Source organism: Arachis hypogaea, chromosome 9, assembly GCF_003086295.3.
Source record: "Arachis hypogaea cultivar Tifrunner chromosome 9, arahy.Tifrunner.gnm2.J5K5, whole genome shotgun sequence".
NCBI classification, from domain to species: Eukaryota; Viridiplantae; Streptophyta; class Magnoliopsida; order Fabales; family Fabaceae; genus Arachis; species Arachis hypogaea.
Window position 1 is genome coordinate 54,057,455 of NC_092044.1, and position 65,046 is coordinate 54,122,500.

At 38.3% G+C, this 65,046-nt stretch overlaps 1 protein-coding gene and 3 non-coding genes across 4 annotated transcripts; 2 read left to right on the top strand and 2 right to left on the bottom strand.

The window, feature by feature from the left end:
• Positions 1 to 5,193: 5,193 nt before the first annotated feature.
• Positions 5,194 to 5,297, top strand: LOC112713455 (small nucleolar RNA R71). The gene has a single exon (XR_003158428.1). It is a non-coding gene; the product is annotated as a small nucleolar RNA R71 (small nucleolar RNA).
• Positions 5,298 to 20,858: 15,561 nt separating this feature from the next.
• LOC112710918 (zeta-carotene desaturase, chloroplastic/chromoplastic) lies at positions 20,859 to 26,039 on the top strand. The gene is made up of 14 exons (XM_025763394.3): positions 20,859 to 21,684; positions 22,257 to 22,381; positions 22,673 to 22,807; positions 23,014 to 23,086; positions 23,228 to 23,301; positions 23,486 to 23,590; positions 23,698 to 23,942; positions 24,023 to 24,110; positions 24,238 to 24,280; positions 24,359 to 24,515; positions 24,649 to 24,777; positions 24,937 to 25,009; positions 25,377 to 25,541; positions 25,759 to 26,039. The coding sequence occupies exons 1-14, from the start codon at positions 21,567 to 21,569 to the stop codon at positions 25,921 to 25,923; spliced, it is 1,695 nt and encodes a 564-aa protein (XP_025619179.1). The 5' UTR covers positions 20,859 to 21,566; the 3' UTR covers positions 25,924 to 26,039.
• Positions 26,040 to 47,455: 21,416 nt separating this feature from the next.
• Positions 47,456 to 47,559, bottom strand: LOC112713717 (small nucleolar RNA R71). Its single transcript, XR_003158687.1, has one exon. It is a non-coding gene; the product is annotated as a small nucleolar RNA R71 (small nucleolar RNA).
• Positions 47,560 to 57,009: 9,450 nt separating this feature from the next.
• On the bottom strand, positions 57,010 to 57,113 carry LOC112713704 (small nucleolar RNA R71). The gene has a single exon (XR_003158674.1). It is a non-coding gene; the product is annotated as a small nucleolar RNA R71 (small nucleolar RNA).
• Between the last annotated feature and the right edge of the window lie 7,933 nt (positions 57,114 to 65,046).

A 65,046-nucleotide genomic window follows, 5' to 3' on the forward strand; every position in this document is an offset into this window, starting at 1 on the left:
GGAGGTCAGATTCCAACAGCATCAGCAGTCCTTTTGTCAGCCTTTTTCAGAGTTTTGCTCAAGTCCCTCAATTTCAGCCAGAATTTACCTGAAATCACAGAAAAACATATAAACTCATAGTAAAGTCCAAAAATGTGAATTTAACATAAAAACTAATGAAAACATCCCTAAAAGTAGCTCAAACTTACTAAAAACTACCTAAAAACAATGCCAAAAAGCGTATAAATTATCCGCTCATCACAACACCAAACTTAAATTGTTGCTTGTCCCCAAGCAACTGAAAATCAATTAGGATAAAAAGAAGAGAATATACTATAAATTCTAGAATATCAATGAATATTAATTATAATTAGATGAGCGGGACTTGTGGCTTTTTGCTTCTGAACAGTTTTGGCATCTCACTTTTTCCTTTGAAGTTTAGAATGATTGGCTTCTCTAGGAACTTAGAATTTTGGATAGTGTTATTGACTTTCCTAGTTAAGCATGTTGATTCTTGAACACAGCTACTTATGAGTCTTGGCTGTGGCCCTAAGCACTTTGTTTTCCAGTATTACCACCGGATACATAAATGCCACAGACACATAACTGGGTGAACCTTTTCAGATTGTGACTCAGCTTTGCTAGAGTCCCCAGTTAGTGGTGTCCAGAGCTCTTAAGCACACTCTTTTGCTTTGGATCACGACTTTAACCACTCAGTCTCAAGCTTTTCACTTGGACCTTCATGACACAAGCACATGGTTAGGGACAGCTTGATTTAGCCGCTTAGGCCTGGATTTAATTTCCTTGGGCCCTCCTATCCATTGATGCTCAAAGCCTTGGATCCTTTTTACCCTTGCCTTTTGGTTTTAAGGGCTATTGGCTTTTTCTGCTTGCTTTTTCTTTTTCTTTCTATTTTTTTCGCAAAATTTTTTTTTTTTCGCAAGCTTTCTTTTTCACTGCTTTTTCTTTTTTCAAGAATCAATTTCATGATTTTTCAGATCCTCAATAACATTTCTCTTTGTTCATCATTCTTTCAAGAGCCAACAATTTTAACACTCATAAACAACAATATCAAAAGACATATGCACTGTTCAATCATTCATTCAGAAAACAAAAAGTATTGTCACCACATCATTATAATTAAATTAAATTCAATGATAAATTCGAAATTCATGTACTTCTTGTTCTTTTGAGTTAAAACATTTTTTTATTTAAGAGAGGTGAAGGATTAATGGAATTTATTCATAGCTTTAAGGCATGGTTACATACTAATGATCATGAAGTAGAGACACAAAACATAGATAAACACAATATTAAAAACCGAAAACAGAAATAAATAAAGAACAAGGAATGAATCCACCTTTAGTGGCGTCTTCTTCTTGAAGGACCAACAATGTCCTTAAGCTCTTCTATGTCCCTTCCTTGCCTTTGTTGCTCCTCCCTCATTGCTCTTTGATCTTCTCTTATTTCTTGGAGAATGATGGAGTGCTCATGATGTTCCACCCTTAATTGTTCCACATTGTGGCTCAAATCTTCTAAGGAGGTGTTGAGTTGCTCCCAATAGTTGTTGGGAGGAAAGTGCATCCCTTGAGGCATCTCAGGAATTTGTTGATGATGGGCTTCCTCATGCACTTCTTGAGAACCGTGCATGGTTTCTCTTGCTTGCTCCATCCTCTTCTTGGTGATGGGCTTATCCTCTTCAATGGGGGTATCTCCTTCTATGATAACTCCAGCTGAGTAACACAGATGGCAAATAAGGTGAGGAAAAGCTAGCCTTGCCATGGTGGAGGACTTATCGGCTATTTTGTAGAGTTCATTGGAGATGACCTCATGAACTTCTACTTCCTCTCCAGTCATGATGTTATGAATCATGATGGCCCGATCCATAGTAACTTCAGATCGGTTGCTAGTAGGAATGATGGAGCGTTGAATGAACTCCAACCATCCTCTAGCCACAGGCTTGAGATCCAGTCTTCTTAGTTGAACTGGCTTGCCTTTGGAATCTATTCTCCACTGAGCTCCTTCCACACATATGTCCATAAGGACTTGGTCCAACCTTTGATTAAAGTTGACCCTTCTAGTGTAGGGGCGTTCATCTCCTTGCATCATGGGCAAGTGAAACGCCAACCTCACATTTTCCGGACTAAAATCTAAGTATTTCCCCCGAACCATTGTGAGATAGTTCTTTGGATTCGGGTTCATACTTTGATCATGGTTCCTAGTGATCCATGCATTGGCATAGAACTCTTGAACCATCAATATTCCGACTTGTTGCATGGGGTTGGTTAGGACTACCCAACCTCTTCTTTGGATTTCATGTCGGATTTCCGGATACTCATTCTTTTTGAGCTTGAAAGGGACCTCGGGGATCACCTTCTTCTTTGCCACAACATCATAGAAGTGGTCTTGATGGCTCTTGGAGATGAATCTTTCCATCTCCCATGACTCGGAGGTGGAAGCTTTTGTCTTCCCTTTCCCTTTTCTAGAGGATACTCCGGCCTTAGGTGCAATTGATGGTAATGGAAAAACAAAAAGCTTATGCTTTTACCACACCAAACTTAAAATATTGCTCGCCCTCGAGCAAGAAAGAAAAAAAGAGAAGAAGAAGAAGAAGAAGAAGAGAATATGGTAGAGAGGGAGAGAGGTGGGTTCGGCTAAGTGGGAGAAGATGGGTTTGTGTTGTGTGAAAATGAAGTAGAATGGAAGGGTATTTATAGGGAGAGGGGAGGGGTATGTTCGGCCATTTTGGGTGGGAATGGGTGGGAAATTGAATTTGAATTTTATGAAGGTAGGTGGGGTTTATGGGGAAGAGTGGGTTGATGTGAATGGTGAATGGGGTAATTGGGAAGAGGAATTAAGGTGATTGGTGATGGGTGTTGGGAAGTGTGACATGGGGAGTAGGAAAATGAGATTTAGGATTAGGAGAGTGTGATTAGGATTAAAAGGTAAGGTAGGAATATGGTAGGTGGGGATCCTGTGGGGTCCACAGATCCTGAGGTGATCCTGTGGGGTCCACAGGATTCTGAGGTGTAAAGAAATACCATTCCTTCACCAAATAGGCATGTAAAATGCCTTCGTGCATCATTCTGGCGTTTAAACGCCCATTGGTGCACGTTCTGGGCGTTCAACGCCCATGTAAAGCATGTTTCTGGCGTTGAACGCCAGTTTCATGCCTGTTACTGGCGTTCAGCGCCAGTTTGTCTCCTCTAGGCACATTCCTGGCGTTCAGCGCCAGGATGTTGCTTGTTTCTGGCGTTCAGCGCCAGAATGGTGCTCTGTTCTGGCATTGAACGCCGGCCAGATGCATCTTACTGGCGTTGAACGCCAGCCTGTGCGTCCTCCAGGGTGAAAATTTTTTTTTCTGTTTTTGACTCTGTTTTTAATTTTTTTGATTTTTTTTCGTGACTCCTCATGATCATGTACCTAATAAAACACAAAATAACAATAAATTAAAAATTAGATAAATAAAATTGGGTTGCCTCCCAACAAGCGCTTCTTTAATGTCAATAGCTTGACAGTGGCTCTCATGAAGCCACAAGGTGATCAGGTCAATGTTAGTGTAGTCCCAACACCAAACTTAGAGTTTGGACATGGGGTCTTAACACCAAACTTAGAGTTTGGTTGTGGCCTCACAACACCAAACTTAGAGTTTGACTGTGTGGGCTCTTCTTGACTCTGAACTGAGAGAAGCTCTTCATGCTTACTCTCTTCTGTCACAGAGGGGTGGCCATGTGCCTTAAACACAAGGTAGTCCCCATTCAATTGAAGGACTAACACACCTCTGTTGACATCTATCACAGCTTCTGCTGTGGCTAGGAAAGGTCTTCCAAGGATGATGCAATCATCCTCTTCCTTCCTAGTGTCTAAGATTATGAAATCAGCAGGGATGTAAAGGCCTTCAACCTTTACTAGCATGTCCTCTACTATTCCATAAGCTTGTCTCAATGACTTATCTGCCAATTGCAATGAGAACAAGGCAGGTTGTACCTCTATGATCCCCAGCTTCTCCATTACAGAGAGTGGCATAAGATTTATCCCTGACCCTAGATCACATAGAGCTTTTTCAAAGCTCATGGTGCCTATGGTACAAGGTATTAGGAACTTGCCAGGATCTTGTTTCTTTTGAGGTAGAGTTTTCTGAATCCAAGTATCTAGTTCACTAATGAGCAAGGGAGGTTCACTTTCCCAAGTCTTATTACCAAACAACTTGGCATTCAGCTTCATGATAGCTCCTAAGTATTGAGCAATTTGCTCTCCAGTCACATCTTCATCCTCTTCAGAGGATGAATAGTCTTCAGAGCTCATGAATGGCAGAAGGAGATTTAATGAAATCTCTATGGTCTCTATATGAGCCTCAGATTCCTTTGGATCCTTAATAGGAAACTCCTTCTTGCTTGAGGGACGTCCCAGGAGGTCTTCCTCACTAGGATTTTCGTCCTCCTCCTCCTTGGTGCATTCGGCCACATTGATCACATCAATGGCCTTGCACTCTCCTTTTGGATTCTCTTCTGTATTGCTTGGGAGAATACTGGGAGGAGTTTCAATGACTTTCTTACTCAGCTGGCCCACTTGTGCCTCCAAATTTCTGATGGAGGATCTTGTTTCATTCATGAAACTGAAAGTGGCCTTTGACAGATCAGAGACAATATTGGCTAAATTAGAAGTGTTTTGTTCAGAATTCTCTGTCTGTTGCTGAGAAGATGATGGATATGGCTTGCTATTGCTTAGCCTATTGCGTCCACCATTGTTAAAGCCTTGTTGAGGCTTTTGTTGATCCTTCCAGGAGAAATTTGGATGATTTCTCCATGATGGGTTATAGGTGTTTCCATAAGGTTCACCCATGTAATTAACCTCTGCCATGGCAGGGTTCTCAAGATCATAAGCTTCTTCAGAAGCTGCCTCTCTAGTACTGTTGGATGCATGTTGCAGCCCATTCAGATTTTGAGAGATCATGTTGACCTGTTGAGTCAACACTTTGTTCTGAGCCAATATGGCATTCAGAGCATCAATTTCAAGAACTCCTTTCTTCTGAGGTATCCCATTGTTCACGGAATTCCTCTCAGAAGTGTACATAAATTGGTTGTTTGCACCCATGTCAATGAGTTCTTGAGCCTCTTCAGGTGAATAGATCCACCTGCAGAATGGTCCAATGACATTTTCGAAAATTCAGAGAGACCATAATAGAATATATCTAATATGGTCCATTCTGAAAACATGTCAGATGGACATCTTTTGGTCAGCTGCTTGTATCTTTCCCAAGCTTCATAGAGGGATTCACCATCTTTTTGTTTAAAGGTTTGAACATCCACTCTCAGCTTGCTCAGCTTTTGAGGAGGAAAGAATTTATCCAAGAAGGCAGTGACCAGCTTATCCCAGGAGTCCAGGCTATCCTTAGGTTGTGAATCCAACCATATTCTAGCTCTGTCTCTTACAGTAAAAGGGAAAAGCATGAGTCTGTAGACTTCAGGATCAACTCCATTCGTCTTTACAGTCTCACAGATCTGCAAGAACTCAGTTAAAAACTGATAAGGATCTTCAGATGGAAGTCCATAAAACTTGCAGTTTTGTTGCATTAATGCAACTAGCTGAGGTTTCAGCTCAAAGTTATTGGCTCCAATGGCAGGAATGGAAATGCTTCTTCCATCAATCTTGGACGTTGGCTTTGTGAAGTCACCAAGCATTCTCCTTGCATTATTATTATTATTTTCGGCTGCCATCTCCTTCTCTTGTTCGAAAATTTCTGAAAGGTTGTTTCTGGATTGTTGTAATTTGGCTTCTCTTAATTTTCTCTTCAGAGTCCTTTCAGGTTCTGGATCAATTTCAACAAGAGTGCCTTTTTCCCTGTTCCTGCTCATATGAAAGAGAAGAAAACAAGAAGAGAAAGAGGAATCCTCTATGTCACAGTATAGAGATTCCTTTATGTTAGTAGAAGAAGAAAGGGGTAGAAGAATCCAAATACAAGGGATATAAGAAGTTCGGATTCTTAGATGAAGAGAGGTGAAGAGAAGTATTAGTAATTAATTAATTAAATAGAATAAGAGAAGAGAAGAGAAATTTCGAAAATAATTTTTGAAAAAGGGGTTAGTAATTTTCGAAAATTAAAGATAAGATAAGTTTAAAATTAAAATTTAAAACAAAAAGAGTTTTTGAAAAAGGGATGAGATATTTTCGAAAATTAGAGAGGGAAAAGTAGTTAGGTGGTTTTGAAAAAGATAAGAAACAAACAAAAAGTTGGTTAGTTGATTGAAAAAGATTTGAAATCAAATTTTGAAAAAGATAAAAAGATAAGAAGTTAGATAAGATATTTTGAAATCAAATTTTGAAAAAGATAAAATTTTTGAAAAAGATAAGATAAAAGATAAAATAAAAGTTTTAAGAAAAAGATATTTTGAAAAAGATTTAATTTTTAAAATGACTTAACTAACAAGAAACTACAAGATAAGATTCTAGAATTTAAAGATTGAACCTTTCTTAACAAGAAAGTAACAAACTTCAAATTTTTGAACCAATCACATTAATTGTTAGCTAATTTTCGAAAATTTAGACATAAAAGCTAAGAAAAAGATTTTTGAAAAATACTTTTTAAAATTTTCGAAAATAATAAAAAAAATGAAAAAGATATGATTTTTGAAAAAGATTTTGAAAAGATAAGATTTTTAAAATTGAAATTTTGACTTGACTTGTAAGAAATAACTAATTTTTAAAAATTTTTGACCAAGTCAACCCAAAATTTCGAAAATTTGGAGGGAAATAAGGAAAAGATATTTTTTTATTTTTGAATTTTTAATTATGAGAGAGAAAAACAACAAAAATATTCAATGCATGAAATTTTTAGATCAAAACAATGAATGCATGCAAGAATGCTATGAATGTCAAGATGAACACCAAGAACACTTTGAAGATCATGATGAACATCAAGAACATAATTTTGAAAAATTTTTGATGCAAAGAAAACATGCAAGACACCAAACTTAGAAATCTTTAATGCATGAAAAATATGAATGCAAAGATGCACATGAAAAACAAGAAAAGACACAAAACAAGAAATCATCAAGATCAAACAAGAAGACTTGTCAAGAACAACTTGAAGATCATGAAGAACACTATGAATGCATGAGATTTTCGAAAAAAATGCAAGAAAAAATTTTAAAGCATGCAATTGACACCAAACTTAAAAATTAACACAAGACTCAGACAAGAAACACAAAATATTTTTTTATTTTTATGATTTTCTAATTTTTTTATATTTTTATTAATTTTTTCGAAAAACATTTTTGGAAAAACGGAAAAGAAAAGAAAAATTTTGAAAAAGATTTTTGAAAAGAAAATTACCTAATCTGAGCAACAAGATGAACCGTCAGTTGTCCATACTCGAACAATCCCCGGCAACGGCGCCAAAAACTTGGTGGACGAAATTGTGATCACTATTCTTTAAGTTGTATTTTTATAGAATTTGAAATTGGCACGAGTGGACACAACTCCGTTCAACTAACCAGCAAGTGTACTGGGTCGTCCAAGTAATAAACCTTACGTGAGTAAGGGTCGATCCCACAGAGATTGTTGGTATGAATCAAGTTATGGTCACCTTGTAAATCTCAGTTAGGCAGATTAAATTGGTTTATGGGTTTTTGAAAATAGAAATAAGAAAATAGAAATAATAAAAGGGATAGAGCACTTATGCAGATTCATTGGTGGGAATTTCAGATAAGCGAATGGAGATACTGTATGGCTCAAGAATGCCTGCTTTCCCACTGCTTCAACTCAATCCTTCTTACTCCTTTCCATGGCAAGCTGTGTATAGGGGTTCACCGTTCGACGATGGCTACTTTGAATCCTCTCGGGAAAATGATCCTCTGCGGCTGTCACTCGCATGGCTAATCGTCTGGAGGCATCACCTGGCCGAAGGCTACATCCCATCCTCGCAGTGAAAACTACGCTCACGTGCTCTGTCACAGCACGGCTAATCACTGGTTGGTTCCCGCTCCTACTGGAATAGAATCCCTTGATTCTTTTGCGTCTGTCACTAACGCCCAGCACTTGCGAGTCTGAAGCACGTCACAGTCATTCATTACCGGAATCCTACTCGGAATACCACAGATAAGGTGAGACTTTCCGGATTCCCAGGATCCTACTCGGAATACCACAGACAAGGTGAGACTTTCCGGATCCTCATAAATGCTACCATCTATCTAGCTTATACCACGAAGATTCTGTTGGGGAATCTAAGAGATATACATTCAAGCTCTGTTGCATGTAGAACGGAAGTGGTTGTCAATCACGTGCGTTCATAAGTGAGAATGATAATGAGCGTCACTTAATCATCACATTCATCATGTTCTTGGGTACGAATGAATATCTTGGAATAAGAATAAGAGAGATTCGAATAAAAGAAAATAGAATTGCATTAATACTTGAGGTACAGCAGAGCTCCACACCCTTAATCTATGGTGTGCAGAAACTCCACCGTTGAAAATACATAAGTAAAAGGTTCAGGCATGGCCGAATGGCCAGCCCTCATGATCTGAGAACTAATCGTCCCAAGATGTTTAATACACTGATAAAAAGTCCTATTTATAATAAACTAGCTACTAGGGTTTACATGAGTAATAATTGATGCATAAATCCACTTCCGGGGCCCACTTGGTATATGCTTGGGCTGAGCTTGATCTATCCACGAGCTGAGGCTTCTCTTGGAGTTGAACTCCAAGTTATGACGTGTTTTGGGCGTTCAACTCCGGATCATGACGTTTTTCTGGCGTTTAACTCCAGACAGCAGCATGTACTTGGCGTTCAATGCCAAGTTACGTCGTCAATTCCCGAATAAAGTATGAACTATTATATATTGCTGGAAAGCCCTGGATGTCTACTTTCCAACGCCGTTGAGAGCGCGCCAATTGAAGTTTTGTAGCTCCAGAAAATCCATTTCGAGTGCAGAGAGGTCAGATTCCAACAGCATCAGCAGTCCTTTTGTCAGCCTTTTTCAGAGGTTTGCTCAAGTCCCTCAATTTCAGCCAGAATTTACCTGAAATCACAGAAAAACATATAAACTCATAGTAAAGTCTAAAAATGTGAATTTAACATAAAAACTAATGAAAACATCCCTAAAAGTAGCTCAAACTTACTAAAAACTACCTAAAAACAATGCCAAAAAAAGGGTTCCCTTTAATATACAAAAGCGTTGCCTTAGACCAAAGGTAACGGCCGTATAGCCAACCCCCCAAAAAGCGTTGCCTTTTGTCGGAAAGTGTTGCCTTTTATCAAAGGCAACACTTTCTCTTATTATAAGCAACGTTTTTAAAGGGTTGCCTCAGCCCGAATTTGTTGTAGTGATTCTTTACTAGCAAAAATCCATTCGTCAAAATGGCGTCGTTGCCGGGGAATTGCAAACGTGGCCTTATTATTGGTTATTGTAAATATTTTTCTTTTACTTGTTTATTTGTTTTTGTTTTCCCTTCTTATTTATGATAGCTACTATGAATTCTCACCCCTCTCGCTTTGAGTTTGGTTCCAATTTTGTTGAAAGGAATGGAAGCTATCACAGGACTATGCATCACGGTCAAAGCAATCGAAGTTGGATGGAGCCAAGAGGATCTGATCACCCCTTTAGGCAACAAAACCTTCCTAGATATCATGGACAAGGACCATTCTACAATGCATACCAAGCTGATAGATATGGTGGACCCCCTTGTAGCTACCAACAAGCCCCACCCTATGCTCAGAGACCATCTTCTCAATTTAGCTTCGAACCACCATACTCACAAGTTTCTTTTCACTATTCGCCACTGTATGATCCTTATCCGCCCCAACGCAAATCCGATTACTCCCAAGAACCACCACTCCCCTATGCACCATGTCCATATCCATCAAGCCAAAAATCACAGGTTCGCTTCGAAGAATCAATAGATCAATTTCATGCAACCCTTCATCAACTGGAGCAAGCAATAAATCAATTATCTTCCAAACGTTCAGACACTCAACAAACCCCCATGGCTTCATGTGAAGAATCTACTGAAGAACGTGGCGTGAAGGAGAAGTTGGAAACTCCAGTGGACAGTGAGCAGCATGACTTTGTATTGGAACAATTGGAAGAAGCTATGCCTGCCATTGAAGAGGAAGAAGTGGTAGAAGACTTAGGAGATGCGAAACCTCCATGGGAAACTCAAGTCACAGAGCCCCCTTCTAAGGAGTTTGAATTTAATGTTGTGGAGGGTGTACAACCTCCAAGGCATGTCATGGTTGAAGACTTTGAAGGGGACGATCAAGAGATGGATTCAATCATTACTGAATTCTTATCTACATTTGAATCCTCTCCCATTGGACTTGACATGGAGATTACAGAAGAAGAATCACAACCTCCCATGCCCTTGGTGAATAATGAAGAAGAAATTGAATCAGAAAAAAGCTACCAAGAGGAAGAGGTTGAAATTGAAGAAGCTTGCAAAGAGGTGGAAGATGTCAAAGAAGAGCACAAGGGAGTGGAGCTTGCACGTTCATTAGCAACACCCCCCTAAGTTGCCATCATCCTTCACAACATTAAAGTGGGTAAAATTTATATACTTTAGCTTTCTAATTCCACTTGAATATGGGCTACTGGAGACGGATGGTCAACTTAGAGCTCTTTGTGGCATTAAGAGGAAGAGGAAGATGGTCAGTGGTAAGATTGTCCTGCAAGGTTCATTATGGTTGGAAGCTTTGATTTTAAATGCAAAGGTTGGTGTAGATCTCAACTGAATGAGTCTAGGAAGTTGTTTGGATGCCTTAGTGAGAATTTCAATTGCGTGCCACCGGATGGAATCATGATGATCTACACAAAAACGGGTGCAAAAGCAAGGTTTGGGACCTCGGAATTCAGTCCAGTAATCAACACTCTTGGGGCCTTGTCACTTGCTTCAACTTGCTTGAAGGCTCTTTATGCCTAGTTTGGGATCCCGGAGGCTGTGAGAATTCCAAACACTGGTGGAGATTCTTGGATGAATACAAGCACAAGCCACCATAATAAGGAGCTCACGAGAATGTCCAACTTAAGGACTTTAACCAAAAGTTCTAGGTGGGAGACAACCCACCATGGTATGATCGTTCCTTTTTCGGTTTAGTCTATTTTGAATTTTGATTGAACCTGGAATTGTGCATAACATTCATTACATTCTGCATACTGCATAAAAAAAACATGCACGCGACGCGCCAGCATCGTCGACGCGTCCGCGTCAAAAGTGCGTTGGAAAGAAAATAAAATGAACAGAGAGTCACGCGAAAGTGTGGCTGGAGGCGTGCCTCTGGCACAACTTGACCCACGCGACCGCGTAGGTGACGCAATCACATCATTCGTACAATAGCCTCCCCACGCATCCGCGTCACACACGTGAACGCGTGACCCTGTGTTTCGACGTAAAAAAGGTGTATGGTCGTAAGTTGAGCTAGAATTGGGCTAGACTCGTGCTAGAAGCACAAGCCCTGCCACGCGTACGCGTGCCCACGCGTCCGCACCGTTTTCAAATTTAGGCCATCCACGCGATCGCGTCAACTACGCGACTGCGCCACCCAAAGATTTGGCAATATGAATTTCAAACAAAGAGTTGCCCGACCGCGAGGCTGCCCTCGCGCTAATGCCACAAATTGATCCACGCGACTGCGTGGATGACGCGTCCGCGTCATTTCATAGAAGCGCTATCCGCGCAAACGCGTCACTCATGCGTCCGCGTCACTAGCGCCGCACATCTTATCCAAATCAGCCAAATATCTTATCTTTTCTTTCCCAAATCGTAATTCTTCTTTCCCTTCTTATTTCTTTCTTCCTCCTTTCTTACTTTCTTTTTCTTTTCCATTGGTGTTAAAATTCTCTTCTTCAACTATTGCATCTTTTCTTGAATTATTCTGGTGCTTCATGACTTGTTTTATTCTGATTGGGCATTATTCTTAAGTCAATGCTAATTTTTATAATATTGATATTCCTTTTGCATTGATATGCACTTACACTATCTTGCATTATCCACACTCTCTTTCCCATTGTTGCAACTTTTGCACTATTGATATGCCATTTGCTTCCACTATTTTTTCACTTGCATGTTGTAGCTACCATGTAATTGAGACCTTTATTATTTGGCATTAACACCCATATTTTATTTATGTTCTTATCTTTATTTTTGGGTTACTTTCCTTCCTTTTTCTCTCCTTTCAGGATGGCCACCACGAAGAGAGAGAAAAAGCTTCTTAATGGGAAGACAGGAAAGTCAATCTGCACAATCTATAGAGAAAGACATCAGTTGGAGCAGCCCGTCTACTTGTACATCTTAGCATGCACCGAGGACGGTGCAATCTTTAAGTGTGGGGAGGTCGATACCGATCTCCACGGGTTAGTTATTCTCTTCTCAACACCAATATTCTATTTTCTTTGTTTGTTCATTGTTGCATTGCATAGTAGATTGCATGTGTATTGATTGTTTGCATTTAAGTACTACTTGGTTGAAAAATAATAAGTTTCTTTTTAAGACCCTATTTTTGAAAAATTTCACAAATTTAAATTTAAAAAATTTAAAAAATTTCTATGTGTTAAATTTGTTTGGAAGTTGTAATTGGAACATGGTTTTTGAGCTAAAGAACACACAATCCGTGAAAACTTTGAGCCTAAATACATAGTTACATTATTTAAACCATAACTATTTTTTTCTTGTGTGTTATCTTCTCTATAATTGCAATCTTTGCTTTGTTCTATTCTATATGTCCATTATTTAGTGTATTTACATGCTTGCATATGATTGAGGCCATTACTTGTTTTTGCTCACTTATCCCAAATAAGCCTACCCTTTTATGTCTCCCTTGTTAGCCACTTTGAGCTTTTTAATCCCCTTCTATTCTATAACCACATTACTAGCCTTAAGCAGAAAAACAAAATAAAAATATCCCAAGTTGAATCATTGGTTAGCTTAAGATAGATATTGTGTATAATTTAAGTGTGGGGAATTTTATGGGAACATGGGATGATAGAAAAAAGTAGGGAATTAAATTGAATAAGTTATTTGAAAATTTGGGAAGCATACTCATGTGAAATCAAAATAATTAAATTACCATGTACATTGATAAAAAAAATAAAAAATATCAAGTAATTAAATAAGGGGATACAAAAAAAATATTACCCCAAATGCAAAATAAAAAGAATCAATGCACATAGGACAAAATTCAAAAATAAGTTTGATACATGAGTATGTAATACAAAAGTGGAAAAAAAATTTTGGGTAGCTAGGTAAAGCATTTTAAATTATATAAAGTATGTATATGTTAGGTGAGATCTTAGACTAATCAAGGATTCACTTTGTTAGCTCACTTAGCCTTATATATATATCCTTACCTTTACCTCAGCCCCATTACAACCCTGAAAAGACCTCATGATGTTTGCATTGGTATGCTAAATATTTGTTGATTGGTTAGATGAAGAACAAGGTTTAGAAAGCATGACTAGGGAAGAGTAGAGTGATTGACCCTAGACACTTGAGCGATTAGAGTGATATACACTACCACTGAGGGTTCAATGCTTGATTCTATGTTCCCTGCTTTCATGAGCTATCTGCTTACAAGTTCACTTACTTTTTATTGTACGATTTGAATTAGTGGAATTTGATTCATATTTGTCTTGGAGAACTTATTTACTTTTAACCAAGTAGGTAGAATCATTTTTGCATGTAGTTGCATTCACATAGATAGGTTGCATTTCATACTCTCTATCATTCCTCTTCAGTCCTTTATAGCTTCTCTTGAGCTTAGCATGAGGACATGCTAATGTTTAAGTGTGGGGAGTTTGATAAACCACTATTTTATGATTTATCTTGTGCTCAATTGAGTGGTTTTTATCAACTCTTTACCCACTTATTCATATGATTTGCATATTTTATATTTTCCTTCCTGATTCTGTGCTATGATTGAAAACATGCTTCTTTGGTCTTAATTTTGCTATGTCTAATCCTCTCTTATTACCATTCGATGCCTTGATATGTGTGTTAAGTGATTTCAGAGATTATAGGGCAGGAATGGCTTAGAGGATGGAAAGGAAGCATGCAAAACTGGAAGGAATACAAGGAACTGAAGGAACTACTAAAGCTGTCCAACTTGACCTCTTGGTACTAAATCGACCATAACATGAGCTACAGAGGTCCAAATGATTAGGTTCCAGTTGAGTTGGAAAGCTAATATACGGGGCTTCGCAACGATATATAATTTTCCATCGTTTCCCCGAAGTTAGGCAACGCAGACGCGTGGATGACGCGCCCGCATCGCATCTACGAACTTCAATCCACGCAAACACGTGGGTGACGCCTCCACGTCACTTTTCCGCAACCTGTACATGCCAGAGCAATTTTTGGGCTGTTTCTGACCCAGTTTTTTGCCCAGAAAGCACAGATTAAAGTCTATAAAGTGAGGGAATCCATTCATTCATCATTCATACTTCAGATCAGATCATAATTCACTTTTCATAATTTAGATGTAGTTTTTAGAGAGAGAGGCTCTCTCCTCTCTCTTAGGATTAGGATTAGGAATATTTTTATCTTCTTCATCACAGGTTCAATGTTCTTTTTGTTTATTTTCTCTTTTATTTGTTTATGAACTTTTCATGTTAGGATTTTCTTAATTAATATAATTGGAGGTATTTCAGACTCATGATTGCTTTCTTCTATTTATTATACAAATAATTTAGATTTTTCCCTTTTGGCTTTGGTCGATTAATTGGTGACTCTTGAGTTGTCAAACTCATCGTGATTGATAATTGTTACCTTTGCTGATTAATTTAGATTTCTATAACTCTAGTCTTTCCTTAAGGAGTTGACTAGGACTTTAGGTGTTAAATTGATTTGTCCACTTAACTTACCTTCATGGTTAGAGGTTGACTGAGTGGTAGCAAAAATATAATTCTCATCACCATTGATAAGGATAACAAGGATAGGACTTCCAGTTTTCATACCTTGCCAAGAGATTTTCTAATTATTAATTTATTTTTCTTATCAATTAAATTATTTGTTTAAACCTTTTCAAAACTCCAAAATATACCTTTGCATAACCAATAATAAATCATCCTTTCCTGCAATTCCTTGAGAAGATGACCCGAGGTTTAAATACTTCAGTTATCAAATTCAAAGGGGTTTATTACTTGTGACAATCAAACGTTTGTACGAAAGGATTTTCTGTTGGTTTACAAGCTATACTTACAACGCGACTATTTTTATAAAATTCTTTACTAGCAAAAATCCGTTTGTCAATCTTCAACCACTCCTTCCGGCTCAATTGTCTCTACTCTCTCCCCTTGTTGCAATTCTTGCTTCAACTCCTCTTTTTCACCTTGAAACTTCAAGTTCACTCCCTCACTATTCTCCTTGGTTGATCCTCCACATTTGTCAATGGGAGTATTTGGGTTGTATGATCTTAGGTGGGAGGCCATGTGGTTAATGGCTTCCGCCATGGTAGCAACCATAACTTCTAGCTTCTTTAGCTCTTTTTACTTCTCTTTTTGCCTTTGGATATAAGAGCTAATATCTCTTTATTGTTCTTACAAGAAGGTTTGGAGAGCTTCATCCCTTGAAGGCGATGGTGAAAAAGAGGGTTTATTATTTAGGAGAAAGGGTTCATAATTGGACGGTGGTTCATCTTGGTAAGTGTATGGAGATGGTGTATATCGAGGTTGTTCTTGGGAGTAATTATGTTGGAATTGTTGTGGTTCTATATATGGTTCATATGACTCATAAGGTGGTTAGTATGGTGGATAAGCATTAGGGTCATATGGAAGTGTTTGGTGGTAGTGTACTTGTGAGTATGGTGGTTCAAAACTATGTTGAGGAGGTAGTTCATAGGCATATGGTGGTGGTTGTTAACAACCACAATGAGGGTCACCACATCCATTAGGTTGATATGCATTAGGAGTTGGATTATACCCATAAGAAACCGGATGAGGTTGTTGCCAAGAAGAGTATCCATATGCTTGAGGCTCCTCCCACTTTTGATTTCTAAATCCTTGATGTACATCCTCATTGAAGCTTCCATTTCCATTTCCTACAATATAGTTTGAACCAAACTCATAGCCAAAGGGACGAGATATCATAGTAGAAAAGGGAAAACAACAACAAAAAGTAAGAAGAGATAAAGAAAATAAACTCCTAAACTAAAACTAGCAAACCAACAAAAAGCAAACTATTCACACTATTCACATATGAACAACAACCAATAACAAGCACACATTGCAATTCTCCGATAACGGCGCCAAAAACTTGAAAGAGTAGAACCGTCAGTTAGGAATTTTTTCTCGGTAAAAGAGAAATATCTTCATTGCAAGTATAGTTCCAAACCGACAAGTAACACTCAATCAAAGTTTAATTTGTTTGTCACGAGTGCAAACCAATAAAAATTCTGAGAGTATTAGATCTCGGATCGTCTCTCAAAGGAATTGCAGTGATGTATGCACATTATTGGTTATGGTATCCAAGGGGTGGTTTGCAAATAAGGGACAAGAAATTAAATGGCAAGTAAATAAAGCAAACAATTAAAGAAAGCAATTACGATACTAAAGAGAGACATTCATGGCAAAGATTGAGAATATAGGCTTTCTATCCTAGTCATTAATTATCATACAATGATTAACAAGAACTAATCCTATTTAGTCATCTTCTATATAGGAAGAAGGTATAATGTTATCTTCACATTGAGAGAAAGTCAAATAAGACTAGTTAATCTCAATCCAAAAGTCTTAATCAACTCACTAATTGAATCAGTAAGAGATTAGAGTCAATGGAAATAATATTAACTAACAATTCTAGATTACCAACATGAGTTGGGTATTAATGACTCAAGATTGTCTAATTTCTCTTTCTAAGCAAGAATGCTCAAAAAGCTACTCTAACATCTAACCAAGCATTTTGTTAAACACTTAGAAGGCATAAAAGGAAAGTATCATAAATTTGCAAGAATAATAAAATCTACAACTACCCAAAGTAAGAAATTAACAATAACAACTAAGAAAAGTACATTAAACATGAAATACCTCAAATTGCATTAAATGAAATTAAAATTAACAAGAGTTCATAAACATAAAAATGACCAAAATGAGAAATTAACAAGAGAACTAAGAAGAACAAAGATGTAAGAATAAGAAATTATAAAGAAATTAGATGAAGACAAGAATTAATCCATATATCTAAGAGAGATTACCCCAATTCTAACCTAATTCTTGAGAGAAGAAGGAGCTTCTCTCTCTAGAAAACTACCTAAAGAATCATCCTAGCTAATCTAATTGCTCCCCTCTTTGTCCAATCCTGAATTTTGCATCAAATAGCCTCATAAATGAGTTGGATTTAGGCCAGAAAAGCTCAGAAATTGCTCCCCAATGTTTTCACTTTAATGAGGTCACATGCCTAACGTCATGGGTGCTCGTGGTCGACACGTGCGCATCGCCTTGCAAATACCTCCTCACACGTGCGCGTGGGTGACGCATGCGTGTCGCTAGCAGATCTCCTCCTCACGCGTACGCATAGATGATGCGTGTGCGTGGCCTTGAATCCTCCAAATGCTCATTTCTTCATGAATTCTCCACTTTGCATGCTTTTCTCTTCACTTCTTCCATTCAATCCATGCCTTATGAACCTGAAATCACTCAACAAATATATCAAGTCATCAAATGAAATTAAAGTGAATTAAAATTGCCAAATTTAAGGCCTAAAAAGCATATTTTCACTCTTAAGTACATATTTAGGGTGAATTACAAAAGCATGTTATTTCATTGAATAAATGTGAGATAAGTTAATAAAATTCCCTAAATTCAACACAAGATAAACTACAAAATTGGGATTTATCATGTAAATGCAAGATAATATTTATATTGTAGTTTAATTTCTCAAATAACCACTTCATTCATTTCAACGCAAAATATTAGGTCTCAAGCGGAATTTTCTTTGTAAAATATTTAACATAAACAACATATTGAAAATAAGTTAGTAAATAACTAAATAATAAATTATGAAATTATTTTCAATAATTATAAAATTAATATAAATGCTAAAATTTAACCATAAATACAAAGTTTACTCATAGACTAAAATCTAAGAGAGGAATTTCTACTCCACAGGTTCCAACAAGCAAGGAAAGTGGTTTCTTTGAGTATCTAATACCACAAACATAACAATAATAACTCTAATAACTTAATCTCAACATCAATTGATATAATAAAACTTATATACTAAAAAATTTTAAATTCTATCTTACCCTAACTCTAAATTTTCGGATTTATTAATACCCATAACTATAAATGTGACAAAAATTAAAGATATAGGTAATTATCAACCTAAAGAATCACCTTAATGTCTTAATAGTTGATAATGCTTGAATTAAAAGTGATTTTCCTTTTTTTCAAGTTTAGACTACTTCAATGGAGTTTTGGAATAGAAGCTAACATAAGAGACCACAATAGATAAAGCATAATAAAAATGGAATAGAAGAAGAATAATAAAATTAATTGAACTAAAATTGTATGAAATTATTGTTAAAGAAGTGACATGAGGAGGGGAGATCAAAGAGTAGCATTGGCGGTAGGGGGTTCTGTGATGTAATAATATGTGTATTGCTACATTGAAATGTTTGTGTGTGTTGTTGGAGTAGAAAGAAAAGAAGGAAAGGTTATGGGCTTGGCCTGTCGTTGTTGTTTATTTTTTTTTAATTAGGCTCTACAGTCTCGGTACTCGACAGTAAATTGTGATTCATCTGGGAGATGGCGAAGTATACTGGACTCGTGTTTTATTTTTATTTAGATCTCTGCTTACTTATTTTAAGAAACTTATATGTATGCATTTTTATTTGAAAACTCGTCTATAGAGACTTTGATGTATATTTTGGGAGAGATAAGAAACGTTGTTGTCAACTGAATTTTATTACTGTAATCCTAGCCAGCCTAAATTTCGTAGGTTGCGACCAGTGGCTATTATATGCATGTTTATGTATATATCTTGTCTTTATCCTATTCTTCCTTAATGTTTTATTTTGCTTCGCTTTCCGAATGCGCTTTATTTTTTTCATCGATACGTGTGTGTTTCTGATTGCGATTTTATTTTACTCATTTTCAGGATTCTCGTTTAATAATTTCTTTCAATTATATATGTTTATAAATCCACCTTGAATCGTACCACCTTATTATTATTGACTTATGACTTGAGCATAAGGATTTGAATATTAGGGTGTTACACAACCAACAGATAAGCTCATGGCATGCATAGGACAGACATGCATCATACTTATTTGCACATACTTCTCTGTGATATGTGTTTCTATGATTATGTGTGTATGTGCTTTTTGACTTGTGATTTTCTCTGTATCTTTGATTTGTTAAAGGTGTTTGTATTTTGAGGTTTGTTGTTGTTGGTTATCTATTGAAGATTGCAAATATTTTGTTGTGGAATTGCTATGTAACAAATAATAAAATAGACATAACTATCCACTCCGGACCTAATAAGAACTCCCCAATTCTTATTCCCAATTTTCACCCTTTTCAGCTATAGGTGCGAAAGGCTTATTGTGAAGTTGCAGGAGTATAGAAGAATATGTTTGCAAGTTGAGTTATTGTTAGAATTTATTTTCTTCCTTGCCTTGTAGTCGAAGTTTTATTCAGAGGGGTAGATTTTGTAATTTGTTTTGTATGTAATACTATAATGTATTGTTAATATTAAGTATGTGAATATGTGTTATTTGTTCTTGATGAAAAAGTTTTAATTTTTCAATAAAATAATCAACAGATTAACGTGTAAAGACTCGATATTAATTAGATAATAAATGAATTAGGTTAATAACGCCTTACTTTTAGTACAATCATGACGTACTGAAAGTTGAGTTGTTACAAAAACACAAACGATAAAAAAAATGGATTTCTTTTAACCTTTTATAGCGACCAAGAAAATGAAATTCCAGATCCAATCAACAACTAAGCACTAAATATCACTCATCAAATGATAATGACGTTCAAAATTTGGATTTGGAACTTGCCCTAATTCCGAAATCCAGACATGTAGTTCGCACATAAATAGTCCCAACGATTTGAAGTTTACTTGATTTAAAGTTTCAGGTGCTGCCGCTGAACGAATTTCTTCTTTCTTAGTCATCGAGCTCTTCCCTCAACAATACAGAAAAGCTACTAGGCCAAGAGCATTCTCAGTTTGCCTCAAACATGAATCTCTATTTAGTATTTACTATAGACTCCTATCTTAACTTTTTTGCAAAAAAAAAAAATGCTTTATTCTTTTAATTTTTTTATTATCACATATTTAAAAAAATATTTTTTTTTCATTTGTTTTTTGGACCGGATTCATTTGTGTTTTGGTTATTAACAAATTAATTTTTTCTTTTACTTTAGACAAAGATAATCCCAATACTATTTAAATTGTCTAACATAATTTCTAGTCCATCTATAGTATTTAGGTATGTCCGATCCAATCTAAATGTCAAAAAAAAAAAAAAAACTAAGGTCCACCACATATCTAATATTTTGAATAAATATATATTAAAATTATTTTCTTAAACTAAAATCATTACTATTTCTTAATCCATTCTTTAATAACAATTGATGACACACATTTTTTGAATTGTAAGACCTTTTATTAAATGAAAATAATTTTTTTAATTTTTTTATTTAAAAGAATAAAATGTGATCTTTTATTATTAATTTTATAAATAAAATAAAAAAATTAAAAATTACACTTTATTTTTTTAATCAAAAATAAAATTAAAAGGGTTCATTCTTGATACTAAACCTCCTACCACCAATTGCAGCCGATTGAAAAACACTTTACACTTAACCAGGACAGGTGTTTGCATCAAAGCTATGAAATGCAGCATATATAGGTGATGATAGATTTTGTTTTAGCACCATAGAAGTTTCCAAAGAACAATCTAACCAACGATTATTCTGACTAACAACAGTAAATGTTAAAATTTATTTGTCACTTAAAAATTTGTTTAGAACTAAAAAATTTCAGACACTCATCTGAGGTATTTCCTTTAAATATTTATCCTGGTAGTTGACACCTAACAAAGGTAAATATCATTGAAGGAAAAAAGAAGAAAAAAAGAAATAGGTCAACGTTGGGCAATTGTGTTCCTTTCCACTCTCCACTGTCCATTGCGCAACCCCCACTACCACTACTAGTACCCCTAATCCAAGCCAACAACTAACGAGGCTTTGTTGGTTCATTATCCACCCACCACTAAAATGGAATTGCCATTGTCCCTTGTGACTCACTCAGTGCCACCTCCATTTCCCCTTTCTTAATAAATAATTTTATTTTATTATCATCCTCAAACAATTCCGAGTGGTTACAACGCAAATTCTAATCCCTTCAACTACCGGACAAATTCACCAATTTCAGCATCTCTTCCCAACCCAACTTACTCAGATACCTCTCTCTCTCTCTCTCTCTAATGCGTTCCATGCTCCTCCAATTTATTACGCCCTCTTTTTCAGACCCATATAATAATAATAATAATAATAATAATAATAATAATAATACATATACTTAGTACACTACGAACCGCAACCGCATCCTTCATAGTAGTTTCTTGTTTCTTCAGACAAAGGTATGGCTTCTTTGATTCAGTGTCCGGCAACTTCTTTCTCTGGAACTCGTTTCAACAAGGCACTCAAGTCTCGTGTTCGTTGCTCCTTAGACTCTAATGTCTCCGACATGAGCGTCAACGGTTAGTATCTTCTTCTTTCTTTTATTTTTCTAAAGCAAACTATGAGGTATTCAATTTCGGATAAATTTTCGGATATACAGTTTCCGTAGCAGTTTGTTTACTTTCATTTAATGTTTTTCTTTTTTGGTATACGAAGACAGAAAAACATTACTTTACACATACAAATATACACAAAATACTACGTGATAGCTGATTTGGTGCCTTAGTTTTTGTGTTCATGGAGCATTTTTGGGAAAGAAATTACTTTCTTAGCAGCAGGAATTTTGGGCGCATAGTTAACGCGCTTTTTTTTGAGGAAAAAATATAATTAAAAAAAAGTGATGTTGCTATACCTGATCAAAAAAATTGGGTCATCATGGCAATGGGGCATGTAACTTTGTAGTGTACAGTATGTCATTTTGACATTAATTGTTGGTGAATTTCTGTGCCTGTGGGTGAATACTGGATTGTGAAGGATGGTAGTTAGGGTCTATCATAGGGGAGTGGTGTGAGTTTGCCCATGTTACCAGGTTTAGTTATTATAGTAATTGAGCTGAGCTGTAAGTTTGACAAATGAAATGGTTTCCTGCCAGCGCCGAAAGGGCTGTTTCCGCCGGAGCCGGGACATTATCGAGGACCAAAGCTGAAAGTTGCCATCATTGGGGCTGGGCTTGCTGGCATGTCAACTGCAGTAGAACTCTTGGATCAAGGACACGAGGTTCAGCTCCTTTATTCTTTAATATCACACTTCCTCCATTTCATATTTTATATGTCATTTTGATACTTTTATTTATGAATATGTGTGAAAAGTCAAAGCGACTTATCAGTATGGAACGGAGAAAATGTTATTTTGAAATTGGATGTTATGGTGTACATGGTAAACTTGATTTTTGAAGCAAAGGGGAGTGATTTGGTCAGTTTCTTAACACAATTATGGTGTTAAATTTATTAGGATATTCTAGCTAATGCATTTTATCTAGTATGTTTACTTCTAATTGCTCTTGTTCAGGTGGATATATATGAGTCGAGGACTTTTATTGGTGGGAAAGTTGGTTCTTTTGTTGATAAGAAAGGAAACCACATTGAAATGGGACTGCATGTCTTTTTTGGTTGCTACAACAATCTCTTCCGATTGATGAAAAAGGTTGGTTTTTGCTTGTAGCCATAATGCAAGTTCTTCACCATCTTTAGCAGCTGTATTATTCCTCAACTCTTTTCCCAGTTATGAAAGTATTACAAGTGTCACTTCTATCAAGGACAAGAACCTCTTATTGACTTCACTTGATGTGTTCTTTTTTGTTGTGTATCCATTCATTCCACTTGCTTTTTCTTTTTCTTTACCTGGAATAGGTGGGTGCAGATAACAATCTACTTGTAAAGGATCACACTCACACTTTTGTGAACAAAGGGGGTCAAATAGGAGGTATATTTTGGGCTGTAATACTGAGTTTTGTTCTTGTTGATTATTCTCTTCTTGCTTTCCCTCTTACCCCAATTGCACTACACTTTACGAAAAGATAATAGTTACATGACACATTATTCATAACTTAGTTTTCCAGTGCAGAACTAGATTTTCGCTTCCCAGTGGGAGCGCCATTGCATGGGATAAACGCTTTTTTGTCCACAAATCAGCTTAAGGTAATCCCATTTTAAATTTTATTCTATTTTATTTTATTTGGTGTTAAGATTGCATGACTATAGAATTATTCAGAAACCTCCTCTCAATATGGTATTTGTACTCAAAGTAAAAAGAAAAAAACATTCTTTATATTCCTTAGTAGGACTCACTGCATTTAACATTTTGTTTTTTATTTATGAACAGACTTATGATAAGGCTAGAAATGCTGTGGCTCTCGCACTGAGTCCAGTTGTCAAAGCTCTTATTAATCCAGATGCTGCATTGAGGGACATAAGGAATTTGGATAGTGTAAGAGGATATGTCAATTCATTGTTCCCCTTTCAAAATGGTGTTGCCTGATTTATTTATTCCTCAGCTTTATATACTCTCTTAACTTTTATATGCACTCGTTACAGATTAGCTTTTCAGACTGGTTTATATCCAAAGGTGGCACACGAATGAGTATTCAAAGGATGTGGGATCCAGTGGCCTATGCTCTTGGATTTATTGACTGTGATAATATCAGTGCACGTTGCATGCTCACCATATTTGCCTTGTTTGCCACAAAGACTGAGGCCTCCCTTTTGCGAATGCTGAAGGGTTCACCGGATGTTTATTTGAGTGGCCCTATCCGAAAGTACATTACAGATAGAGGGGGCAGGTATAGCTTCACATATTGGAATTTTGGAATGATGACTATTCTAATTTTTCAGTATTTGATTCTATTCATCGCTGGAACAGGTTCCATCTTAGATGGGGTTGCAGAGAAATACTTTATAATAGGTCTTCTGATGGTAGTACTTATGTTACAGGACTTGCCATGTCAAAGGTGATACTTTTTTCTTTCTTTCTATTTATCTTTGCTTCTCATGTGTTTACATGCTACCGTAGAAACTGAGACATTCTGAAAATCATCATAATTCATAGTTAACACTTTTCTGTTTTCATTTTCTCAGGCTACTGCCAAACAAATCGTGCATGCTGATGCTTACGTTGCTGGTTAGTAGTGTAGTGATTCATTTGTTTTGTACTTATTGCCTTATTATTTCAAAGATATCTAATGCTACTTTATGTCAGCTTGTGATGTTCCCGGAATTAAAAGATTAATTCCTTTGGAGTGGAGGGAACAGAAGTTTTTCAGTAACATATACGAGCTTGTTGGAGTTCCTGTCGTCACAGTGCAACTCAGATACAACGGCTGGGTTACAGAGTTGCAGGATCTTGAAAAATCAAGGTGATTATCATAATTTTAGGATTCCCTATTGTTGCCACAAATTGATACTTTTTGCTTGAAGAGTAAGGAATGGTTTCATTCCCTTCTATGATTGCTATTGACCTTATGAATTCTTTCGCTTTGTTGATGGCAGGCAACTGAAGCAAGCTCTTGGGCTAGATAACCTTCTCTATACTCCGGATGCAGATTTTTCGTGCTTTGCAGATCTTGCACTAACATCTCCTGAAGATTATTACATTGAAGGACAAGGATCGTTATTACAGTAAGTGTGTCTGCACTCTCACTTCGTTTATAAGTTGCTTTATACATATATCCTTGTGTATGACTAAGTATCTGACGTCGGTGAATTTTGTCTTAAGCTCTAATACACTCTTTGGTTTTACAATGTGTTCTAAATATGAAATGTTATTTCATATTTCAGATGTGTTCTGACACCAGGTGATCCGTACATGCCCTTACCGAATGATGAAATTATTTCAAGGGTAGCAAAACAGGTAGATTCAAAATATCATGTCTTTTCTTATGATGTTATGATATTGTGATTGTTGATTTAATAGCAAGGAGCGTAAGTGCATGGATTATTGTCAAGTCTATGTTGCTTTTCACTATCATGTACTGTCATATAATATCTCCGAAACACGAAAATGCAGTAACTGCTTGGAAAGCTACTTGTTCATTTGCTGCATATTTATTCATACTGCCAATTCATTGGTCAATAGGAAGATCAAGCATAGCATTTTCAATTATTTCCATCTTAGATCACACCTCAAGCTTTAGTTTGTACCTGTTTGGAACATTCGATCCAGTGGTAAACACCGATAATAACTCGTTATTACATTTGATCTTGTAAACTTTTCGCAGGTTCTAGTACTATTTCCATCGGCTCAAGGCTTAGAAGTAACCTGGTCATCTGTTGTTAAAATTGGGCAATCTCTATACCGCGAGGGACCTGGTAAAGATCCATTCAGACCTGATCAGAAGACACCGGTGAAGAATTTCTTTCTCGCCGGCTCTTACACCAAACAGGTAAGTTCAAAATCCATGCACTGGCTTTACTAGAGAGTTATAATTGTGCTTCTAGAATATAATGCTTCTAAATTGCACAATATCAAATTTTTTTTTTTATTTTTTATTTTTGTACCTTTTCCTCTGGACCGTTGCAGTATCTTTTTGCCACCTTCATGGAATTTGTGGTTTCGAAGTTTCACGATATTGCGGACTTGAATGAATTTTGTATTTTCAGGACTACATAGACAGCATGGAAGGTGCAACCTTGTCAGGTAGACAAGCTTCAGCATATATCTGTGACACCGGCGAAGAATTGGTGGATCTGCGGAAGGTGCTCGCTACCGAGTTTAAAGATGAGATAAAATTTGCAAACATAAAAGATGAATTGAGCTTAGTATAAGATACATTTTCGTCCAAGTTAGCCACATTGAAAAGCAGAAAGCTTGTTATTTATGCAACTTTTTTATAATATGTATATTCAGTTGAAAGGTAATTAAAGAATGTGTGTTTCAGCAAGTAGTGCTTGATAGTAATTGTGAAATCTGATTCAGGCTTCCATAAATTGTGATTCTTACCCTTGTTCTGCCACTAACATTACAAGTTAGTCTAGTTCTGTATACACAATCTGCAACATGCATAGAACAAATGATGTATATGACATGGGATGGGAATTTGGAATGCTGGCTAATGATTCTGATTCTAGAGTTAATACTAAATTTAGTCATTTACAAGGGATTATTGGATTAAGTGTTGGCTACATTTACCTAGCATTTGGTTACTGTTTAACCTTTTGAATTTCGAGTTAAAGATTCAAGAGACAAAAGTAAGTTTTGAAGAAGACAAACAACTTGAAATTATTTTTATTATTTTATATTTTGTTTTTGAAATTTTTAGTAGGCAACCAACACCATTTAGTCAAACAATTCAGTCAATAAATATTGAGCTAACTAAAAGTCCAATGAAACAATTGCGGAGTGTATATGAGTCAGATAAAATTGAGTTTGTTTTAGTCCAAATTAGTCGGATAAAATTGAGTTTGTTTTAGTCTAAATTAGACTTTGAATATTGATCGGGTCTATTTTTAAGGGTGTAATTTTTAATAAAGTAATTTTTTTTCCTACTTGATTATAAAATAAGTGAATATACAAATTATAGATGGAAAAGTTTCATAACATTTGAAAAAAGTTGGTAATATAATTAGTCATTCAGCTTTTTTTTTTTGGTTTCCCACGGTATCCCCCAACCCGACTGGTTAAGAACTAATCCGTCGCGGATTTGAGCTCCATTTAAGGGTCTGTCACTGGCCAATGGGTTGCTGCATGCACAAGGCGGAATTCGAACCCCTGATACTTGTTTAAGCGGACGAGTGAACTGACCACTCGACCAATCCAAGTTGGCTTCATTCAGCTTATTTATTGTAAAATAAACTGACTAATCATATTGTTAAAAGTGAGTTAATTTTTTGTCAACCTTTTTACTTTTTTTTTCAGAAGATTTTTAATGTTTGAATTTTTTAGATTGGTTTTTGGCAATTTCCAACCTTTTTCGGGTTCAGAATTGTTGCTGATAACTCTTATAAATTTTTATATACGCAAGTTTTTCGCGTCATATGATTCAATGCAACCAGAAAAACCCAAAAGGTATAGGGCCACGTTATGTACTATGTAGATAAGCTTATATGGATTCCTAACATGGAACCAAAAATACGATTCCAATAAAAGGAACAGTTGAAGAAAATGAAGACTTCCTAAAATTTATCAGTGGATCTAAGGTTATTGTGTATTACCAGCCCACGAAATATCAAACTAATCCAATTTTCAGAGGCTTAGCAAGTTAGCCTAAAAATTAAGTATGTTAGAATTGTTGACGAAACGAAATTCAAAAAACGATTTAAATTAGAACTAACATCATGTTTTTCACAATGAAAGTTTGCTGTGCAAAATATAAATAGATATCTTTGAATAGGAATATGTTTACGGTACGCACCAAAAAACAAAGATGTTTACAATGCCTTCTAACACATTATTGTAGTTAAACGAGTTTTAGAAAATTTTGACAATCAATATTTAACCAGATAATCTGGCCACGGTTCAACTAATATACGGGTAAAGAAATTCTTTCACGACTAATCACTAAATGGCATTATTGTGCTAATTCATACATTGTTGATTTCCGATTTTCAAAAAGAATGATTTTTTCTATTTTAGTTAAAGCTGAAATATGATTTTAATTAGGGATGACAAAAATTGTTGAAACGAGAATGAAGATGGGGACCTGTCCCACGAATAAACGAGAGAGCAGGAAAGAAGTTCTCCATTAACTCTTCATGACATAAAAAATTATAATATAACCCTTGATTTTCTTAAGAAAAAAAAAAGCCAAAATTATAGTTCTTTTTAGTTTTGTTAATACGAGATTTGAGTCATACAACCATAAAAGTGTTAATTGACAATAATACATGAAGAATCTTATGTGTTGGTGTTCGCCTTTTCTGCGGAATCGATAAATGGGAACACGTGATCGAAATGGAAAATAGTTGAAGGATATTTTTCCTAATTCGTCTTACCAAGATTGTTGCTTCTGAAACCGTCAAACTCTGCAGCTAAGTTGTATTGATTATTCATTAGAAGGTGCAACTTAGGAGTTCGACTCTGAGGTTCAGGTTTTGGTTCCATATATTTCAAAGGTTTTAAGAAGGTAATTCCTGGGGCATCTAAAGTTTCTAAGTTGAAGCTTTAAGAACGGAGAGTAAAGGACGATGAGCGAGAGCCATGGTCTTGGAGGGTGAGGAAGGAGTTGTGACAGGATGGATAAGACCATAAGGAGGTGTGGAAGAGGCTTCGCTATCTATGAAGGAGGTCTAAATGGAGATCCACAACTTTTTCAAATGGCATGTTATATTTGGGTATGGGATGAGCAGGTTCACAATATGTCTTGACATCGAAAGGTTAGACTATGAGATCAACAACTTTCTAAAATGGCAACCCATAGAAATTTGATATCATTCGAATGAAATTTGATATCCCATAGTGTAAATGATCTCATAGTCTATTTCAAAAGTGATAGATGATTTTCATGTACTAGCATCCAAGAATTCTCAACTCGTCTATTTCTAATCTCAGTTGTAAGATCTGGAATTTTTTAGGATTATATTATGGACCAGTTTTGATTTATTTTATTTGTTCTAGATTTTATTTTAAAAATTATTTTATTAAAGGTAATTATATCAAATTTTGATAAATTGAGTTTTAAATTAATTAGTACTCATAATTTTTATAATAACTAAATATTTTTTTATTTAAAATTTTAGTAATTAAAAAATAACAAAAATTTATTAATTTGATTTGAATAATTGAAATTTTTGGTTTGTTTTATGAACTAAAAAAATTAGAATATTTTTAATTTTAAATTAGAGTACTTGTTTGAGAACCAATTAATAAGTTGATAAATAAATAATATTTTTAAGATAATTTTATTGGGTTAAATTTGATTTTTAAATTACTACTCTACCTTCTAATTTTATTAAAATACCTATTCTAACCTTGTTTCCTTTTCTAACCTTAACCCAAAATTTCTAACTTTTTCACTAGTTACCCTAACCCTAATTGACAAAAAGACATTCACTTCACTTCTCTATGGAGAGAGTGTGTGTGTGTGTGAGAGAGAGGGAGGGAGGGGGGGAGAGAGAGAGAGAGTCGCAATGGAAGAACTGCTCACCATCGTCGCATCTGCTATTGCCATCAACATAGCTCACTGTTGAGGGAGCATCACCAGCGTCATTGCTAGGGCTTGGTGCGGGAAGCATCGTCGTCGTTGTCACTGTGGACTGAAGTCACCGCCGAGGAGCCCAAAGAGAGAGAAGGAGCTCGCAGAGGGAGAAGAAAAGATGTGATGGTGGTGAAAGATGTTGGAACCACTACCGTCGCCACCGCTTCTCGCGAATCCAAACTGCTTCGTCGTCGTTACTAGGGTTGAGAGGAATGGGAATGGGAGAGAGAATAGGGTGCTATCTGTAGCCAGGAGACGACGTTGATGTCGTCAGAACCCACCGCCGAAGCTAATACTGCTTTGTTCCGTTTTTTCTCCTTAGTTATAGTAAGTATTCTTATTCCGAAACCCTTACTGCTAGTGTCTTGTTAATAGTTTATTAAGACTTTTGAGGTGTTGATGTTGCAAGGTTGAGTTACCATGATTGCATGTTGTGATTGAGGCTATCGCAGTTGCGGAAGGTCATCGGAGCTACTAGTACTGCCCCCTGTTGTGACTATAATTGGGAAATTGTCGTTGGTTCAATCGTGTAGTTGAGTTACTTTGAGGTAGGGGCTTTTTCTTAAACTCATTTTATTTCAAAAAATTGTTATAGAACGATATCAATGTGAAAAAAATATTTTTAGTGATTGTGTGAGTGTTATGAATTATGTTAGACTATTTTGGAGAAATAGAATTGGTTAAATGAGAATGGATATTAAAGTAATAAATGAATTAGAAACAATGGTTGAAGCCTGTTGGTGGGTGGATTAGAATTTGGATTTTTTTAAATAAATAAATAAATATTTTAAAGCTATTTTACGAAAATACACTCTATGTCTTATTTCGTTTACAGTGTAAACAAAATAATATTACACATATTTCGTTTACAACTGTAAATAAAATAACACTGACATGCACAGACGTGTATACTTTGTTTACAATGTAAACAAAATACGTGTAATATTATTTTTTTTACACTGTAAACGAAATACGTGAAAAATTATGACGTTTACAGTGTAAACGAGATACGTTACGACAAATTTTTGGCAGTTATGAAAGGATGTGCAACCCTTTGTATTCTTCATAAACATTTCGCTACTTCTTATATACCTTTTTCTTTCGCAAATTAGCCATAATGTCTAGTACTAGTGGATATTTGGTTGTATGTATGTATTCCAATTGTCTTATGAGAAATGGTGATAATAGGGTCATTTTTTAGTGTGAGAATCCCGTTTTGTTGCGTACCCGGCGAGTAACTTCATTGTCAGAGCTGAAGAGTCTAATATTAAATAGTGTTGCTGGTATTGAGAGAAAAGAGATCAGACAGGTAGGGTATAGGCTGCTAGCACCGATTGAAAATAGAGTTTTTCAGTTTCGTCTGTTTTAGCTGCATGGCGAGGAGCATGTGCGGTTGATGTTTGACATCCATGGGAGAATCATGGCCGAACAAGTGATGGAGCTTTCTGCAGAGGTTGGTGATATCAATGGCGGTGGAACTGGACAGTTGGACTTTGTGCAGGATGATCCACCTCTCGCACCACCACCGACACATGTTGCTAGTTCAGTGGATGGCATGGACGTTGACGGTGAGGACTTAGACAAGGAGTATGTTATGGATGACAACGAAAGCGGTTCTTCAGAAGATGATGATGAGGAGGAGATTGTGCCGGATACCCCAGTCGAGCCATCACGTCGGTATCTTCTTCCTGCTCAGCACCCAATTCTAGCTTTGTCGTTGGTACCCAGTCACTATCATACATTAGACATCGACGTGATGCAAGAGAAAAAACTATTTTCCAACACGGGTGAAGACGATCTGGTCTGGAGTTCAGGCTTGGTCACAGATTCAAAAGCAGAGATGCAGTATTACAGGGGGTAAAGAGTTATAGCATCCACAGAAGTGTAGAGTACCGAGTTGTGGAGACGGATCGATTAAAGTACCATGTACATTGCCGACAACACGAAACAGGATGCCCTTGGTATCTCTGAGTTGCTTTCTGACAGAATCTCGGATATTGGTAAGTTCAAGTTTAATCGTGATTTATATTGTCAGTTATTATTTTATGGTTGGTGTACATGTGAAACATGGTTGTTCTACTTTGTTAGGGAGGTCTGTAGGGTGGGAGGCGCACACATATGTTTAGCACCCACCGTGTCTCAAGACTACCGATAGTTAGACAATAGTCTCATCTTTTGTGTCATCCTCCCATTGATACAATCCACCCCGTCTGTCAGGATATCTACCCTACAAGGTACAGTTAGGCAAAGTTATCACTTCAAACCCTCATACAGAAAGGTCTGGATGGCAAAGCAAAAGACAATTGCGCAAATATACGACGATTGGGAGGAGTCATACAATAAGGTGCTGAGGTTACTGCAAGCACTGCCAAGTTGTTATCCCGGAACAATATGTGATAATAGTGTTGTACCGGACTATGATGGTCACGTTATGGTGCGTGATTGCATTATGTTTGATAAGGTATTTTGGGCCTTTCCTACCTGTGTGAAAGCTTTCAAGCACTGCAAGCTATTCATGTCTGTCGATGGCATGCATCTATATGTCTAGCAAGACCTCCCTGGGCTACTTTCGACGATCAGGGATGTCTCAGGGAAGGTCAAGAACATCCCTCGGCTGGCTAGTAGAAGTTTGCATGTCTCCCGGTAAGTCTAGCAACCGGGGGACATCAAGCACATCTGGCCCCGATAAGTGTTTGACATGACAATACAGCCTATACCAATCCCCGTACTCCTAGGTCAGACGGTAGTCGAGACAGAGCTGAATGGATATCTGGTGTCCCTCCTCAAACCGAGCCCTCCATTGGTCGTACCACTCCTCATGCTTGCTAGGCCACTGGTGCACGAAATTGCAATCACACTTTTGCAATCCCGCACAACTAACCAGCAAGTGCACTGGGTCATCCAAGTAATCCCTTACGTGAGTAAGGGTCGATCCCACGGAGATTGTCGGCTTGAAGCAAGCTATGGTTATCTTGTAAATCTTAGTCAGGATATCAATAATTATCAGGTTTGATTGTGAAAAGTAAAAGAACATGAAATAAGTACTTGTTTTGCAGTAATGGAGAATACGTTGAGGTTTTGGAGATGCTCTATCTTCTGAATATCTGCTTTCCTATTGTCTTCTTCTTCATGCACGCAAGGCTCCTTCCATGGCAAGCTGTATGTAGGGTTTCACCATTGTCAATGGCTACCTCCCATCCTCTCAGTGAAAATGTTCAACGCGCTCTGTCACAGCACGGCTATTCATCTGTCGGTTCTCAATCAGGTCGGAATAGAATCCAGTGATTCTTTTGCGTCTGTCACTAACGCCCATCCCTCAGAAGTTTGAAGCTCGTCACAGTCATTCAATCCTTGAATCCTACTCAGAATACCACAGACAAGGTTTAGACCTTTCGGATTCTCTTGAATGCCGCCATCAATTCTGGCTTATACCACGAAGATTCTGATTAAAGAATCCAAGAGATATTCACTCAATCTAAAGTAGAACGGAGGTGGTTGTTAGGCACACGTTCATAAGCGAGAATGATGATGAGTGTCACGGATCATCACATTCATCAAGTTGAAGAACAAGTGATATCTTAGAATAGAAGCAAGCGTGATTGAATGAAAAACAGTAGTAATTGCATTAATCCATCAAGACACAGCAGAGCTCCTCACCCCCAACCATGGGGTTTAGAGACTCATGCTGTAGAAGATACAATGAGAAATGTGTAAAGTGTCATGAGGTTCGAGATACAATGTCAAAAGGTCCTATTAATAGTGAACTAGTAACCTAGGGTATACAGAAATGAGTAAATGACGTAAAAATCCTCTTCCGGGGTCCACTTGGTGTGTGCTTGGGCTGAGCATTGAAGCTTTCATGTGTAGAGACTTTTTCTGGAGTTAAACGCCAGCTTTTATGCCAGTTTGGGCGTTTAACTCCAATTTTTGTGCCAGTTCCGGCGTTAAACGCCGGGAATTCAGAAGCTGATTTGCAACGCCAGTTTGGGCCATCAAATCTCGGGCAAAGTATGAACTATTATACATTGCTGGAAAGCCCAGGATGTCTACTTTCCAACGCAATTGAGAGCGCGCCAATTCGGCTTCTATAGATCCAGAAAATTTACTTTGAGTGCAGGGAGGTCAGAATCCAACAGCATCTGCAGTCCTTTTCAGCCTCTGAATCAGATTTTTGCTCAGGTCCCTCAATTTCAACCAGAAATTACCTGAAACCATAGAAAAACACACAAACTCATAGTAAAGCCTAGAAAAGTGAATTTTAACTAAAAAATAATAAAAATGTAATAAAAACTAACTAAAATATACTAAAAACATACTAAAAACAATGCCAAAAAGCGTATAAATTATCCGCTCATCACAACACCAAACTTAAATTGTTGCTTCTCCCCAAGCAACTGAAAATCAAAATAGAATAAAAAGAAGAGAATATACTATAGACTCCAAAATATCAAAGAAACTTAGCTCCAATTAGATGAGCGGGACTAGTAGCTTTTTGCTTCTGAATAGTTTTGGCATCTCACTTTATTCTTTGAAGTTCAGAATGATTGGCATCTATAGGAACTCAGAACTCAGATAGTGTTATTGATTCTCCTAGTTAAGTATGATGATTCTTGAACCTAGCTACTTTATGAGTCTTGGCTGTGGCCCAAAGCACTCTGTCTTCCAGTATTACCACCGGATACATATATGCCACAGACACATACTTGGGTGAACCTTTTCAGATTGTGACTCAGCTTTGCTAAAGTCCCCAATTAGAGGTGTCCAGGGTTCTTAAGCACACTCTTTTTGCCTTGGATCACAACTTTATTATTATATTTTTTTCTTTTTTTTCGTTTTTTTTGTATTCACTGCTTTTTCTTGCTTCAAGAATCAATTTGATGATTTTTCAGATCCTCAATAACATTTCTCCTTTTCCATCATTCTTTCAAGAGCCAACAATTTTAACATTCTTAAAACAACAAATTCAAAAGACATATGCACTGTTCAAGCATTCATTCAGAAAACAAATAGTATTGTCACCACATCAAACTAATTCAACTAGTTTCAAAGATGAATTCGAAATCCTGTACTTCTTGTTCTTTTGTGATTAAAGCATTTTTCATTTAAGAGAGGTGATGGATTCATAGGACATTCATAGCTCTAAGACATGAACCTTAAATTTTATTAATCATGAATTAAGAACAAGACTCAAAAATAGATATAAGATAAGACTAATAGTAATAGAAAACAAAAATTTAAATAGACTCCGAATGATAGAGGTTATCACAGAGTTAGGACTCAACAACCTTGATTTTGAGAAGTGGATGCTCCCTCAACTTGTGGGGTATTTGACCCTTCAAGGGAGAGCTTTTGGCGCTTCAACTCCTGTAGCTCACGCCCCTGCTTCTCTTGTTCCTTCAGCAATTTGCAGAGCATGCAGTTTTGATTCTGCTGTTTTTCCTTAATTTGTTCCATAGCTTCTTGCAGCTTGGCAACAGATGCTTCTAGACGAGTCCAGTAGTCAATTTCAGGAAGTTCAGGGAGGAACTCCTGCGCCCTCCTTTTGATAGAGTTATCTTGCATTTGTCCTTCCATTGACCTCTTGGTGATTGGGTGCTCAATTGGGATGAATTCATCTACTCCCATCCTCACCCCAGCATCTTTACATAGCAAAGAGATTAAGCTTGGGTAAGCCAGTTTGGCTTCAGTGGAGTTCTTGTTTGCAATTATGTAAATCTCATAAGCAATCAGATGATGAATCTCCACTTCTTTTCCCAGCATAATACAATGAATCATCACTGCTCTCTTGATAATAACCTCAGAACGGTTACTAGTGGGCAAGATAGAACGCCCTATGAAGTCCAACCAGCCTCTTGCAACTGGTTTGAGATCTCCCCTCTTGAGTTAGTTTGGGACACCTTTTGAATTGGTCATCCACTTGGTTCCAAGGAGGCATATGTCCTCTAGAACTTGATCCAACCCCTTATCTACTCTCACCATTCTCCTATTAAAGGATTCAGGATCATCTTGTAGTTGAGGTAATTTGAAGACCTCTCTTATTTTATCCAGATGGAAGTAAATAATTCTCCCTCTGACCATGGTTCTATAGGTATGAAAAGCGGTTCCAGTCATTCTCTGCTTATCTGTTAGCCACAGATTTGAGTAGAATTCCTGAACCATATTTCTCCTAACCTTTGTCTCAGGGTTGGTTAGAACTTCCCATCCTCTGTTTCGAATTTGCTCTTGGATCTCCAGATATTCATCTTCTTTCAGATCAAATTTAACTTCCAAGATCACTGACCTTAGACCCATTATTTTGTGGTAATGGTCTGCATGTTCTTTGGTTAAGAACTTCTCTTGACTCCAAAGGTCTTTTGGAGCATTCTCTTTCTTGCCTCTTTAGTTGGTTTGTTTTTCTTTGGGGGCCATGATCTTGATGAGCCTTAACTTAGTGATCATGGAAAAACACACCAAACTTAGAGGTTTGCTTGTCCTCAAGCAAAAGAAAGGAAAGAGGAGAGAGAGGAGGAGAGCAAATTCGAATGGTGGGGAAGGGGGGTGTGGCCGAACATATATTTATAAGGAAGGGAGAGAGAGTTCGAAAATTTTGAAGGAGATTTGAGAAGATATGGGAAGAAATTGAGAGATATTTGAGTTTTTTTGAAGATTTGGAAAGGATTTGAAAGAGATTTGAAGAATGATTTTAAATTTGAAAATTTGAAGGTGAATGATGAAAGTTTGAAATGTATTATTGTAGAAAATTATGGTTTAAAACAGGAAAGTTTGAAAAAAATTTAAGTGGAAAGCAAAATCTCTGTCTCCCACCTTTTTGGCGTTAAACGCCCAGAATGGTATCCATTCTGGCGTTTAACACCCAAATGTTGGCCAATTTGGGCGTTTAACGCCCAACCAGGTACCCTGACTGGCGTTAAACGCCAGAAACTCCTTCATCACTGGGCGTTTTGCTAAACGCCCAGGATGCTGCACACCTGGCGTTAAATGCCCAGAATGGTGCCCATTCTGGCGTTTAACGCCCAAAGTACCCCTTACTGGCATTTTTTCGCCAGCATGCTCCTTTTCTCTACTTTTTGCACTGAATCCTTCTGTAACTCTGTGAATTCCTTCAATTTTGATGATTGCCCTTTGAGAATATGTATCAAACTTTGATTAAACAAAACAGATAACCTGCTAATGACTGGGTTGCCTCCCAGCAAGCGCTTCTTTAATGTCTTTAGCTGGACCTTCACTGAGAATCAATCAAGCCTCAGTTTTGAGCATTCTTGCTCAAAATTGCTTTCAAGATAATGCTTGATCCTCTGTCCATTAACAATGAACTTTTTGTCAGAATCAGTATCCTGAAGCTCAACATATCCATATGGTGACACTCCTGTAATCTCATACGGACCCCTCCACCGGGATTTAAGTTTTCCTGGGAACAGTCTGAGCCTAGAGTTGAAGAGCAGAACTTTTTGTCCTGGCTCAAAGACTCTGGATGACAACTTCTTGTCATGCCACTTCTTTGCCTTTTCCTTATAAATTTTTGCATTTTCAAAGGCACTGAGTCTAAATTCATCTAGCTCATTTAGCTGGAGCAATCTTTTTTCACCAGCTAACTTAGCGTCCAAGTTTAGGAATCTGGTTGCCCAGTAGGCTTTATGTTCCAGTTCCACGGGCAGATGACAGGCCTTGCCATACACAAGTTGGTATGGAGAGGTTCCTATTGGAGTCTTGAATGTTGTTCTGTATGCCCACAGAGCATCATCCAAGCTCTTTGCCCAATCCTTTCTACGGGCAATTACAGTCCATTCTAGGATTCTTTTTAGCTCTCTGTTAGAGACTTCAGCTTGCCCATTTGTCTGTGGATGATATGGGGTTGCCACTTTGTGGCTAATTCCATATCGGACCATAGTAGAGTACAGCTGTTTATTGCAGAAATGAGTGCCCCCATCACTGATTAGTACTCTGGGAACACCAAACCTGCTGAAGATGTGTTTCTGGAGGAATTTCAGCATGGTCTTAGTATCATTAGTGGGTGTAGCAATTGCTTCTACCCATTTAGATATGTAGTCCACTGCCACCAGAATGTAAGTGTTTGAGTATGATGGTGGGAACGGACCCATAAAGTCAATACCCCATACATCAAACAATTCAATCTCTAGGATCCCTTGTTGAGGCATGGCGTATCCATGAGGCAAGTTACCAGCTCTTTGGCAACTGTCACAGTTACGCACAAACTCTCGGGCATCTCTATAGAGAGTGGGCTAGTAGAAGCCACATTGGAGGACCTTAGTGGCTGTTCGCTCACTTCCGAAATGTCCCCCATACTATAATCCATGGCAATGCCACAGGATCCTTTGTGCTTCCTCTCTGGGTACACATCTGCGGATCATTCCGTCTGCACATCTCTTAAAGAGATATGGCTCATCCCATAGGTAGTACTTGGCATCTGAAATTAATTTCTTTCTTTGCACCCTGCTGTACTCCTGGGGTATGAACCTCACAGCTTTGTAATTTGCAATATCTGCAAACCATGGAGCTTCCTGAATGGCAAAAAGTTGCTCATCTGGGAAAGTCTCAGAGATCTCAGTAGAAGGGAGGGACGCCCCAGCTACTGGTTCTATTCGGGACAGATGATCAGCTACTTGGTTCTCTGTCCCTTTTCTATCTCTTATTTCTATATCAAACTCTTACAGAAGCAACACCCATCTTATGAGCCTGGGTTTTGAATCCTGCTTTGTGAGTAAGTACTTAAGAGCAGCATCGTCAGTGTACACAATCACCTTTGATCCCACTAGATAGGATCTAAACTTGTCAATGGCATAGACCACTGCAAGTAACTATTTTTCTGTGGTTGTGTAATTCTTCTGTGCATCATTTAGAACACGGCTGGCATAATAAATAACGTGCAGAAGCTTGTTATGCCTTTGTCCAACCACTGCACCAATGGCATGGTCACTGGAATCACACATTAATTCGAATGGTAATGTCCAGTCTGGTGCAGAGATGACTGGTGCTGTGACCATCTTGGCTTTCAGGGTCTCAAATGCCTGCAGACACTGTGTGTCAAACACAAATGGTGTGTCAGCAGCTAGCAGGTTGCTCAAAGGTTTTGCAATTTTTGAAAAATCCTTTATAAACCTTCTGTAGAATCCTGCATGCCCCAGAAAGCTTCTGATTGCCTTAACATTGGTAGGTGGTGGTAATTTTTCAATTACCTCTACCTTTGCCTTATCCACCTCTATTCCCTTGCTTGAAATTTTGTGCCCAAGGACAATTCCTTCAGTCACCATAAAATGACATTTCTCCAAGTTTAAAACCAGGTTAGTCTCTTGGCACCTTTTCAGAACAAGTGCTAGGTGGTTAAGACAGGAGCTGAATGAGTCTCCATATACTGAAAAGTCATCCATGAAAACTTCCAGGAATTTCTCCACCATATCAGAGAAGATGGATAGCATGCATCTCTGAAAAGTTGCAGGAGCATTACACAGACTAAAAGGCATTCTCCTGTAGGCAAAAACACCAGAAGGGCAAGTGAATGCTGTTTTCTCTTGGTCCTGAGGATCTACTGCAATTTGGTTGTAACCTAAATAGCCATCCAAAAAGCAGTAATAATCATGACCAGCTAATCTTTCTAGCATTTGGTCTATGAATGGTAAAGGAAAATGATCCTTTCTGGTGGCTGTATTGAGCCTTCTGTAGTCAATACACATACGCCACCCTGTAACTGTTCTTGTAAGAACCAGTTCATTTTTTTCATTATGAACCACTGTCATGCCTCCCTTCTTGGGGACAACTTGGACAGGGCTCACCCAGGGGCTATCAGAAATATGATAAATAATCCCAGCCTCTAGTAATTTAGTGACCTCTTTCTGTACCACCTCCTTCATGGCTGGATTTAGCCGCCTTTGTGGTTGAACCACTGGTTTGGCATTATCCTCCAATAGGATCTTGTGCATGCATCTTGCTGGGCTAATGCCCTTAAGATCACTTATGGACCACCCAAGAGCTGTCTTGTGTGTCCTTAGCACTGCAATCAGTGCTTCCTCTTCCTGTGGATTTAAAGCAGAGCTTATGATCACTGGAAAAGTGTCACCCTCTCCCAGAAATGCATACTTCAGGGATGGTGGTAGTGATTTGAGCTCAGGCTTGGGAGGCTTATCCTCTTCCTGAGGAATTTTCAAAAATTCTTTTGTTTCCTCTGGTTCCTCCTGATCAGGCTGAACATCCTTGAAGATGTCCTCTAGTTCTGATTCTAGACTTTCAGTCATATTGATCTCTTCCACCAAAGAGTCAATAATGTCAGCGCTCATGCAGTCATTTGATGTGTCTGGATGCTGCATAGCTTTGACAGCATTCAACTTGAACTCATCCTCATTGACTCTCAGGGTTACTTCCCCTTTTTGTACATCAATAAGAGTTCGTCCAGTTGCAAGGAAAGGTCTTCCTAGGATGAGAGTTGCATTCTTGTGCTCCTCTATTTCCAGCACTACAAAGTCAGTTGGAAAGGCGAATGGCCCAACCTTGACAATCATGTCCTCAATTATGCCTGATGGATATTTAATGGAGCCATCAGCAAGTTGGAGACATATCCGCGTTGGTTTGACTTCTTCAGTCAACCCAAGCTTTCTGATAGTGGATGCAGGTATTAGATTGATACTTGCTCCAAGGTCACACAGGGCTGTCTTGGTGCAAGCACCTTCTAATGTGCATGGTATCATAAAGCTTCCTGGATCTTGAAGCTTTTCTGGTAAACTTTTCAGAATGACTGCACTGCATTCTTCAATGAGAAACACTTTTTCAGTTTCTCTCCAATCCTTCTTATGACTTAAGATCTCTTTCATGAACTTAGCATAAGAGGGTATTTGCTCAAGTGCCTCTGCAAACGGAATCTTTATTTCAAGAGTCCTTAGATAGTCTGCAAAGCGTGCAAATTGCTTATCCTGTTCCGCTTGGCGGAGTTTCTGAGGATAAGGCATCTTGGCTTTATATTCTTCAACCTTAGTTGCTGCGGGTTTATTCCTTATAGAAGTGGTTGGAGAAGCCTTTTTAGAGGGGTTACTATCAGCACTCTCAGGTGTCTGATTCCTCATTGGCGTTTGAACGCCAGGATTGGGTGAAGAATGGGCGTTTAACGCCAATTTTTTCCCTTTTTCTGGCGTTTGAACGCCAGAACAGGGCAGGGAATGGGCGTTTAACGCCAGCTTTTTCCCCCTTTCTTGCGTTTGAATGCCAGGAGTATTCCTCTCTGGGCTCTTACTGTCCTCAGAGGGATTTTGAGCAGTGGTTTGGTTATCCTCTATCAACTGTTCCTTTCTTGGCTTTTTGCTACTTTGAGCAGTGTTATTCAATGTCTTTCCACTTCTCAGTTGTACTGCTTGGCATTCTTCTGTTATCTGTTTAGATAACTGCTGTTTTGTCTGATTCAACTGTGATTCTATGTTCTTGTTGGCAATTTTAGTTTCTTGGAGCATCTCTTTAAATTCTGCTAACTGTTTTGTCATCAGGTGTAGTTGCTGATTAAGCTCAACCATCTGTTCTTGAGGATTAGGATCAGTGGCTACTGTCATAACTTCTTCTTTTGTAGAGGACTCATTGCTAGAGTACAAATGTTGATTTCTAGCAACAGTATCTATAAGCTCTTGAGCCTCTTCCATCGTCTTCCTCATATGTATAGATCCACCAGCTGAGTGGTCTAGAGACATCTGAGCTTTTTCTGTAAGCCCATAGTAGAAGATGTCTAACTGTACCCACTCTGAAAACATTTCAGAGGGGCATTTTCTTAGCATACCTCTGTACCTCTCCCAGGCATTATAAAGGGATTCATTATCCTCTTGTTTAAAGCCTTGGATGTCCAGCCTTAGTTGTGTCATCCTTTTTGGAGGGTAAAATTGATTCAGGAATTTGTCTGATAACTGTCTCCATGTTTTTATGCTTGCTGTGGGTTGGTTATTCAACCACCTCTTAGCTTGATCTTTTACAGCAAATGGAAACAGTAATAATTTGTAGACATCCTGATCTACCTCTTTATCACATACTGTGTCAGCAATTTGTAAGAACTGTGCCAGAAACTCAGTAGGTTCTTCCTGTGGAAGACTGAAATACTGGCAATTTTGCTGCACCATGATAATGATTTGAGGATTTAGCTCAAAGCTGCTTGCTTTAATGGGAGGTATACAGATGCTACTCCCATATGCAGCTGTAATGGGGTTAGCATATGACCCCAGAGTCCTTCTGGACTGCTCAATTCCACTTAGGTTCATGATGGAGAAAGGGAAATGATTTGGATTCACAAGTAAAGTAATTTTTTTCTTTTTTTTTAAAGGTGACTGAAAAAATTTAAAATAAAATAAAATAAAATTTTGAAAACTAAAAAAAATAAGATCAAAACAGATTGAAAACTAAATCACTTAGTTAATAATAAAAAAAAGATTTTGGAGTTAGCAATTAAAAATATATGATTGAAAATTATTTTGAAAAAGAATCAATTTTTGAAACGAGGAAAGAGAAAAAAAACAAAATGACACCAAACTTAAAATTTTTAGAAAATCAGACACAAATTTTCGAAAACTTAAAGGAAAACACAAAGAAGACACCAAACTTAGAATATGAAACTAAACTCAAATAAAAGACTCTAAACCAACAAAAATAAAACAGTCCTAATCTAAGCAACAAGATAAACCGTCAGTTGTCCAAACTCGAACAATCCCCGGCAACGGCGCCAAAAACTTGGTGCACGAAATTGCAATCACACTTTTGCAATCCCGCACAACTAACTAGCAAGTGCACTGGGTCGTCCAAGTAATACCTTACGTGAGTAAGGGTCGATCCCACGGAGATTGTCGGCTTGAAGCAAGCTATGGTTATCTTGTAAATCTTAGTTAGGATATCAATAATTATCAGTTTTGATTGTGAAATGTAAAAGAACATGAAATAAGTACTTGTTTTGCAGTAATGGAGAATAGGTTGAGGTTTTGGAGATGCTCTATCTTCTGAATCTCTGCTTTCCTACTGTCTTCTTCTTCATGCACGCAAGGCTCCTTCCATGGCAAGCTGTATGTAGGGTTTCACCGTTGTCAATGGCTACCTCCCATCTTCTCAGTGAAAATGTTCAACGCGTTCTGTCACAGCACGGCTATTCATCTGTCAGTTCTCAATCAGGTCGGAATAGAATCCAGTGATTCTTTTGCATCTGTCACTAACGCCCAGCCCTCAGGAGTTTGAAGCTTGTCACAGTCATTCAATCCTTGAATCCTACTCAGAATACCACAGACAAGGTTTAGACATTCCGGATTCTCTTGAATGCCGCCATCAATTCTAGCTTATACCACGAAGATTCTGATTAAAGAATCCAAGAGATATTCATTCAATCTAAAGTAGAACGGAGGTGGTTGTTAGGAACACGTTCATAAGCGAGAATGATGATGAGTGTCACGGATCATCACATTCATCAAGTTGAAGAACAAGTCATATCTTAGAATAGAAGCAAGCGTGATTGAATGAAAAACAGTAGTAATTGCATTAATCCATCAAGACACAGCAGAGCTTCTCACCCCCAACCATGGGGTTTAGAGACTCATGCTGTAGAAGATACAATAAGAAACGTGTAAAGTGTCATGAGGTTCGAGATACAATGTCAAAAGGTCCTATTAATAGTGAACTAGTAACCTAGGATATACAGAAATGAGTAAATGACGTAAAAATCCACTTCCGGGGTCCACTTGTTGTGTGCTTGGGCTGAGCATTGAAGCTTTCATGTGTAGAGACTTTTTCTGGAGTTAAACGCCATCTTTTATGCTAGTTTGGGCGTTTAACTCCAATTTTTGTGCCAGTTCCGGCGTTAAACGCCGGGAATTCTGAAGCTGATTTGCAACGCCGGTTTGGGCCATCAAATCTCGGGCAAAGTATGGACTATTATACATTGCTGGAAAGCCCAGGATGTCTACTTTCGAACGCAATTGAGAGCGCGCCAATTGGGCTTCTGTAGATCCTGAAAATCTACTTCGAGTGCAAGGAGGTCAGAATCCAACAGCATCTGCAGTCCTTTTCAGCCTCTGAATCAGATTTTTGCTCAGGTCCCTCAATTTCAGCCAGAAAATACCTGAAACCATAGAAAAACACACAAACTCATAGTAAAGCCCAGAAAAGTGAATTTTAACTAAAAACTAATAAAAATGTAATAAAAACTAACTAAAATATACTAAAAACATACTAAAAACAATGCCAAAAAGCGTATAAATTATCCGCTGATTAGCCACCATACGTCCTCACCTCTGCCTTTGGTAGTCAGAAACCTGTCGACATTGACTAGATTCCCTGGCACTGGCTGCTCGTCGTGGAACTGGCACTTGACCCAGATGGCCTAATAGAACTCAACTTTGTTGAAGCAGACGAAGGGTACAACAAACATTCAGTTCCCCTGGCCCGCCTCCTCCTTCAGCCATAATGGACAGATATCCTGTAATGCAGGATCGTCGTACGGGGTCCACATGAACTATAAATGAAGAAAATGAAATAGTTATCAATACCCCGTCTACGTTTATTTAAGTTAAGTAAACTACAAAAATGTTAACAAAATAAAGGTTTAACTCGCTTACCTCATCCCACAGTAACTTATCCAAATTCTGACACCATTATAGGACCTCTACTGGTGGTGGTCCCTGCTCTGTTGCTCCATGCCGATCAACCTGTTGACACATGCATGCGAAACCAGACTTAACTTAGTTGCCAACGTAATTGAATTGTGATAACGTATAATAATGGTAAAGCAGATAATGTGACAGTTACCTCGCAACTATCGGGTACATGTAAACCTGTTGCTCAGGTGGATACCACATAGGAAATCTCTATTAGATCCAAGACACCAGCAGAGGAGTGCATCCTGTGATGTCTGTGGTGGAAAGGTGTATCCTCCCAATGTCATCTAGCAGCGAGAGCCACCAGAGATGGACCATATTATTGGACTTATTGGTTAGTAGGTAACCCCCAATCATCAACATGATATAACACCTCGCATACTATTGGAGGGTCTTTGGATCGTCAGTACCTGGCAGCATCTGTCGGACACGCTCCTGAAGCCATGTAAGCTTCAGCAAGAAAGCCTTTTGATGCCAAGGCATCTTAGGCTAGTTTCACTAGCATTTTTCTGTTAGTTTTAGTTGTTTTATGCATTTTCTTGAGCTTAAAGTAACCAAGAATGGTTAAATGAACAACAAAGTAATGAATCATCCAAACAGTGTAATTTTGATGCAAATTCCATGAGTTTTTAGTTATATTACTTGAATGCTATGAATGGAAGAATTCTCATGAAAATCTGCAAGACTTTGATGCAATTGTGTGGATGATTTCAGGGAAGAAGAGGCTAGGCAAGGAAGCAACCAAATCTATAAAGGAAGCTTGAAGATCACATGTGGAGTACAATGTGAAAGTGGCGTTTAACCTCCAGTTTAACCTTAAACTGGAAGTTAAACGCCAGAATAAGGAATGCACCAAATGCTGAAAGTGGCGTTTAACCTTCAGTTTAAGGTTAAACTGAAGGTTAAACGCCAGAATCATGAAAGCTGAGAAAAGAGGAAACTGGCGTTTAACCTCCAGTTTAACCTCAAACTGAAGGTTAAACGCCAGAATGAGAATGGCACCAAGGGAGTGATTCCACGTTTAACCTCCAGTTTGACCTCAAACTGGAGGTTAAACGTGTTCGAACTATATGAGGCACCAGGAAGCCATTTTCACGTTTAAGCTCCAGTTTGACCTCAAACTGGAGCTTAAACGTGTTCGACATTCACACTCCAGGGCTACCTTCTTCATTCCCACGTTTAACCTCCAGTTTGATCTCAAACTGGAGGTTAAACATGTTCGGCGTTTTTGCTACTCCAGGGTTGCCTTCTCATTTCCACGTTTAAGCTCCAGTTTGACCTCAAACTGGAGCTTAAACGTGTTCGACCAAGAATTGCCTCCAGGGTTGCAATCTTCATTTCCACGTTTAAGCTTTAGTTTGACCTCAAACTGAAGCTTAAACGTGTTCGAGTAATTACCCTCCTGGGTTGCTTTCTTCCAATTCCACGTTTAAGTTTCAGTTTAACCTTAAACTGAAACTTAAACTTCAACTTAAACGCCACTCTTTGAAAGGGTTTCTGGGCCAATTATATTGAGGTTTAAGTTAGCATTTGAACACAAATATTAACTTAAACCTATTATGGTATGAAACCCAATTGAATATCATAGTTTATGGGATTGGGCCTGAAGAATTGATGAGTCTGGAACTTCAATTTGTTGAGTCTTGTGTCATTACTTGTTTATCACTAAGTTTGCTCAATGAATGTTACAGAGTTGGATCACAGCCTCATCAGTATTATGGATCATAAACCCAAAGCAAAAAGGAAATCAGGGAAAGGCCTCAAAGCCCAAGAATCACAACAGAAGCTCAATTTAGAAAGTGTATAAATAGGATAGAATTGAAGTTAGTAGGGGACTTTTTGACACTTTAGCATTTTTTTACTTTTAATAGAATTCGGAGCTATGACTCACTAAACCCCTTTCATTGGGTTAGGGAGCTCTATTGTAATTCAATGAATCAATAATACTTTTTATCTTCTTCTTCAATCTTTTCTCTTGAATTTTGTTAGAAAGCTTCTCGATCTAATTCCATTGGGTAGTTGTCTTGGGAAAGAAACTATCCATAATTGGAATCCTTCGGAACCTTGGGAAAGGAATGGAGGATTCATGCTAGAGAAGCTTTCTCACAGTGAATTGGATTGGGGTTTGGATGGATATTGTGACATGTAATCCTACCAAATTGTGGTTCATGAAGCTGTGTGGTATAATCAGTGATCGAGCATCATCTCTTCTTATGAACATTTAAACCAAGGGATTGGGAATTTGTTTGTTTTTAGAGAGAATTGGTGAGCCAAGGAATTGGGATCCAATCATATAAGATTGCCAAGCAAAATTCAATGAATGCATTGGTTGAGGAAGAGATAGAAATGTTTTGATTCGGAGATCTCAATATCTCCTGAACCCCAATGAATTCCCATTTCTGATCTACATTTTCTCTTTACATTCTGCAATTTAATTTCATGCAATCACCCCATCCCTTTTAATTTCAGCAATTTAATATTCCGCAATTCTCATCTAAATCTTGATTCCGCTCAACTAGAACAAACTTCTAATCCGAATTGCTCATTCAACCAATCCTTGTGGGATTCGACCTCACTCTATTGTGAGTTTTTACTTGACGATAACCGGTGCACTTGCCGGAAGGAATTTTGCCGATTGTGCAATTTCCTAAAATCATAGCATCAAGGTTATGCTACATCAAGTTTATGGCGCCGTTGCCGGGGATTGGTTTTCGATTGACAATTCTCAAATTGGAAGTTAACTAGATTGAGCAATTTTTTGTTTTGTTTTGTTAATTTAGTTCAAGTTACTTGTTGAATTTTAATTTTTGCACTCTGTTATTTGCTTTTTCTTTCTTATGCCTTTCATTTCAAGCAACTAATTCACTGACCCACTAACTATTTGAATTAATTCCTCAACTGCTCTAACCATACTCTTCCATTAACCAAGAGTATTCCACTTGGTTGTTGCTTGTGGTGTGTTCTTGTATGACAGGTAGGAGAGGAGAGACATCAACCCCTCCATATACCGAACCAGAGAGGACCCTTCATAGACTTAGAAGGGAAGCAAGAAGGAAGAGGGTACTGGGAGAAGAAGAATCTGAAGGAGAATCTGAGGACAACTTTGAGGAAGCTCTAGATCTCAACATGGATAGAGAAGTTCACAACCATGAGAGGGATGATGGAAACAATGCCATTCCTGAGAGAAGGGTTCTTGGTTCATACATAAACCCAACCTCTGGGAATTGTGGTAGTAGCATTCAGAAACCACCCATTCAGGCCAACAATTTTGAACTCAAACCACAGCTAATATCACTGGTGGAGAACCATTGTTCATTTGGTGGGAGTGCTAATGAAGATCCAAATCAACATCTCACCAAATTCCTGAGAATTTGTGACACAGTGAAGTCCAATGGAGTCCAGGAAGATGCCTACAAACTGCTCTTGTTCCCATTTTCACTTAGGGACAAGGCAGCTAAGTGGCTGGAATCATTCCCAAGGGACAGCCTAACAACCTGGGATGAGGTGGAGAGCAAGTTTCTGGCACGTTTCTACCCCCCACAAAAGGTCAATAGGCTTCGATCTGAGGTTCAGACTTTTAGACAACAGGATGGTGAGACTCTCTACGAGGCATGGGAGAGGTTCAAAGAGTTGACAAGGAAATGCCCACCAAACATGTTCCCTGACTGGGTGCAATTGCATATTTTCTATGATGGACTTTCTTACGAATCAAGGAAGGCTGTAGACCATTCATCCGGAGGTTCATTGAACAGGAAAAAGACTGTGGAAGAAGCCATTGAAGTGATTGAGACAGTGGCTGAGAATGAGTACTACTATGCTTCAGAGAGGCACAACACTAAGAGAGTGATGGAGCTGAACCATGTGGATACAATTCTAGCCCAAAACAAGGTGTTTGCCAAGCAACTAGCAGAGCTCACCAGGAAATTAGACACAAAGCAAGTGGCTACACTACACACACAAGATCAAGAGGAAGTAAGCACTGAAGGAGGTGATTGGGAAGAGGCCAACTATGTGGGAAATCAACAAAGGCAACCATATGATCCACAGTCCAACACTTACAACCCAGGATGGAAAAACCACCCAAACTTTGGGTGGGGAAACCAGCAAAGCCAACCACAAAACCACAAACCTTACAACCACAACCAACATAACAATTCCACATACCAAAACTCCAACCAAAGATCATACCAAGCCACACAAAACACTTACTCCCAACCACCATATCATGGCCTAAATAACCAACCTGCCCAACCTAATCCGAACCAGCAATTTCAAGATCAATTAAACAGGATAGAAGGAATGCTTGCAACCATGAGTCAAGACATAACCGAATTGAAAGCTTTTAAGGAAGAAGTAAATTCTAACTTGCAAAACCAAGGAGCTGCCATCCAGAAGCTAGAAAATCAAATTGTGTATTTGTCTAAGCAAACCCCTGGGCCAAGCGTTTCTCATGCTGCCAAGGCTATTGCAAGGGAAGAATGTAAAGCCATAACACTCAGAAGTGGAAAGAAGCTAAGGGAGATCTCAAAGGAAACCACAGAGGATGAAGCAAAGGAAGATGTGGGAGACAAGGAGCAGGGACAATCTTTTATACCATCTGCAACAAAAGAAAAAGAAAAAGAGGTCCTGAAGCCTTATACACCCAAAGTACCATATCCTCAGCGTTTGATGAAAAGTGAAAAGGATGACCAATTCTCCAGATTCTTGGAGATTTTCAAGAAGCTTCAAATCAACATTCCTTTTGCTGAGGCAATAGAGCAAATGCCACTCTATGCAAAATTCTTGAAGGAATTAATGACCAAGAAGAGGAGCTGGAGAAATGAGGAAACTGTGTTGTTAACTGAAGAATGCAGTGCCATCATTCAACACAAACTGCCTCAGAAATTGAAGGATCCAGGCAGTTTCCAAATCCCCTGCATCATAGGAGAAGTCATGGTGGAGAAGGCCTTGTGTGACTTAGGGGCCAGTATCAATTTGATGTCTCTAACCATGATGAGAAGAATGAAGATTGAAGAAGCCAAACCAACAAGAATGGCCCTCCAATTGGCAGATCGAACTTTTAAATTCCCTCATGGGATAGTTGAGGATTTGTTGGTGAAAGTGGGAGATTTTATATTTCCTGCTGACTTTGTGGTGTTAGATATGGAGGAAGAAGCTAAAGCTTCGATAATTCTGGGAAGACCATTCCTGGCTACTGCTGGAGCCATCATAGATGTCCAAAAGGGTGAACTCACTCTTAGACTACATGATGAGAAATTGGTGTTTAACGTATTCAAGGCAATGAGCTATCCATCAGAATCACTAAAGGAATGCATGAGGGTGGATGTAGTGGACATTGCAATATAAGAAACCTTTGAGGAAACCACAAGGGAAGTGGCAGAGGAGGAGTTCACCAAGGATATTGAAGTTAGAGACATCAAGGCTGCCGAAACAACCATGCCAAGCATGCCAGAGAAAGTGAAAGAAGAAAAGGAAGCACCAAAACCTGAGCTCAAAGCATTGCCCCCTAATCTCAAGTATGCATACTTGGGAAGTGATGAGAGCCATCCTGTTATCATTAGCTCTACCCTGAGCCAAGAACAGGAAGAAGAATTGATCAAGGTGCTACAAACTCATCAAGATGCCATTGGATGGACCCTAGCTGATTTGAAGGGGATAAGTTCATCCATATGCATGCATAAAATCTTGTTAGTAGAGGATGCTAAACCGTCCATTCAAGCTCAGAGAAGATTGAATCCCGTCATGAAAGAAGTGGTACAAAAGGAGGTCATGAAGTTATGGCAGGCAGGGGTAATCTACCCCATTTCTGACAGCCCATGGGTTAGTCCCATCCATGTAGTTCCCAAGAAAGGTGGCATAACTGTGGTGCCAAATGAGAGGAATGAACTCATACCCACAAGAACTGTCACTGGGTGGAGGATGTGCATAGACTACAGGAAGCTCAATGAAGCCACCAGAAAAGATCATTTTCCACTCCCATTCATGGATCAGATGCTTGAAAGGCTTGCAGGACATGCTTATTATTGCTTTCTGGATGGATACTCAGGCTATAATCAGATAGTAGTTGATCCAAGAGATCAAGAGAAAACATCATTTGTTTGTCCATATGGGGTTTTTGCGTATAGACGCATGCCCTTTGGATTGTGCAATGCACCTGCAACTTTCCAAAGGTGCATGCTGTCCATCTTTTCGGACATGATCGAAAAGTTTATTGAAGTTTTCATGGATGATTTTTCTGTGTTTGGAAATTCTTTTCCTAGCTGCCTACACCACCTTGCCTTGGTGCTTAAGAGATGCCAAGAGACCAACCTAGTATTAAACTGGGAAAAGTGTCATTTCATGGTCACAGAAGGAATAGTCCTTGGCCATAAAGTGTCCAATAGAGGCATTGAGGTGGACAAAGCTAAGGTGGAACTCATTGAAAAACTACCTCCACCAAGTAATGTCAAGGCAGTTAGGAGTTTTTTGGGACACGCTGGCTTTTACAGAAGGTTTATTAGAGACTTTTCTAAAATAGCCAAACCCTTGAGTAACTTGCTTGTCTCTGATACACCTTTTGTATTTGATAAAAATTGCATGCTAGCCTATGAACTGTTGAAGCAAAAACTTTCCTCTGCACCTATCATTGCCCCACCTGATTGGAGCTTACCTTTTGAACTGATGTGTGATGCATCAGACCTTGCTATTGGGGCAGTGTTAGGACAAAGGAAAGACAATTTGGTACATGTGATTTATTATGCCAGTAAGGTCTTGAATGATAACCAAAAGAACTACACAACCACTGAAAAAGAACTCTTGGCAATAGTCTTTGCATTTGACAAATTTAGATCATATCTCATTGGGTCTAAAGTCATTGTCTTCACTGATCATTCAGCTTTAAAATACTTACTTGCAAAACAAGAATCCAAACCAAGACTTATTAGATGGGTTCTTTTGTTGCAGGAATTTGACATTGAAATCAAAGACAAGAAGGGTGTAGAGAACAAGGTAGCAGACCATTTATCAAGGATACCATGTGAAGAAGGAAGCATACAAAGCACACATATAAATGAGTGCTTTCCTGATGAACAACTCATGGTAATTCACAAAGCACCCTGGTTTGCAGATATAGCAAACTTCAAAGCCACTGGGAGTTTGCCGTTGGAATTTAACAAGCATCAAAGGAAGAAATTGGTAAATGATGCCAAATACTTCATCTGGGACGAACCATACTTGTTCAAAAAATGTTCGGATGGCATACTAAGAAGATGCATATCAGAGGAAGAAGGAAGGGAAGTCTTATGGGACTGCCATGGCTCCACTTATGGAGGACATTTTGCAGGAGAAAGAACAGCAGCTAAGGTGTTGCAGTGTGGTTTTTATTGGCCCACGATCTTCAAAGATGCAAAGGAACTAGTGAAGCACTGCCATGAATGCCAGAAGGAGGGGAACCTGCCAAGAAGAAATGAAATGCCACAACAATTCATTCTGGAACTTGAATTGTTTGATGTATGGGGGATAGATTTCATGGGACCCTTTCCCACCTCATACTCAAATAATTACATTCTTGTGGCAGTAGACTATGTCTCCAAATGGGTCGAAGCAATAGCAACTCCAACCAATGATAATAAGGTGGTCATGAACTTCCTCAGAAAACACATTTTTTGCCGTTTTGGGGTTCCAAGAGCAATCATCAGTGATGGAGGAAGCCACTTCTGCAACAAACCATTAGAGGCATTGCTTCTAAAATATGGAGTCAAACATAAGGTAGCCACACCATACCATCCACAGACAAGTGGGCAAGCCGAAATATCTAATAGGGAACTCAAAAGAATCTTGGAAAAGACTGTGGGAGCTTCAAGGAAGGACTGGTCGATTAAGCTAGATGATGCTCTTTGGGCATATAGGACAGCTTTCAAAACACCAATTGGAATGTCTCCTTACCAACTAGTATATGGAAAGGCTTGCCATTTGCCACTGGAGTTGGAGCACAAGGCATTCTGGGCCTTGAAACTCTTAAACTTGGACAGCAAAGCTGCTGGAGAAAGAAGGATGTTGCAAATTCAAGAGTTGGAAGAATTCAGAGCTGAAGCTTATGAGAATGCCAAAATTTACAAAGAAAGAGCAAAGAAGAAGCATGACAGCAACATAGCCCCAAGGAAATTTGAAGAGGGACAAAAAGTATTGCTCTACAATTCTAGGCTGAAGCTATTTCCAGGGAAGCTAAAATCAAGGTGGTCTGGACCATTCCTTGTTACCAAGGTCTCCCAATATGGACAAGTAGAAATCATGGAAGAAAAGTCACAAAGAACCTTCACTGTGAATGGTCAAAGACTCAAACATTACTTGGGAGATGTAGAGGAGAAGGACAAGGTTAAATATCACCTCAACTGAGGAAACTGACCGTCAAGCTAATGACGTTAAAAGAGCGCTTGTTGGGAGGCAACCCAACCTGAGGTAACACTCTTTTGCTGTTTCTTTTATTTGTTTCAATAAAAAGGTGAAGTAGTTTATGTGCATTGCAAAGAATTAAGTTTGGTGTTTCACACCAAACAATGAATTCGTGGATCAATAATTCAAAGGGGAATGTGTAACTCTAAGTTTGGTGTTCCACCATAAAGATCAACTGAACACAACAACCTTTGAATTATATTAAAGGAATAACAATTCTAAGCAATCACAGAAATACTTAAAATTCTTAGCAGCAACTTCATTCCAAGGAGAATTCAAGGATTCAAAGAGCAGAGGAGTAAGTAGGAGATTAAGTTTGGTGTTCACACCCCAACTTAAGACTCAGACACTTGCCCATACATAGTTGAGCTAACCACTCAAGTGCTTGAGAAGCAAGCAACTTCATCACTCTTTGCAGGAAAGGAAACAAGGAGCTTAAAAAAAAAACATGAAGCAACAATTAGGAGAAGAAAGAGAAATCAAATTGTTTCCTGACAACAAGGAGAAAACAAGAAATTTCACAAGGTGGTGTTGTTCCTTGACCATTCTTTAAAAGGCAAACAAAAGCATGCTTGTTCTGGTTTAAACTGTAATTGTTGAATCTTTCTTTCATTTTAAGTCATTTTGTAGGAGTGTTGGTTTATTGCTTTGAATAAAGTGAATGCCGAGATGTTTGGATATAACTTCACCATCTTAAACAAATGCTTGCCATGCTTGTTCTGTTTCCAAAAATAAAAGAAAAGTTTGAACAAAAGTAACTTGGCTCAATTAGTGACAAATCAAGTAGAATTAAGTGGTGGTATGCATGCTTGATTGTTTAGTCAGATCACTGGAAATAGAGTGTAGAATTATCAATTTTTGTGTAGAAGTTGAGTATTGTCTATGGATCTTGATGAATAAATGTCTTTGGCCATGAAAAAGAAAGAAAAAGAAGAAGAAAAAGCCACTGAAAAGGGGCAACCAAAAAGCAAAAAAAAAAAAAATTGAGAAAATAAGCTAGGCACCAATGGTTTGAACTTCTGAGACAAATGCCTGTGGTATTTATGTATTAAGGATATGCTTGGATGAATAGGTTCTGAGGAGTGTTTCAACACTTGGTAACTTGGGTTAACTAACCCGGGATTATCAACCAAAAGTCCATTATCAAGAGCAACCTAAATACAAAACATTTAGTCACACAAAGAGGTGCTGGGCATCAATGTCTCAAGAAGAAATGTGAACTAAAAATGCCTGTAGTGGATATGTGTAATGCAATGATAAGAAAAAGAAAATGCCAAAGGCTTGTGCAACACATGACACTGAGCAAACAAGGAGCAAAGGAGCTCTAAGAAAAAGAAAAACAAAGAAAGGAAAATGTGCCAAAGACATAAGAATAACAAGAGGCCATAGCAGTGTTTGATGGATGCAATGAAAAAGTGATAATCCTACCTAATAAGAATGAAAAAGTGATACTGCAACTTTCTGCATAAAACCCTTCTGATGAACTTCAAATGTTTGCTAATATAGCCAATGTAATTGCTTTTTGTTTCATACTTGTTTTCTCAATTAACTCAGGACTTGCTTAGGGACAAGCAAGTATTAAGTTTGGTGTTGTGATGCCAAGGCATCTTAGGCTAGTTTCACTAGCATTTTTCTGTTAGTTTTAGTTGTTTTATGCATTTTCTTGAGCTTAAAGTAACCAAGAATGGTTAAATGAACAACAAAGTAATGAATCATCCAAACAATGTAATTTTGATGCAAATTCCATGAGTTTTTAGTTATATTACTTGAATGCTATGAATGGAAGAATTCTCATGAAAATCTGCAAGACTTTGATGCAATTGTGTGGATGATTTCAGGGAAGAAGAGGCTAGGCAAGGAAGCAACCAAATCTATAAAGGAAGCTTGAAGATCACATGTGGAGTACAATGTGAAAGTGGCGTTTAACCTCCAGTTTAACCTTAAACTGGAAGTTAAACGCCAGAATAAGGAATGCACCAAATGCTGAAAGTGGCGTTTAACCTTCAGTTTAAGGTTAAACTGAAGGTTAAACGCCAGAATCATGAAAGCTGAGAAAAGAGGAAACTGGCGTTTAACCTCCAGTTTAACCTCAAACTGAAGGTTAAACGCCAGAATGAGAATGGCACCAAGGGAGTGATTCCACGTTTAACCTCCAGTTTGACCTCAAACTGGAGGTTAAACGTGTTCGAACTATATGAGGCACCAGGAAGCCATTTTCACGTTTAAGCTCCAGTTTGACCTCAAACTGGAGCTTAAACGTGTTCGACATTCACACTCCAGGGCTACCTTCTTCATTCCCACGTTTAACCTCCAGTTTGATCTCAAACTGGAGGTTAAACGTGTTCGGCGTTTTTGCTACTCCAGGGTTGCCTTCTCATTTCCACGTTTAAGCTCCAGTTTGACCTCAAACTGGAGCTTAAACGTGTTCGACCAAGAATTGCCTCCAGGGTTGCAATCTTCATTTCCACGTTTAAGCTTTAGTTTGACCTCAAACTGAAGCTTAAACGTGTTCGAGTAATTACCCTCCTGGGTTGCTTTCTTCCAATTCCACGTTTAAGTTTCAGTTTAACCTTAAACTGAAACTTAAACTTCAACTTAAACGCCACTCTTTGAAAGGGTTTCTGGGCCAATTATATTGAGGTTTAAGTTAGCATTTGAACACAAATATTAACTTAAACCTATTATGGTATGAAACCCAATTGAATATCATAGTTTATGGGATTGGGCCTGAAGAATTGATGAGTCTGGAACTTCAATTTGTTGAGTCTTGTGTCATTACTTGTTTATCACTAAGTTTGCTCAATGAATGTTACAGAGTTGGATCACAGCCTCATCAGTATTATGGATCATAAACCCAAAGCAAAAAGGAAATCAGGGAAAGGCCTCAAAGCCCAAGAATCACAACAGAAGCTCAATTTAGAAAGTGTATAAATAGGATAGAATTGAAGTTAGTAGGGGACTTTTTGACACTTTAGCATTTTTTTACTTTTAATAGAATTCGGAGCTATGACTCACTAAACCCCTTTCATTGGGTTAGGGAGCTCTATTGTAATTCAATGAATCAATAATACTTTTTATCTTCTTCTTCAATCTTTTCTCTTGAATTTTGTTAGAAAGCTTCTCGATCTAATTCCATTGGGTAGTTGTCTTGGGAAAGAAACTATCCATAATTGGAATCCTTCGGAACCTTGGGAAAGGAATGGAGGATTCATGCTAGAGAAGCTTTCTCACAGTGAATTGGATTGGGGTTTGGATGGATATTGTGACATGTAATCCTACCAAATTGTGGTTCATGAAGCTGTGTGGTATAATCAGTGATCGAGCATCATCTCTTCTTATGAACATTTAAACCAAGGGATTGGGAATTTGTTTGTTTTTAGAGAGAATTGGTGAGCCAAGGAATTGGGATCCAATCATATAAGATTGCCAAGCAAAATTCAATGAATGCATTGGTTGAGGAAGAGATAGAAATGTTTTGATTCGGAGATCTCAATATCTCCTGAACCCCAATGAATTCCCATTTCTGATCTACATTTTCTCTTTACATTCTGCAATTTAATTTCATGCAATCACCCCATCCCTTTTAATTTCAGCAATTTAATATTCCGCAATTCTCATCTAAATCTTGATTCCGCTCAACTAGAACAAACTTCTAATCCGAATTGCTCATTCAACCAATCCTTGTGGGATTCGACCTCACTCTATTGTGAGTTTTTACTTGACGATAACCGGTGCACTTGCCGGAAGGAATTTTGCCGATTGTGCAATTTCCTAAAATCATAGCATCAAGGTTATGCTACATCAAGTTTATGGCGCCGTTGCCGGGGATTGGTTTTCGATTGACAATTCTCAAATTGGAAGTTAACTAGATTGAGCAATTTTTTGTTTTGTTTTGTTAATTTAGTTCAAGTTACTTGTTGAATTTTAATTTTTGCACTCTGTTATTTGCTTTTTCTTTCTTATGCCTTTCATTTCAAGCAACTAATTCACTGACCCACTAACTATTTGAATTAATTCCTCAACTGCTCTAACCATACTCTTCCATTAACCAAGAGTATTCCACTTGGTTGTTGCTTGTGGTGTGTTCTTGTATGACAGGTAGGAGAGGAGAGACATCAACCCCTCCATATACCGAACCAGAGAGGACCCTTCATAGACTTAGAAGGGAAGCAAGAAGGAAGAGGGTACTGGGAGAAGAAGAATCTGAAGGAGAATCTGAGGACAACTTTGAGGAAGCTCTAGATCTCAACATGGATAGAGAAGTTCACAACCATGAGAGGGATGATGGAAACAATGCCATTCCTGAGAGAAGGGTTCTTGGTTCATACATAAACCCAACCTCTGGGAATTGTGGTAGTAGCATTCAGAAACCACCCATTCAGGCCAACAATTTTGAACTCAAACCACAGCTAATATCACTGGTGGAGAACCATTGTTCATTTGGTGGGAGTGCTAATGAAGATCCAAATCAACATCTCACCAAATTCCTGAGAATTTGTGACACAGTGAAGTCCAATGGAGTCCAGGAAGATGCCTACAAACTGCTCTTGTTCCCATTTTCACTTAGGGACAAGGCAGCTAAGTGGCTGGAATCATTCCCAAGGGACAGCCTAACAACCTGGGATGAGGTGGAGAGCAAGTTTCTGGCACGTTTCTACCCCCCACAAAAGGTCAATAGGCTTCGATCTGAGGTTCAGACTTTTAGACAACAGGATGGTGAGACTCTCTACGAGGCATGGGAGAGGTTCAAAGAGTTGACAAGGAAATGCCCACCAAACATGTTCCCTGACTGGGTGCAATTGCATATTTTCTATGATGGACTTTCTTACGAATCAAGGAAGGCTGTAGACCATTCATCCGGAGGTTCATTGAACAGGAAAAAGACTGTGGAAGAAGCCATTGAAGTGATTGAGACAGTGGCTGAGAATGAGTACTACTATGCTTCAGAGAGGCACAACACTAAGAGAGTGATGGAGCTGAACCATGTGGATACAATTCTAGCCCAAAACAAGGTGTTTGCCAAGCAACTAGCAGAGCTCACCAGGAAATTAGACACAAAGCAAGTGGCTACACTACACACACAAGATCAAGAGGAAGTAAGCACTGAAGGAGGTGATTGGGAAGAGGCCAACTATGTGGGAAATCAACAAAGGCAACCATATGATCCACAGTCCAACACTTACAACCCAGGATGGAAAAACCACCCAAACTTTGGGTGGGGAAACCAGCAAAGCCAACCACAAAACCACAAACCTTACAACCACAACCAACATAACAATTCCACATACCAAAACTCCAACCAAAGATCATACCAAGCCACACAAAACACTTACTCCCAACCACCATATCATGGCCTAAATAACCAACCTGCCCAACCTAATCCGAACCAGCAATTTCAAGATCAATTAAACAGGATAGAAGGAATGCTTGCAACCATGAGTCAAGACATAACCGAATTGAAAGCTTTTAAGGAAGAAGTAAATTCTAACTTGCAAAACCAAGGAGCTGCCATCCAGAAGCTAGAAAATCAAATTGTGTATTTGTCTAAGCAAACCCCTGGGCCAAGCGTTTCTCATGCTGCCAAGGCTATTGCAAGGGAAGAATGTAAAGCCATAACACTCAGAAGTGGAAAGAAGCTAAGGGAGATCTCAAAGGAAACCACAGAGGATGAAGCAAAGGAAGATGTGGGAGACAAGGAGCAGGGACAATCTTTTATACCATCTGCAACAAAAGAAAAAGAAAAAGAGGTCCTGAAGCCTTATACACCCAAAGTACCATATCCTCAGCGTTTGATGAAAAGTGAAAAGGATGACCAATTCTCCAGATTCTTGGAGATTTTCAAGAAGCTTCAAATCAACATTCCTTTTGCTGAGGCAATAGAGCAAATGCCACTCTATGCAAAATTCTTGAAGGAATTAATGACCAAGAAGAGGAGCTGGAGAAATGAGGAAACTGTGTTGTTAACTGAAGAATGCAGTGCCATCATTCAACACAAACTGCCTCAGAAATTGAAGGATCCAGGCAGTTTCCAAATCCCCTGCATCATAGGAGAAGTCATGGTGGAGAAGGCCTTGTGTGACTTAGGGGCCAGTATCAATTTGATGTCTCTAACCATGATGAGAAGAATGAAGATTGAAGAAGCCAAACCAACAAGAATGGCCCTCCAATTGGCAGATCGAACTTTTAAATTCCCTCATGGGATAGTTGAGGATTTGTTGGTGAAAGTGGGAGATTTTATATTTCCTGCTGACTTTGTGGTGTTAGATATGGAGGAAGAAGCTAAAGCTTCGATAATTCTGGGAAGACCATTCCTGGCTACTGCTGGAGCCATCATAGATGTCCAAAAGGGTGAACTCACTCTTAGACTACATGATGAGAAATTGGTGTTTAACGTATTCAAGGCAATGAGCTATCCATCAGAATCACTAAAGGAATGCATGAGGGTGGATGTAGTGGACATTGCAATATAAGAAACCTTTGAGGAAACCACAAGGGAAGTGGCAGAGGAGGAGTTCACCAAGGATATTGAAGTTAGAGACATCAAGGCTGCCGAAACAACCATGCCAAGCATGCCAGAGAAAGTGAAAGAAGAAAAGGAAGCACCAAAACCTGAGCTCAAAGCATTGCCCCCTAATCTCAAGTATGCATACTTGGGAAGTGATGAGAGCCATCCTGTTATCATTAGCTCTACCCTGAGCCAAGAACAGGAAGAAGAATTGATCAAGGTGCTACAAACTCATCAAGATGCCATTGGATGGACCCTAGCTGATTTGAAGGGGATAAGTTCATCCATATGCATGCATAAAATCTTGTTAGTAGAGGATGCTAAACCGTCCATTCAAGCTCAGAGAAGATTGAATCCCGTCATGAAAGAAGTGGTACAAAGAGGTCATGAAGTTATGGCAGGCAGGGGTAATCTACCCCATTTCTGACAGCCCATGGGTTAGTCCCATCCATGTAGTTCCCAAGAAAGGTGGCATAACTGTGGTGCCAAATGAGAGGAATGAACTCATACCCACAAGAACTGTCACTGGGTGGAGGATGTGCATAGACTACAGGAAGCTCAATGAAGCCACCAGAAAAGATCATTTTCCACTCCCATTCATGGATCAGATGCTTGAAAGGCTTGCAGGACATGCTTATTATTGCTTTCTGGATGGATACTCAGGCTATAATCAGATAGTAGTTGATCCAAGAGATCAAGAGAAAACATCATTTGTTTGTCCATATGGGGTTTTTGCGTATAGACGCATGCCCTTTGGATTGTGCAATGCACCTGCAACTTTCCAAAGGTGCATGCTGTCCATCTTTTCGGACATGATCGAAAAGTTTATTGAAGTTTTCATGGATGATTTTTCTGTGTTTGGAAATTCTTTTCCTAGCTGCCTACACCACCTTGCCTTGGTGCTTAAGAGATGCCAAGAGACCAACCTAGTATTAAACTGGGAAAAGTGTCATTTCATGGTCACAGAAGGAATAGTCCTTGGCCATAAAGTGTCCAATAGAGGCATTGAGGTGGACAAAGCTAAGGTGGAACTCATTGAAAAACTACCTCCACCAAGTAATGTCAAGGCAGTTAGGAGTTTTTTGGGACACGCTGGCTTTTACAGAAGGTTTATTAGAGACTTTTCTAAAATAGCCAAACCCTTGAGTAACTTGCTTGTCTCTGATACACCTTTTGTATTTGATAAAAATTGCATGCTAGCCTATGAACTGTTGAAGCAAAAACTTTCCTCTGCACCTATCATTGCCCCACCTGATTGGAGCTTACCTTTTGAACTGATGTGTGATGCATCAGACCTTGCTATTGGGGCAGTGTTAGGACAAAGGAAAGACAATTTGGTACATGTGATTTATTATGCCAGTAAGGTCTTGAATGATAACCAAAAGAACTACACAACCACTGAAAAAGAACTCTTGGCAATAGTCTTTGCATTTGACAAATTTAGATCATATCTCATTGGGTCTAAAGTCATTGTCTTCACTGATCATTCAGCTTTAAAATACTTACTTGCAAAACAAGAATCCAAACCAAGACTTATTAGATGGGTTCTTTTGTTGCAGGAATTTGACATTGAAATCAAAGACAAGAAGGGTGTAGAGAACAAGGTAGCAGACCATTTATCAAGGATACCATGTGAAGAAGGAAGCATACAAAGCACACATATAAATGAGTGCTTTCCTGATGAACAACTCATGGTAATTCACAAAGCACCCTGGTTTGCAGATATAGCAAACTTCAAAGCCACTGGGAGTTTGCCGTTGGAATTTAACAAGCATCAAAGGAAGAAATTGGTAAATGATGCCAAATACTTCATCTGGGACGAACCATACTTGTTCAAAAAATGTTCGGATGGCATACTAAGAAGATGCATATCAGAGGAAGAAGGAAGGGAAGTCTTATGGGACTGCCATGGCTCCACTTATGGAGGACATTTTGCAGGAGAAAGAACAGCAGCTAAGGTGTTGCAGTGTGGTTTTTATTGGCCCACGATCTTCAAAGATGCAAAGGAACTAGTGAAGCACTGCCATGAATGCCAGAAGGAGGGGAACCTGCCAAGAAGAAATGAAATGCCACAACAATTCATTCTGGAACTTGAATTGTTTGATGTATGGGGGATAGATTTCATGGGACCCTTTCCCACCTCATACTCAAATAATTACATTCTTGTGGCAGTAGACTATGTCTCCAAATGGGTCGAAGCAATAGCAACTCCAACCAATGATAATAAGGTGGTCATGAACTTCCTCAGAAAACACATTTTTTGCCGTTTTGGGGTTCCAAGAGCAATCATCAGTGATGGAGGAAGCCACTTCTGCAACAAACCATTAGAGGCATTGCTTCTAAAATATGGAGTCAAACATAAGGTAGCCACACCATACCATCCACAGACAAGTGGGCAAGCCGAAATATCTAATAGGGAACTCAAAAGAATCTTGGAAAAGACTGTGGGAGCTTCAAGGAAGGACTGGTCGATTAAGCTAGATGATGCTCTTTGGGCATATAGGACAGCTTTCAAAACACCAATTGGAATGTCTCCTTACCAACTAGTATATGGAAAGGCTTGCCATTTGCCACTGGAGTTGGAGCACAAGGCATTCTGGGCCTTGAAACTCTTAAACTTGGACAGCAAAGCTGCTGGAGAAAGAAGGATGTTGCAAATTCAAGAGTTGGAAGAATTCAGAGCTGAAGCTTATGAGAATGCCAAAATTTACAAAGAAAGAGCAAAGAAGAAGCATGACAGCAACATAGCCCAAGGAAATTTGAAGAGGGACAAAAAGTATTGCTCTACAATTCTAGGCTGAAGCTATTTCCAGGGAAGCTAAAATCAAGGTGGTCTGGACCATTCCTTGTTACCAAGGTCTCCCAATATGGACAAGTAGAAATCATGGAAGAAAAGTCACAAAGAACCTTCACTGTGAATGGTCAAAGACTCAAACATTACTTGGGAGATGTAGAGGAGAAGGACAAGGTTAAATATCACCTCAACTGAGGAAACTGACCGTCAAGCTAATGACGTTAAAAGAGCGCTTGTTGGGAGGCAACCCAACCTGAGGTAACACTCTTTTGCTGTTTCTTTTATTTGTTTCAATAAAAAGGTGAAGTAGTTTATGTGCATTGCAAAGAATTAAGTTTGGTGTTTCACACCAAACAATGAATTCGTGGATCAATAATTCAAAGGGGAATGTGTAACTCTAAGTTTGGTGTTCCACCATAAAGATCAACTGAACACAACAACCTTTGAATTATATTAAAGGAATAACAATTCTAAGCAATCACAGAAATACTTAAAATTCTTAGCAGCAACTTCATTCCAAGGAGAATTCAAGGATTCAAAGAGCAGAGGAGTAAGTAGGAGATTAAGTTTGGTGTTCACACCCCAACTTAAGACTCAGACACTTGCCCATACATAGTTGAGCTAACCACTCAAGTGCTTGAGAAGCAAGCAACTTCATCACTCTTTGCAGGAAAGGAAACAAGGAGCTTAAAAAAAAAACATGAAGCAACAATTAGGAGAAGAAAGAGAATCAAATTGTTTCCTGACAACAAGGAGAAAACAAGAAATTTCACAAGGTGGTGTTGTTCCTTGACCATTCTTTAAAAGGCAAACAAAAGCATGCTTGTTCTGGTTTAAACTGTAATTGTTGAATCTTTCTTTCATTTTAAGTCATTTTGTAGGAGTGTTGGTTTATTGCTTTGAATAAAGTGAATGCCGAGATGTTTGGATATAACTTCACCATCTTAAACAAATGCTTGCCATGCTTGTTCTGTTTCCAAAATAAAAGAAAAGTTTGAACAAAAGTAACTTGGCTCAATTAGTGACAAATCAAGTAGAATTAAGTGGTGGTATGCATGCTTGATTGTTTAGTCAGATCACTGGAAATAGAGTGTAGAATTATCAATTTTTGTGTAGAAGTTGAGTATTGTCTATGGATCTTGATGAATAAATGTCTTTGGCCATGAAAAGAAAGAAAAAGAAGAAGAAAAAGCCACTGAAAAGGGCAACCAAAAAGCAAAAAAAAAAAAAAATTGAGAAAATAAGCTAGGCACCAATGGTTTGAACTTCTGAGACAAATGCCTGTGGTATTTATGTATTAAGGATATGCTTGGATGAATAGGTTCTGAGGAGTGTTTCAACACTTGGTAACTTGGGTTAACTAACCCGGGATTATCAACCAAAAGTCCATTATCAAGAGCAACCTAAATACAAACATTTAGTCACACAAAGAGGTGCTGGGCATCAATGTCTCAAGAAGAAATGTGAACTAAAAATGCTGTAGTGGATATGTGTAATGCAATGATAAGAAAAGAAAATGCCAAAGGCTTGTGCAACACATGACACTGAGCAAACAAGGAGCAAAGAGCTCTAAGAAAAGAAAACAAAGAAAGGAAAATGTGCCAAAGACATAAGAATAACAAGAGGCCATAGCAGTGTTTGATGGATGCAATGAAAAAGTGATAATCCTACCTAATAAGAATGAAAAGTGATACTGCAACTTTCTGCATAAAACCCTTCTGATGAACTTCAAATGTTTGCTAATATAGCCAATGTAATTGCTTTTTGTTTCATACTTGTTTTCTCAATTAACTCAGGACTTGCTTAGGGACAAGCAAGTATTAAGTTTGGTGTTGTGATGCCAAGGCATCTTAGGCTAGTTTCACTAGCATTTTTCTGTTAGTTTTAGTTGTTTTATGCATTTTCTTGAGCTTAAAGTAACCAAGAATGGTTAAATGAACAACAAAGTAATGAATCATCCAAACAGTGTAATTTTGATGCAAATTCCATGAGTTTTTAGTTATATTACTTGAATGCTATGAATGGAAGAATTCTCATGAAAATCTGCAAGACTTTGATGCAATTGTGTGGATGATTTCAGGGAAGAAGAGGCTAGGCAAGGAAGCAACCAAATCTATAAAGGAAGCTTGAAGATCACATGTGGAGTACAATGTGAAAGTGGCGTTTAACCTCCAGTTTAACCTTAAACTGGAAGTTAAACGCCAGAATAAGGAATGCACCAAATGCTGAAAGTGGCGTTTAACCTTCAGTTTAAGGTTAAACTGAAGGTTAAACGCCAGAATCATGAAAGCTGAGAAAGAGGAAACTGGCGTTTAACCTCCAGTTTAACCTCAAACTGAAGGTTAAACGCCAGAATGAGAATGGCACCAAGGGAGTGATTCCACGTTTAACCTCCAGTTTGACCTCAACTGGAGGTTAAACGTGTTCGAACTATATGAGGCACCAGGAAGCCATTTTCACGTTAGCTCCAGTTTGACCTCAAACTGGAGCTTAAACGTGTTCGACATTCACACTCCAGGGCTACCTTCTCATTCCCACGTTTAACCTCCAGTTTGATCTCAAACTGGAGGTTAAACGTGTTCGGCGTTTTTGCTACTCCAGGGTTGCCTTCTCATTTCCACGTTTAAGCTCCAGTTTGACCTCAAACTGGAGCTTAAACGTGTTCGACCAAGAATTGCCTCCAGGGTTGCAATCTTCATTTCCACGTTTAAGCTTTAGTTTGACCTCAAACTGAGCTTAACGTGTTCGAGTAATTACCCTCCTGGGTTGCTTTCTTCCAATTCCACGTTTAAGTTTCAGTTTAACCTTAAACTGAACTTAAACTTCAACTTAACGCCACTCTTTGAAAGGGTTTCTGGGCCAATTATATTGAGGTTTAAGTTAGCATTTGAACACAAATATTAACTTAAACCTATTATGGTATGAACCCAATTGAATATCATAGTTTATGGGATGGGCCTGAAGAATTGATGAGTCTGGAACTTCAATTTGTTGAGTCTTGTGTCATTACTTGTTTATCACTAAGTTTGCTCAATGAATGTTACAGAGTTGGATCACAGCCTCATCAGTATTATGGATCATAAACTTGGAAACCCCAAAGGCCCCAATAAAGGAGAGAAAATCAGGATTTTTTTTTTTGAAAGGGCCAAACTCTAAAGCCCCAAGAATTTCACCAATCTACTTTATGTTATTTTTTTATGGGAATTTGTTGTTTTTAGAGAGAATTGGTGAGCCAAGGAATTGGGATCCAATCATATAAGATTGCCAAGCAAAATTCAATGAATGCATTGGTTGAGGAAGAGATAGAAATGTTTTGATTCGGAGATCTCAATATCTCCTGAAACCCAATGAATTCCCATTTCTGATCTACATTTTCTCTTTACATTCTGCAATTTAATTTCATGCAATCACCCC

Bases quoted from the DNA above. Each gene is read 5' to 3' on its own strand.
- LOC112710918 (XM_025763394.3), top strand. From the start codon at position 21,567: ATGGCTTCTTTGATTCAGTGTCCGGCAACTTCTTTCTCTGGAACTCGT. The intron at 23,302-23,485 runs GTAATCCCATTT...ATTTATGAACAG, and splicing joins TGTCCACAAATCAGCTTAAG to ACTTATGATAAGGCTAGAAA. The intron at 24,778-24,936 runs GTAAGTGTGTCT...TTCATATTTCAG, and splicing joins GGACAAGGATCGTTATTACA to ATGTGTTCTGACACCAGGTG.